The following is a 72089-nucleotide window of genomic DNA, read 5'->3' on the forward strand; positions in this document are numbered from 1 at the left end:
AGCTAAACACATACCCCATGACCCTCTCCCTCACTTTGTCTTTAAAAACCCTTTCTTAAAAGCCAGGAGGGTATTCAGAATCTTTTGAGCATGAGCTGCTTATTCTCCTTGCTTGGCCCTGCAATAAACTCTGTGCTTTCTTTCTCTACAACCTGGTGTCAATAGATTGGCTTTGCTACATGTCAGGCAAGCTGACATGAACAAGTTTGGTTCAGAAACAATATAAGTGTTAAAAGAAAAGTAATAGTATTGCTAAAACAAATGTGAAAAATATTTTCATGACCTTTAGGTAGGTACATTTTAAAATAACTTAATTGACAATTATTCACCTTCAATTATTTTTAATGTTTAAATAATTATTATAAATGAAATTTGTTTTATTTTGCTTTAATGTTCATGAATAGATTTCCTGATGGTATCTTACTAATATTTACACATTTGGGGGAGTTACTAAATGATAGTTTGTGAAGGGCTGGGTAGAATGATATGGTAGAGCTTTCAAAATTGCAAGGAAATTTTAAGAAGCCTAAAAATAAATTCTATAGGAAAAGAAATTGTATTATGTAATAGTACTGCTGTATGTATCTAAAAAAGGGAGAGTTTAGTGGTCAAGCAGAACAAAAAATATATAGGATAGTTGGCGACACTAAACTCAAATTGTGGTTCTGTAATTTCTAGAACCAAAATACTTGATGACTTCAGCAATGTTTATGTCATCTTTACACAATTAGAAACTACATTCATCTTATCAAACTATATTAGTGTCTTATCGCTGCAGTTAACAATTGCCACAAAATTTGTGACTTAAAATAACATAAATTTATTCTTTTACAGTTTCGGAAGCCAGAAGCCAGAAATCATCCACCAGGCTAAAATCAAGGTGTTGACAGGTTGGTTTCCCCTGGAACTCTATAGGGAAAATGTATTTCCTTGCCTTTTCCACCTCCTAGAGGCCACATGCATTCCATTGTCTTATGGCTCCGTCCTCCATCTTAAAAGTACATCACTCTAATCTCTGGTTCCGTCATCACATCAGCTTGTCTTCTGGCTCTGACTCCTCTTGAGTCCTCTTTATAAAGATTGCTGTGATTATATCAGCCCACCCCGATAATCCAGGATAATTCTAGGTAACCCATCCAAAGAACTATAATTACACATAAAAAGTCCCTTTTGCCGTGAAAGGTAACATTTAGGTTCACAAAACCAAGGATTAGGACATGGACATGTTTGTGGCAGTTGGTGTGTGGAGGTCGGAGCATTATTCAGCCTACCACACCAACAATCAATCAGTCTGCATATTACAAATGGAAACTAAGAAGTATTTTGTGCGTGTATGTTGGGTTTTAGTCCAACATTAGTCTTAGTCAATATCAGTGAGTTTCAGCATCTTGATCTCAACAGACAATATTTTTACGAAATTTCTGAAAGTGTCATTAAAGCTTGTGAAGTAACTTAGTATATGAACACAGGAATAATTATGTAAGAACAAATAATATTTTTAATATAATTTCTCTTCAGTGCTGAGAGCTCATAGATTATCTGCTCCCTTCTCGAAACTGGCTAGAAATAGCTCAAAAGTAATAAAATGGAAAACAAATAAGAAAATGTCAATGGTAATGGCAAGGGAATGAAAGATTTGGTTACGAATAGGTCATAAAATTGGTGTTATTCACTCTCACTAAGATAGTGATTCCAAAAGTAGCATCCATAAACCCATTATTTAATTTAAAGCATTTAAAGTCATAATTCAATTTAGAAAGCCTTTCGGGATCTTAGAAAGAGTGCTGAGGTCTGAAGAAGTTGTTAACATCAATGCCGGCTGAGAAATGTAAGGAAAGAAAATTACAATCAGTATTCAAGATTCAGTGATTTCACTAACAAGTCCATACTAAATTTAACTACATTTCCAAAGCATTCTAATTACAGGTCTTAACAGAAAAATCTAACATGTCAGAAAATAAGTTTCTGGAGACAATAAAAGAAGAACCTAGGAATAAATATAAAATAGCTAAATTTTCAGGACCCGTGTTTGAACAATTATAAAATTCTATTTCAAGATTTGAAAATACTTAAATAGAAGGAAAGCAGAATCATTTGGGATTGGAAAACTGATTCATAAAGATTTCATCTCCCTAAATTAACCTATAAATTCAAAAATTCTTTACTTAAAACTATTATGGGGGCTTCCCTGGTGGCGCAGTGGTTGAGAATCTGCCTGCCAATGCAGGGCACACGGGTTCGAGCCTTGGTCTGGGAAGATCCCACATGCCGCGGAGCAACTGGGCCCGTGAGCCACAATTACTGAGCCTGCGCGTCTGGAGCCTGTGCTCCGCAACAAGAGAGGCCGCGACAGTGAGAGGCCCGCGCACCGCGATGAAGACTGGCCCCCGCTTGCCGCAACTAAAGGAAGCCCTCGCACAGAAACGAAGACCCAACACAGACAAATAAATAAATAAATAAATAAATAATTAAAGGTGCTAATAATTAAAAAAAAAAAAAAAAAAAAAAACTATTATGGGATCTTTGAAAGTTGAGGAAAATATGACCACAATTCATCTAGACAATGAAAAGGTAAGAAGAGATTGGACAAATACTTCAAAGTGACAGAGTGACATTTTCCTACCAGATATTTACACATAATGTCCTGCATGCTGTACATTTGCAGAAATAGAATGACAAGTCATAGTAAAAAGAAATTCAAACCATATTCAGGAATACATGGAAATTTAGCCCATAATAAAGTGTAATTTCAAACCAATAGGGTTATAGATTACCTAATACCTATAGTGCAATTAAGAGAAAAGCAATACACAACCTCATCACTCACACTAAAATATATTCCATCTGGATCAAATATTTAAATGTTATTAAGCTACAAAATTGTAACAGGAATGAATGTTTATATAAATGTATAAAGAAACTCATTTTTATGCAAAGAAAAAACCAAAACCAAGGACAAATAACGTGATTGTATAAACATGTATAGTTTCTTATATCACATAAATGTAGGGAGATATATTTTAAATAATAAACTCTAATGGGATATACTTCCAACATTTATAACAAATTGCTGATATCTAGAATGTGATTAGATAATGTCAAAATTTCTTAGATTTAGTAATCTTTTGTATTTTTTTTCATCTGAAGAGTAATAGACTAGATTGGTGATTTATTTCTGAGTTGATTTGATTTGTCCAATGGAGAATAACTGTATTCAACGTTCATTGCAAATCTCATCATGACAGTAATTAATATATTGGAAATGCATCATTGAGCTAGGCTGTCAAAAAAATTACCTTAAAGTATTTCATGTATTAATGGGCAGGAGGGTCTAGGAAACATTTTATGACTCATAGAAAGGCAAGAGCAGCAAAGTGCAGCAAACTCAAAGGGAATCATGTGTTCTGCAGTTAAACAACACTTGAGCACTCAATAGTATTTATTTAATTAAATTTAATTAAATTCAAATTATGATGATTCCCTTGTTTGAAAGCTCAGAAAATATTAACTATGGACAAGTTGAATTTTAATAATTATAACAAGTGTATGTAAAATAACTATTTTGGAAGATAAATAATTTCAAAAAAATTTCATTGGTAATCCTACCTTATGAGAATTTCAAGAATATTTTTTTCCACTGCTTTGCAGCAATAATTATAATAATGTCTGCTAAACATCCATCCTGAAGTTCTCTGACGTATCCAAAAATAAAACCTTGGTTATTAATTATGACTATAAACAAGAATTCTATTAATTATGTGATCACATAATAAATTTTAGTCTAATTAAAATTGATTTTAAATAAATTAACTATTTTAATTAATTCAGATTATTTAATTAGCTAAATTAATATAAATGCAATCTGAACAAAGACTGCCAGATAAAGATACAGAACACTGAATATTTCAAGGACATAAGATTCCACGGTTGTACTTTACAGCCAGTACCCACCACCCCAAATTAACTGCTCGTCCATCTTCTATCACATAGATTTCTTGTATTTTACACATATATTGAATCACATATTTTTTGTATATCGTTTCCTTTTGCCATTTTTATGTCTGTGAAATTCATCTATATAGTTGCATATACTAGTATTTTTCGATTGCTGTAAAACATTCCATTATTTTAATATATTACAACTAATTTATCCTATTTACTGTTCATGAACATTTTGGTTAGTTCTGGCTTTGGGTAGCTGTGAATAGTTTTCTTTGTTTCTTTTTTTGTTTGTTTCTGTTTTTTTTATTTTCTTTGCACATATACCCTCCTTTGCCTTGCATACATATGTATATAGAAATAGAATTGCTGGGTTATGGAATAAAAGGTGTGTCATTTTATTAATAATGAGAAATGGTTTTAATACAGCCAAGCATTCCAAGGTGATTTTACAATTATTCCTTCCCATGGAAAATGTTAAAGTTCATTCATTTTCATTGAAACTGGGTATTTTTAGTTCTTTAATTTTCTCTGCTCTATAGGTTTCTAGTGGTAACTCATTGTGGTTTTAATCTGCATATCCGTGATATCTGATGATATAGAGCAAATGCTATTTATGTTTTTGTCTATTTGGTTATCTTTTACAAAGTGCTTGTTCACTTTTGCCATTTTTTTCCAGTTGGTTTTTTCTTTGATTTTTTTCCCTCATTTATTTGTGGAGTTTCATTATACATTCCAGGTGTGAATTGTATGTCAGAAATACACTCTGTATCAGATATCATGAACACTTTCTCCTATTCTGTGACTTTCCATGTTTACTCTCTACATGGTGTTTTGAACAATGTAAGTTCTTCATTTTAATTAAGTTCAGTTAATCAAGTCAAATTTGATGCTTTGTTGAATCTTGTTAAAGAAATCTTCACAAGGTGATATAAAATTCTGTGATTTATGTGCAAAATTGTGTAGATTTGTTTTTCCCTGTGCCTCCCCACTAAGCAAAACTATAAACCCTGGAAATGCAATAGACAACTAAAAGAGAAATCTGAAAAGCTGGATAAGAGAGGTGAACAGGTTTGAGACACCGAGACCAGAGGAACAGCACCACAGCAGGGCATCTTGTGTTCTTCTCTCCTCAAAATGGAAACACCATCCAGGTCCAGTGTTTTCTGACTCCTGACAGAAGGCAACTTAGATAATGGAATCATTCCATTTCTATTCATTCCATTCCAGGATCAAATCTGAGTCCCTCTGACAACATTAAGTGTGCCTGGCCTGTTTGACACCATGGCAAGAGGAATTAATTGTGACCCCCACTAACAATGAGTAGCCAGGAAAGACTCTCTGCTTCCCTTCTTATTGAGATATGCAAAGGCCGGTGGGCCAGGAAGCCACCAGAGGTAGCTACAGTGAATGGCCTGGGCTAGAAAGCCTCTTTGTTCCTGCCATTCTGACTCTCTCCTCTTCTGCTCAGGACATACCACCGGGACATTTGTGTGTGTGTCAGTGGGTGAACCTGGAGGGAGATCCCACCATTACCATCCCCTCCTTAGAGACACCCTGTCACCCAACCTAGGCAAACCTCTATTGTCCCCTCAGGCAGCATCAGCAAGGACCAGTGGGAGCCACATGGCACCAGATAAGCCAAGTAGACCAAAATAGCACTATAAAGATTCTGGAAATTAAACTACCATTGCACCCACAGTCCCCAAACTAGGCCAAGACTAACAAGCTGAACCTAAACAGGGTGACTATCTGCTAACATAAAATATTTAAATAGAACTAGGGGAGTCTTAACATAATAGATCAGACATCTAAGATACAATTTTTAAAAATCATGTCATAAAAAGAAACAAGAAAATCACAACTTGAATAAGAAAAGACAATCAACTGACACCAACATCATGATGAATCAGATGTTGCCATTTTTTGACAAGGATTTTTAAAGCAGGGTCTGAGCAGACTTTAGAAAACTGACACTCTATATAAAATATCAATGAGAAATTCTCAAATTTCTCCCATATATTTACTTTATTTAATCACTTAAAAACTAAAATATATATTGAAATCCTTATCTATCTGCCCCAAACAATGAATATTATAAATTACCATTTTCTTTGTTATAAAACTAAAAATAGAAAGTTAAATGTGTATGATTTCTGGAATATTTTGCTCCATAAAATTTAGCAGTGCAGTGCACTGCACAAAAATTTTGAATGTTACAATCTAATTTTTGTTTTCACATATAAGAAAATTAACTTAAATAAAACAAATTAAAAGAAAATTCTATAAGTATTGATATCCCTAGTTAGTAAGTATTTACTAACTGACTAAATAAATGCTTCTGTGATGCTCTCATTATGCTCACGTTATGGAAATGCCTTGTTTTTGTTTGGTGAAGCATAACACATGTCCTTGCATGTGATTTCAATGCTGTTTTTACTGATTATTTTTGCATTTAATTTCATCTACTTATGCAAACATTTGGGTATGCTATCTCATTTTTCTTAACTGCTACACTAATCCTGGTTAATCCTAAAATATAACACAGGTCTTTTTCCATGGGTTTATTAACATGCCGAGATGTATCAGTTCAATACGTAGCCTTGTATTTTTAACACCTACTGTTGTCATACTTTCTTAGTCTCATTTAACACATGCATCTCTAAATTCTCATATGAACTCCAACTATCCTTTTTTGTTTCCTACTTTTTCCCTGCATAAATCTCTCCCTTTGTCACAGTGCTCTTTTTTTTTGTTCATTTGCACAGAGCCTTCATCTATAAGGTTACATAACATATATAGGTTATATACATATGTAGGTTACTACCTATGCGAGGTTATATAGTATAGTGGTTAGAAGTATGGGCTCTTAAAGTTGGCTAGACTCCCTGCATTTAAATCCCAGTTTTATCTCTATGAACTTTGGAAAGTTTATTAACCCCCTCGGTTTCCTCATCTATTAAAAAAAAAAAAGGGCAGTAATATGCCTGCCTTGGAGACAAAATAGGTAAAAAATTTGGATCAGTGTCTAACAAATCATGAGTGATCAATATACAGTGGACCCTTGAACAACATGGGTTTGAACTGTGTGGGTCCACTCATGTGCAGATTTTTTTCAATATACAGTACTACACTATCTGTGGTTGGCTGAATCCATGGATACAGAACCACAGATATGGAGGACTAACAATGGGACTTGAGCATCTGCTGGTTTTGGTACCACTTGTTGTTCAGGGGTCAACTGTATCAGTAACTATTATTCTTCAGAATTAACTGGTGTACACATGGCTGTGATATATCAATCTGGAATGATAATCAACACTTTGCCTTTCTTCATGGCTGACTCATTTCAAATTCAAAACATCCATATAAAATTATTATTCTTCCAGCTCCTCCTGTAGACTTGAAATTTCTATCATTGACACATACATATGACTAGAGTTTTGTAATTATAATTTGAATAATCATACTCATTTGAACTATGTACCCATTCAGTCAGAAAATCTTGACAGTCATCTTTTATTCTTAGATCTGTCATTCCATTAAAAGAAACTAGTGATCATTCCCTGATATGTCCATAACATATGTATATAACATATTCCAATTTTACACAAAAAAAGAAAATCACCATAATTCCCATCATCCAAAGTTATCCACTCATAATATGTACAGGTAGAGCTGTATTAATTTGGATTCATAAAAACATATACTTTTTCACTTTGTTTCCAAAAATATTTGTGAACTGCTCATAAAACTCACTATATTGTGTCACTTTTTACATGCCAATATTGTGGAACTGCTCTATACCATTGGTCCCCAACATTTTCGGCACCAAGGACCGGTTTCGTGGAAGACAGTTTTTCCACGGTTGGGGATGGGGAGATGGTTCAGGCAGTAATGCGAGCGATGGGGAGCGATGGGGAGCAGCAGGTGAAGCTTCGCTCTCTTGCCCGCCACTCACCTCCTGCTGTGCGGCCCGGTTCCTAACAGGCCGCGGACCCATAGCAGTCTGTGGCCCCGGGGGTTGGGGACCCCTGCTATACAATATGGCTATTGAAGTGTATATTTAAATTAGCTATAATCAAATAAAATAAAATTAATTTTCTCACTCTCACTAGCTGTATTTTAAGTGTTCAACAGACACATGCAACTATATTATACTATATTGGAGAGAATAGATATAGAACATTTTTTTTCATAAAATGTTCTATTAGATTCTATGATGTTTGTGGGAGAAGGGCAGCTCTCAACCAGGAGATTGACAAGCCTTTCCTACCATTCAGCTGGGCTCTATGGTAGCTCTAAGGGCACATGGCTCAAAAAGATGTGGATATTTAATGGAATAGCAAATTTTATATTTTGCCAATTTTTTTTTTTATTATTAATTAATTAATTTATTTACTTTTAGCTGTGTTAGGCCTTCGTTTCTGTGCGAGGGCTTTCTCTAGTTGTGGCGAGCGGGGGCCACTCTTCATTGCGGTGCGCGGGCCTCTCACTATCGCGGCCTCTCTTGCTGCGGAGCACAGGCTCCAGACGCGCAGGCTCAGTAGTTGTGGCTCACGGGTCCAGTTGCTCCGCGGCATGTGGGATCCTCCCAGACCAGGGCTCGAACCCGTGTCCCCTGCATTGGCAGGCAGATTCTCAACCACTGCGCCACCAGGAAAGCCCCTATATTTTGCCAATTTTAAAACCCTTAATAATACTTTGGATGAAAGCATTTAATGAATGCTTAATCCTTTTTGTAACAGAAAACTAAAAGAGTAAATATCATTATTATTAGGTTTACAGAATTGGATTTAAAATGTTTCAAAAATATAATGCTGGATAAAATAAAAGCTTTAAAATTTAGTAATGATTATTAAAAACCTTTAATATATGTTTTAAAACAAGATTACATGGTAGTAGATGAGAGATATGATTAACAACAAAACAGTGGAAAATGATGTCAGGATCCAGTGGTATCAGTTGTTGGAAAGATTAATGAGTCAGTCATTTAAAGCAGATGCTACAGACATAATCTTGTTTGCATTAATGTAGTGTAAACAACATCACAGAAAATAATCACCTAACAGCAATCCATGTGGTGTAAAACAACCCCAAGAGGATTTTGCATGTTAATAGAAAACATGCTATTTATCTTTAAAGCATTGAACTTCACACAGTCCAGAGTTCATAGTAAACAATCCACAAAAATTTTGAACTTCAATCCTAAAGAGCATTTACGGTAACAGTGCAAATTAAACAGATGAGAAATACACATCACACAGACACTCAAAATAACTACACACTTACAAGACACAGCTCAAGGCAAGGTGTGAAAAATGTTTAAATACTTAGATGCCATCCCTTCCTTCCCTCCTTCCTGCCTGCCTGCCTTCCTTCCTTCCCTCCACACATATTCATTGGTTATTGTGTCAATAACAGCCATGGAGATAGGCATGACCTGTGAGAAGGAGAGTAGATTAGACCTATGTTGTTTCAAATTGCAAAGCTCAGAATATTTCAATTATAAATGAGGAAGAGCTAAATAATAATGGACCAAGCTGCTTGTTGTCTCTTGAATTGCAATGTCTTTTGGTGTATATCTTTTGGAAGATTTTTAAAGGCCTCAAATGTAACCTTATATTAACGTTGTATAGTTTGGTAAAACTTTCATTACTAGTGACATATCAAAGTCTAATTTTAATGCATAGTTTACCTAGCACTCGTTTTCATTGTAAATATTGGTGTTATTTAGTATATCTTCATTGTGAATTTGATCCTTTAGCATTTTAAAGATTTATATTAATATACATTGTTTAATAATTTCCAGCTGCACTTAAATGTCTCTGATAGAAAATTGGGATCCCTGATAAACTGACTTTTGTTAACTCTGCATATGTATTTTTTATTTCCTCTTTTTTTCAATCTTCTAAATGCCTTTATTTTAGATCTGTCCCTTTTATATAATTTAAAGTCATATTTTATTTTGTTATTAAATCAGATAGTCATTTTTCTTTAAATATGTGAGTTTAGTCCACGCTCACACCCATATGTAACTATGATAGATATGTGTAATACTATTTCTGTATCTCATATTATTATTGTTTTATGTTATAATTTCTAGTTCTCTTTGTTCTTTAGATGTTTTACATTTTATTTCCTTTTCTTAATTATGTGATTTTATTATAAATTTAAAATTAGAAAGGCTTGTATTATAAATTAGCTATATTTTATTAGAAATAGTCTCTGTAAGTTTAGACATTATCCAGTAATTCTTTATGATGAACATAAATTTATATATTTCTTCTCTCTTGACTTATCCCCCTGATTTTATTTAATTGTACAATTATTCTTAGTTTTACCTTCATGTTCTTAGGTATAATTAAAACTTTTTGATTCCTCATTTTTAAATGAACCATTTATTGAGGTACAACATACATGCTGAACAATACACAAAGCATAAATATGCACCAAGTGTACACATTAGTGTAAATACCACTTGGAATCACTGCATCTCTAACTATGGTTTTAATGTAATATTTTGAAATGATCATTATTAAGAGTTTGTAAAGTGATGTTAAAAGGAGCAGTGTGAAATATACAACTGAAGTCAAGATTGAAAACATTTTTTTGCATTAAGTTTTCTATCAACCAGCTATGCAGGCTTCCTAGACTCTGCTCTGAGGCGTGCCTCTCCAGATACTAGAACTTGGCTATGCCTATGAATGCTTGAGGGAGCATGAGATCAATGATAATTATTTGTTTTTAAAATAAAATACCCTAGAATATTCTCCTATGCTAATTAGGACAATTAAATAAAACAGATAAAACTGATAACTTTGGAAAGGTGGTCAAGAACCTATGTTCACGGTATGATTAAAAGAAAATTATGCCCTCTCAGTACCACTCTGTTTGATATTATAATCAGTAATTGTTTTAATGAATTAATTCCATTCTGCATGGTAAAAATATGTTTTGAATTAAAATTATATACTCTAATAATTTAATAAGTATTAAATAATCTAGAATAACTTCAAAATATATACAATGAATTGGTAACCTCAAACTCTCTTTAGAAACTGGTTGTGTTTAAAAATAAAAATGAAGAACAATAAGTAAAAAGCTTTTCACAAAACACCCACATTAATACCTAACAGAAGAGAGAATAAAAATAATGTGCCTATCACCACTTCCATAAATAAGTTGGAGAAAGCACATATAATTTAATGCAGTTTTTTCTCTCTTTATAAAATTAATTCATTTTTATTTATTTATTTATTTTTGGCTGTGTTGGGTCTTCGTTGCTATTCACAGGCTTTCTCTAGTTGCGGTGAGCAGGGGCTACTCTTCGTTGCAGTGCGTAGGCCTCTCATTGCAGTGGCTTCTCTTGTTGCAGAGCACGGGCTCTAGGGCACATGGGCTTCAGTAATTGTGGCACGTGGGCTCAGTAGTTGTGGCTCACGGGCTCTAGAGCACAGGCTCAGTAGTTGTGGCGCACAGGCTTAGTTGCTCTGTGGCATGTGAGATCTTCCTGGACCAGGGCTCGAACCCGTGTCTCCTGGATTGGCAGGTGGATTCTTAACCACTGCGCCACCAGGGAAGCCCCTATAAAATTAATTTATTAACTCTTCTTGAGATAACTTTGATTTTTCTTGTTTCTTTTATCTTATTCTCTAATTAATATAATAACTTCACCTAGAATGGACTCATTGAATATTAGTTGGTTTGGGTGTGTTCAAAATTTAAATTATGCATGTAAGAAGCAGATTTTAAAATATTTGTTGAAATGAATGCATCTTTTACTCAATTTCAGTCAGAAATATATTGGTATAGGCACTAGTGGTTAGCATCTCAGAATGACCCTAACAGTTCTTTGAGTAATTACCTAATTGTTTTCTTTCACTCACTAGACTCTAATGCCAATGCAAGCTGTAGATCATTTCCTTACCAATGATTGTGCCTGGCACAGAAAAGTTTTCATATTTTGGTATGAATTAAAATGTAGACATAAGAGTATCTAAATTAATCAACTTCTGATTATCCACGCCTAAATGATGAAGACTGAGGATTGAAGATGTTCTCCAAACAACCAGTCTTCAGTATGATCAACAGTGATCAATTGTCTCTGCCCCATTACTCGTCATGGCCAGACTTCCCTCCACTCTCTCTGTGCATCAGTTATAACCAACAGCTACTCCCACGTTAAACTTTGCCTTTATGTGCTGATGTGTTCTTAAAATAACATGAATAATCAAGAGTTGACTGGCAGCATAAAGTGAACTTGACAATTTATTCAAGAATATCAAGTAAATGTGTTTAATCCATTAGGAAAAAAATCTTACCTCATTCTTTTGAAGTACTTTCTCTCACACTCTTTCCAGTATTCATCTATGTCTTCATGATAAATTACATCAAAGATGGCTTCTTTTGGTAATTTTCTTCCCTCTAATAGTAGAACTGTCTCTTTTTTGTAAAATCAGTCACTCTGTCACAGTAATTTTATCATTTTCTGTTCTTCTATATTATAAACAAAAGTAATAAAGAAAATCATTCTTCAATTATTGCCCTCCAAATTATGATATGTTTAAGCAAATCACTCAACTTGGTCTTTTTTATCAGTATCTTATTACATCAGATTCTTTAATAGTCACATATATTATTATTATAACTGGATCACATGTATTACTGTTTCTGCTTAAAATAATTTTTCTGGGGAGGGAAATAAATAGTGCCTGTGATACACCAATGAATAAGAGAAAGACCCTGATCTCATAAAGCTTACATTTATGTATAGAATTATTGTTATAAATATTCTATGAAGAAAACATAAAATAGGCTAAAAGGAAAGCGTGATGGTTATTCATTTACATAGCATGATGAAGTAAGTACTTTCTGATGATGTGAAGAATGAGTGTAAACTGAATGAAATGAGAGTGAAAGCCATATGGTAGCAGAAGAGAAAGAGTTAGAGATTGCTTTTAAAGTGACAGAAACAGATTAGAGCCCAAAGTAAAAGCTCAATATGCGTTAGAAGAACTTCCATCAGACCCACATCTCTGAGTGTGCAATTGAATGCTAGAAAAGAAGTGTGTAAGTAAGGAGGAGGAAATCAATGCTAGAAAGCTCTTAAATTCTGGCTGAAAGTCCTCCTGCTTTGGCAAAACACAAGTAGTTTTAGACATTGACAAAGTTGTTTCTTTGGGAATTTAAATCAATCTTAGCTTGCAGTCTATTTTGTTTTGGCTCTAAAAATTCATTTGTTTCCTTTATTCACTCAGTGATATGTGTTTCCCTTTTGTTGATCTGTGTTTGTTTTCTTTACTGAAGCTTGGACAGTTAAGCCTGTTGCCTGAGAATACATTCATATCACGTTTACCATGGACTTAACTCAGGTATGTTTAGCTCAAAATGAATTCCAAAATGTTAAAAAGGTTAGGGGGATTTAGGACTTATTGATCTTTAGCTGATGGATTTTACAATGGCCAGTTAGGAATTGTGATATATATCTGGCTATATTTCAGAATCCTTAAAAGTTTTTCAAAAGGAGAGGGAAGTTGAAAATCATTGCTGAGGAGGCAGCACACATTGTCTGCTGCAAATTGGTCCTCATTTGTTATTCTGCCGTGTGAAAAGGTGATAGAGATACTCCTACATTGCCCTGGGTTCAGGATTTTGTTGATTCATGTTAAGACCTTGATGATTGGGCTCTCAGGATGCATTCATTGCACACATACTTGCAGTCAATGTCTGTAGAAATGTGTGTCTTTTTTAGCTATCTAAAAAACTTTGCCCAAATTTCACTATCTATCTATGACAGATTTTTTTTTTTAATAATTTGTATAGTTGTAACTGTCTTTTCACTGAGGCTGAACTTTCTTCTCTGATTTTCCTTTTTTGTTTTTTAATTGACTTTAGGGAAAAGAGCAGGAATAGCTATGCTTTTAATGACTTATCTTTATCTGAAGATTTTTTTCTCATTTTTAACTATACTCTGAAAATACTGATATCAAAATATCTGAGTTTTTCATTTCAACATAATTAGCTTTGGCTCAATTCATATAATGCTAATAATCTTTCTTTACTGTTGACATTGGCTGATCATTTATCAACACATGAAATTATACAACAGGCAAATATGGATAAATGAAGAGAACACTTCAATTAGTGTCATTTTCTTGAGTATGTCAAATGTACATTTTCCTGTACTGCCAAAAGAACGTCATGGCATCTGTCCTCAGCCAGCCATTTCCTCCAACTATGATTATTCTCTGTCATAGTTACACAATGATTCATCTCAATATAAAAAAAGGTATTACAAACGAGAAGAAAATTTCACTTTGGGAATCTACTTTGGTGTTAACCCAGAGAGAACAAATCCGTATAGTCGATTACAATAGACTTTCTGGGGTTGGGCTCAGACTTCTCAGTATAAGGTGGGCTGAAAAAAAGATACATGAATGTAAACACATAAAGTTCATTTCTGACTGTGAAACTGTCAAATGCCATATTAATGATTTAGCCTTTGGATATAGTATATTTTTTCTTACTAAAAATAACTTTATCTTTTGCTTTAGGCAAATGTAAATACTAATGGGAGAGGATTAAAATTAACTTTCTAGCACTGAAGTCTGAAATGATTGATCAATCTAGACTAAAGCATGTACGTGCCCTAAAAACTTTTACTGTACTTTAAAGTATAAAAATAGTATGTTTTACTTTCCTAGTTATGTATCATCTTTATAATCTTCTCACCCTCTTTATTTTAAGTTATTTAGGCAAAAAAGTTAATTATAAGTATTATATATGCCATGGATATACTGACAATAAAAATACTAATGTAGCCTACTACCTGGATTCACTGAGCTCATATTATAGTGAGAGAGACAATAAGATAAATAAAAAAATTCAACACAGTGCAATGACACCTGTCTTAATGGCTTCTTCAGGATGATTAAGATAAAATCACATGTTCTTAGTATAGTGTCAGTTATTAGCGTATTCTTAAACTTAAATAAGCAATTAGAAATTTCAATAAATGTACAATGGCATATCTTACACATCTTATTTTAAAACCTAATTTCTTCCATTCTCTTTTAAAGACCCCCAAATTAGTAAACAGAAGCCTTAACTGAGGTAGTTATTTGCAGAGTGTTCCTTAATTGTCATAGCTTACACTTATGCAGATAAGGCAAGGCATAAATATTACAATTACTACTTATTTAAAGTATGAGGACAAAAACTCAAAGGTTTGAAACTAATTTATGCTACAGGCAGCACATCTCGAATATAAAGCAAAAGAATGTTGCTGAACTTGCTGAACTGTTGTCGATCACTCGTCTCTGCCTTGGTTTTAATACTTGGTATTCATGGACTTTTCTGATGAATTGAAGAATCTTTCTGTGAGTTTTTTATGAAAGAAAAAATATCATATCCCCCCAGGCCTGAAAGCCCCAGAGAACTGGTAACAGCAGGGGAGGTGGTACATACATGCAATCCAGGCCTCCCAGCCATAGCAACGTCTGGGGCAACAGGCAGCAGTTGCACTGGGGCCTGGGACCCTGTCCTCCAGCTGCTAAGGTGCTCTGCTTGCCACTCTGGCCTTCTACCTGCCCCCTGTGCAGTGGCAGAGCCTTGCAACACCGGGCACTGTAGAGGCGCCCACATGACCCTGTCTTCACCTCACTGTTTCCCTCCCCTGTGACAGCAGAGATTGTGACATAGGAAATCCCAGAGGCAGCTGGAGAGCCCACCATCCCAGTGCCCCAGGCAACAAGGTCAGCGACCTTGGCAGCAGTAAGACACCAAAACCCGTGGAGGCAAAAGAAGCTATGAAGAAGCGATGGGGCAACACCTCTGACAGAGACAGGTGGAGGGTGGAAAGTGCAGACTCTCAAAACTAGAGGCAGTTCCGATAAGAGAAACCAAAATCTTCTGCTATAGCGACACCTACTGGAATGCAAAAGAAAGGCCTCATTTGAAAAGGCACATCTGGTAAAGGACTATTATCCGAAATATGCAAAGAACCCTTAAAGCTCAGCAACAAGAAAACAAGCCAATTACTAAATGAGCCAAAGACCTTAACAGATGCCTCACCAAAGAAGATATACAGATGGCAAATAAGTATACGAAAAGATGCTTCACATCATATGTCATCAGGGAAACACAAATAAAAACAACAGTGAAATATACCTATACACCTATTAGAATGGCCAAAATCCAGAACAACATGAAATGCTAGCAAGGATGTGGAGCAATAGGAACTCTCATTCATTGTCCATACCTATGAAATATACAACATGAAGAATGAACCCTAATGTAAACAATAGAGTTTGAGTGATTATGATGTGTCAATGTACATTCATCAGTTACAACAAATGTACCACTTTGGTGGAGGATGTTGATAATGGGGGAGGCTGTGCAGTGTGGGCACAGGGGCTAATGGGAAATATCTGTACCTTTCACTTTTGCTGTGAAACTAAAAAAATTAAATCTTTAAAAAGTTATCAAATTTCTTAATTGATTTTATTATTAATAAGATATAACTTCCTTTGTGTTTTTATTGGACAGTTATATTTGCATATACATAAGTAATATATTTATACATTTTTACCATTATCATAAGATATTCTATGTTTTTAAGATTTTAAGAGATTGTTATATAAGAATATTAACATTTTACATGTTTATGAAGAGTATATTTTCCCATGTGTTTTATTTTGTCATTCTTAATGTATACATAATTTAATGTTTTATGTCTGAGCTTTATCTTCTTTATTTTGCTTTTGTGTTTAGGAAGATTAGATTGATTTTCTATGCCTGCAGAACAAATTTTCCCAAACTTTCATGTATTATTAAAACAAATATTTATTAGCTCATACTTTCTATACTCAGGAACCTGGATGTGGCTTAGCTAGGTCCTATGGCCCTGAGTCTCACAAAGCTGCAGTCAAGACTGCAATCATCTTGAGGGTCAACTGGGAGAACTTCTTCCAAGATCATCCGAGTGACTGTTGACAGTTCCTCATACGTTGTTTGACTGAGGACCTCAGTTTCTCACTGGCTGGAGCCCTCTCATAGGATCACTCACCACATGTCAGCTGATGTCCATTAGAGGAAGCATGTAAGAGGACAAGAATGAGCAAGAGATAGCAAGTGATTAAAGTCACAGTATTTTGGTAACTTGATATCTCATCACTTTTATTGTTCTGCTTAGAAGCAATGCAAAGTATAGCACACATTCAAGAAGAAAGCATTTCACACACCCACCTCCCGTGGCAAAGATCATTGGGAGTTATTTAGAAGCTGCCACGTAGACCTTTCACAAATCTTAAAACAATTATTTTGTATGTACGTGTATGACATTCTTTCTTTCTTTCTTTCTTTCTTTCTTTCTTTATTTATTTATTTTTGGCTGTGTTGGGTCTTTGTTTCTGTGCGAGGGCTTTCTCTAGTTGTGGCGAGCGGGGGCCACTCTTCATCGCGGTGCGCGGGCCTCTCACTATTGCGGCCTCTCTTGTTGCGGAGTACAGGCTCCAGACGCGCAGGCTCAGTAGTTGTGGCTCACGGGCCTAGTTGCTCCGCGGCATGTGGGATCTTCCCAGACCAGGGCTCGAACCCGTGTCCCCTGCATTGGCAGGCAGATTCTCAACCACTGCACCACCAGGGAAGCCCCAACATTCTTTTTTGACTTTTGGTTTTTTGCGAGATTTTACTATTTAATTTGTTACATGTTTTTGCTAAGGTATTTTGGTATGAATATAAAATTTACAAATATATCAAATAATGGAATAAGCTTTAATAGTCACTGTCACAAAATAAAGCTGTTCCTATTAACTTGACTCAGTTTACTATAAGCTTTTTCTTTTTGTGTGTGCAATGTTGTATATTCTAATTCAGGAAATTTATTTTCCTTTGTTATTAAAATTACAAGTGGAATTATTAACACTGAGTAGATGAATATTCAGTTATGGATTTTGCCTTACTGAAGTCTTTCAGGTGTACTTTGTTCATGTCCCTCAAAGCTGTCCTATCGAAGTTTTATAACTATTAGGGTCAGAATTATTCAAACTATGTAAAAGCCTGGAAAGGAGAATTATTTTTTTAACTAAGCATAAATGTGAAAGGTAAAATTTAAGATGATTATTTTAGACAAAAGGGATTGATTTAATTCTATATCCTTGTCACACATACCATATCCTTAAGTTAATACTATATGGCATTTCTAATTTTTTTTATATTTGAATGAAGATATAAGTATAAAGGCAATTTTAAATAATGATTCCTCTAACTCTCTTCACACTGATATAGATCGTCTGAATATTCATTTCTAATTACCCACAGAAAGAAGGCATGTTTTTAAACTATCAAAATTGGACTTCTTTTTCCTTTAAATTTACAGAATACATTGTCGTAAGAACATGTATCATTCCTCTGTTTTTATGATTTTTTTTTTATGTCAGCTATTTGGTTTAAGTCCTAGATCCCAGACAATATTTTCCCTTGTCCTAAAAATAATACTTTATTGAATAATCTCAAAATCATATTCTTGATGTTTATTTTAAAAACTACAAAATTGTCATACCTATGACAATTTATACATTTTAAAAAAATAAACTCTTACCATAATAGATTAATTATTGAGTTCACTAAAAATATCCTTCTATCTCATGATACACAGATGTCAAATATCATGTAATAAAATACTCTTTTAACCTATGTATCAGTAAAACCAGCTGAAGGCTTCAAGGCCACGAGAAATCATCTCATCAGCATATAAGAGTTCATGAAGGAAGTGCCAAGACATCAGGATCTCTGTAACATTCATCCTCTAATTTACTTTGGTCCCATCAGTAGACTTGGTATACTCAAGAATCATATATCTTTAACTTTCAAAATGATACTCCAAAGGAAATTGGTGAGTGGATACACAATGTAGTTTATGAAGATTTTCATACATAGTCTTAGGAAAATTATTTTTGGTTTATTTGGATTACTCCTCAAATGAAAAATAAGAAACAAAGAAATAGAATTATCATCTTTGGCCAAGGATACATCCTTAGACATTCTGTTATTTAGTAATAGTTTTGCAGACTTAACATTTTGGTGAACTTTTAGGTTAACAGAGAATTTTTCATTTTTAAAGCTAATGTTAAACTCTGTATATTTCATTCTAGGCAAAACCAAAAGACTTACACCCAAAAGAAAAGGTGACATTTCCACTTTGTACAGTCTGCTAAAAATGTCACACAAGCTAGAGTTTTAATCTATGTTGGTGGGTTATGCACAGATTGATTTTAAATGTAGCATTTTATTGCTCTAGAAAAAAAATAGCATTTCCTGCAAAATAAGATTAAATAGATATGTAATGGGATTTTAGTTATAGAGTTGAATTTTTACACATATTTATTGGTTATTCTATATGAAATTTCCTTTCTGCATTTACTTCTGCTTTAAATATCAGCTATAAACACCCTGAAGGGCAGGTGCTGAAATGGCAGACTGAGACTTAATTCCATCTGTGTAAAAGGTTAGTACCACATTGCAATGCTTAGCATAACCTTAAAAATACATAATTTAAACTCTGTTTCTAGACTGTTTCATCCTTAAATGTGATTGAGTAATATATATCCTAGCAAGTTAAACATATAGTATGGGACATCATCTTATTTTCATAAAATAATCACACACAGCACAGTTGTCATAATTTCATAAGCTCAGAGTAAATAAATATATTTTTTATGTTAAATCCTCACAGTCAATGCAAAAAAGTAGTTTTCCTATTATTAATTCTATTTGTACAAAATAGATTTACCCTTATATAATGTCATTCCAAAAACTTACAAATATTGATAATGATAGTGAAAAGGTATAAAAAGTTTTACTTCCCAGCTTAGATCAGCTTTACTTCAGATGGGAAGATTTCACAAATTCCAACTGTATATATTCTCATATTGTATAACCCTTGCAGACAATTAAACTTTTCATTGTTTAATATCTTCTATTTTAGAGATTCCTTCTGTCAATATGAAGGCAAATTCGTTAGAAATATTATAAAATTTATTCTTGTACTCCCTCTATACGATCTGCCATTCCACTTACATGAAATTAATTTCTCATAATTGGTATTCATACCTTTTGCTGAAATATGTTCTGCTAAATTTTACCTGTGATAAATGTCCCTCAGATTTTGAGCCAGTCCCACTCTATCCATTTCTCCCCTCACAAAAACAAACAAAAAAACCAACAAACAAAAAACAAACAAAAATTCTTCTCACAATCCTATTTTCTATACTGTTTTGTTTTTCTCCTCCCATCTTGCCTCTTCATAGTATATTTTCACATCCATCCAGACAAAAGCAACCACTTCCAAATTGTTTCACCAGATTTATTTACATACTTCACTCATTCAACATATTTATCTTTGAAACAAAAATTTTTTTAAAGTTATTTCCAGTAGCTGCATGGATGGTTGGAAAAATTATTCTCTCATGTCAAAAATTATTTTTTGCATTTCTTTTAATTCCTCCTTTCTTATTTAAAATGTATATAACATGATTCAAAAACTGTAAATTATTACAAATGCTACACTGAATTTAGATTGTGTACAAGTTTGTTGGTGATTGACTCTTTTAAGACAGAAGGATGTGATACTATTATGATACACGGTCTAAGGCAGAAGGACTATAATCCATACACAAAATTGCTAAGTAATTAAATCAGTTCTATACTCAATGTAACCATTCTCTCTTGAAATCAATTTAAATTTCAATTAAGAAAAGAAAAAGTTCCCTTCAAGACAGTAGTTAAGGAAATTAAAACAATTAATATATTAAGTAATATTTTTAGAGATGAAAAATCTTAAACGTGTTAATGGCACTGTTTTACGTAATTAAAGATGTTCAATTGCCAACATCAGCAACAAGTCCATTAACATAATATTAACATTTTCTAGTATTATTTTATTATTTGTCATTCTGGCAGAGTCCATCCCAGAATTAACTTCTTAGTAATTATAAAAGGCAGTCAAAATAATGGATGCTCTGTTGCACGATTTCACGCCTATGCTATCACTCTCTCATCCTGTGAACTTCTGAGCACTGGCATCATAGCTGTGCGTTCATCTTTGAGAGGCCAAGGACAAAGAGAGAAAAACTATGAGCATTGTAGCATACTTCAAAGTCAAAGTTTAATTTATTAAATTTTATAATTAGCAAAATGCCAATAAATTGTTCTGAAGAGCCTAGTCTGAAATGTTGTAATACGAACTTTTTTTGTTATTGATCAAACACATACAAATTTCCAAATAATACACTGGCACATCACTCAGTAATTAATAAACACTGTTGGATTCCATTGTTATAATGAGGATCCATTTAAATTCTTATGTTTCGGGAACATCATAATAACTAAGGATAAATCAGAGCAAATCTATTGGCAAACAAAAAAGCAAGACCCAGTCATGTGACCTAGATCTAACAAAAGAGTGCAAACTTGGAAAACCAAAGTGTAGCCTATGAAGTTAGCTGCTTTTTTTTTTTTTTTTAAATAGATCGTTATTGGAGTATAACTGCTTCACAATACTGTGTTAGTTTCTCTTGTACAACAAAGTGAATCAGCCATATGCATACCTATATCCCCATATCCCCTCCCTCTTGAGACTCCATCCTACCCTCCATATCCCAGCTCTCTAGGTCATCGCCAATCACTGAGCTGATCTCACTGTGCTCTGCGGCTGCTTCCCACTAGCTATCTGTTTTACATATGGTAGTGTATATACGTCAATGCTACTCTCTCACTTTGCCCCAGCTTCCTCCTCCCACCACCTGTGTCCTCAAGTCCACTCCCTATGTCTACATCTTTATTCCTGCCCTGCCACTATGTTCATCAGTACCATTTTTTTTTGATTCCATATATATGTGTTAGCATACAGTATTTGTTTTTCTCTTTCTGACTTACTTCACTCTGTTTGATAGACTCTAGGTCCATCCACCTAACTACAAAAAACTCAATTTCATTTATTTTTATGGCTGAGTAATATTCAATTGTATATATGTGCCACATCTTCTTTATCCATTCATCTGTCGATAGACATTTAGGTTGGTTCCATGTCCTGGCTATTGTAAATAGTGCTGCGAAGAACATTGTGGTACATGACTCTTTCTGAATTATGGTTTTCTCTGGGTATGTGCCCAGGAGTGGGGTTGCTGGGTCATATGGTAGTTCTATTTTTAGCTTTTTAAGGAACCTCCATACCATTCTCCATAGTGGTTGTATCAATTTACATTCCCACCAACAGTACAGGAGGGTTCCTTTTTTACCACACCCTTTCCAGCATTTATTGTTTCTAGATTTTTTTCATAATGGCCATTCTGACCAGTGTGAGGTGATACCTCATTGTAGTTTGGATTTGCATTGCTCTAATAATTAGTGATGTTGAGCATCTTTTTATGTGCCTCTTGGCCATCTATATGTCTTCTTTGGTGAAATGTCTATTTAGGTCTTCTGCCCATTTTTTAATTGAATTGTTTGTTTTTTTGATATTGAGCTGCATGAGCTGCTTGTATATTTTGGAGATTAATCCTTTGTCCATTGTTTCATTTGCAAATATTTTCTCCCATTCTGAGAGTTGTCTTTTCATCTTGTTGATGGTTTCCTTTGCTGTGCAAAAGCTTTTAAGTCTCATTAGGTCCCATTTGTTTATTTTTGTTTTTATTTCCCTTTCTCTAGGAGGTGGGTCAAAAAGGATCTTGCTGTGATTTATGTCATAGAGTATTCTGCCTATGTTTTCCTCTAAGAGTTTTATAGTGTCTGGCCTTACATTTAGGTCTCTAATGCATTTTGAGTTTATTTTTGTGTATGATATTTGAGAGTGTTCTAATTTCACTCTTTTACATGTAGCTGTCCAGTTTTCCCAGCACCACTTATTGAAGAGGCTGTCTTTTCTCCATTGTACGTTCTTGCCTTCATTGTCATAAATTAGGTGATCATATGTGAGTGAGTTTATCTCTGGGCTTTCTATCCTGTGCCATTGATCTATATTTCTGTTTTGTGCCAGTACCATACTGTCATGATTACTGTAAATTTGTAGCATAGTTTGAACTCGGGGAGCCTGATTCCTCCAGCTCCGTTTTTCTTTCTCAAGATTGCTTTGGCTATTCGGGTTTTTGTGTTTCCATATGAATTGTAAAATTTTTTGTTCTAATCTGTGAAGAATGCCATTGGTAGTTTGATAGGGCTTGCATTGAATCTATAGATTGCTTTAGGTAGTATAGTCATTTTCACAATATTGATTCTTTCAGTGAAGAACATGGTATATTTCTCCATCTCTTTATGTCATCTTTGATTTCTTTCACTAGTGTTTTATAGTTTTCTGAGTACAAGTCTTTCACATCCTTAGGTAGGTTTATTCCTAGGTATTTTCTTCTTTTTGTTGCAATGATAAATGGGAGTGTTTCCTTAATTTCTCTTTCTGATTTTTCATTCTTAGTGTATAGCAATGCAAGAAGTTTCTGTGCATTAATTTTGTATCCTGCAACCTTACCAAATTCATTGATTCGTTCTAGTAGTTTTCTGGTGGCATCTTTAGGATTTTCTATGTATAGTATCATGTCATCTGCAAACAGTGACAGTTTTACTTCTTTTTTCCACTTTGTATTCCTTTTATTTCTTTTTCTTCTCTGATTGCTGTGGCTAACACTTCCAAAACTATGTTGAATAATAGTGGCAAGAGTGGGCATCCTTGTCTTTTTCCTGATCTTAGTGGAAATGCTTTCAGTTTTTCACCATTGAGTATGATGTTCGCTGTGGGTTTGTCATTTATGGTAGGTAATTATGTTGAGGTAGTTTCCCTCTATGCCCATTTTCTGGGAGAGTTTTTATCATAAATAGGTGTTGAATTTTGTCAAAAGCTTTTTCTGCATCTATTGAGATGATCATATGGTTTTTATTCCTTAATTTGTTAATATTGTGTACCACATTGATTTGTGTATATTGAAGAATCCTTTCATCCCTGGGCTAAATCCCACTTGATCATGGTGTATGATCCTTTTAATGTATTGTTGGATTCTGTTTGCTAGTATTTTTTTAGGACTTTTGCATCTGTGTTCATCAGTGATATTGGTCTATAATTTTCTTTTTTTGTGATATCTTTTTCTGGTTTTGGTATCAGGGTGTCAGGGTATCAGGGTGAGAGTGAATTTGGGAGTTTTCCTCCCTCTGCAATTTTTTGGAGGAGTTTGAGAAGGATGGGTGTTAGCTCTTCTCTAAATGTTTGATAGAATTCACCTGTGAAGCCATCTGGTCCTGGACTTTTGTTTGTTGGAAGATTTTTAATCACAGTTTCAATTTGATTACTTGTGATTTGTCTGTTTATATTTTCTAATTCTTCTTGGTTCAGTCTTGGAAAATTCTGACTTTCCAAGATTTGTCCATTTCTTCATGGTTGTCCATTTTATTGACATATAGTTGTTTGTAGTAGTCTCTTATAATCCTTTGTATTTCTGTGGTGTCAGTTGTGATTTCCTCTTTTTCATTTCTAATTTTATTGATTTTGGTCCTCTCCCTTTTTTTCTTGATGAGTCTGGCTAAGGGTTTATCAATTTTGTTTATCTTCTCACGAACCAGCTTTTAGTTTTCTTGATCTTTGCTATTGTTTTCTTTGTTTCTATTTCATTTATTTCTGCTCTGATCTTTATGATTTTTTTCCTTCTACTGACTTTGGATTTTCTTTGTTCTTCTTTCTCTAGTTGCTTTAGGTGTAGGGTTAGATTGTTTATTTGAGATTTTTCTTGTTACTTGAGGTGAGGTTGAATTGCTTATAAACTTCCCTCTTAGAACTGCTTTTGCTGTGTCCCACAGGTTTTGGGTCATTGTGTTTTCATTGTCATTTGTATCTATGTATTTTTTTTCTTTCTTCTTTGATTTCTTGCAGTGATCTCTTGGTTATTTAGTAGCACACTGTTTAGCCTCCATACATTTGTGTTTTTTACAATTTAACACTTGAAAGGAAGAATAAAACACTTGAAAGGAAGAATAAAATAAGTTACTCACTTTCCCCATTATTTTGTTTTATTTCGTTTTAACTTAGTTTATTGCTGCCCACAAAGACGTAGGCTGTGTTACTAAATAAAAGAAAAAAATGCAGACCATTAACAGTGTGTGTCATTGGATTCAGTATGAAGCAATCCACTTTTCAAATAACGGAGCACAGACAAATCATTAAAAAAGAACTATGTCCTGCTTATGTATCCATTTAATTTATTTCCTTGTCATATTGTATTGATCAGGGTATTAGAACTGTGCTGGAACATAATGACAAGTGTGGTGATGGTGGTGACAGGGAAATCTTAATATGGTCATATGGTCATGTAATGAGGCAAGCATACCCCAAATTTTCTCAGTAAGTAGAAAATAATTGTAGATTTTTTTGCTGTGCAATTTTATGAAGTTAAGAAAGTTCATTTTTAGTGTTGGCTTCCAAGAATTTTTATAAAACATAGATGTTGAACTTTTCCAAATGATTTTCTCATTCTCTTTTTTTAAGCTTACCATACCAGTTTTCTCTTTAAAGTCATTGATGTGTTAAATCACATGGAAAGTGAGTGTATTTTTTCTCTTTTTGTTTCTTTTCTTTTCTTTTTTGGCTAAATTATCCTGGCATTCCTGCTCTAATTATATTATATTTTAGCTAGTTACAGTATCCTAATAAAGTGAGTGTATTAGCCTTTTATATCTTTCTATTTTTAGAAAACTTGTATATGGTCAGGGCTGTTTTCCCAGGAGAATACATTAAAGTTCACTGTAAAGCCATCAGTGCCTGGGGTTTGAGGATGTACGAAGGTTTTGATACACATTTACATTTCTTTCTATCCAAGTTTTATTTTTTTAATTTCACTTTGTACTAATTTTGAATTTTCTCATTTTCAGACATGAATATTTATAATTATCCTCTGATTTTTATTTTCAAATTGTCATGTGATCAGAAATCATGGTCTGAGCTTTGTTAACCTTTTTTGAATTTTAGTTTGTAAGTAATTCATGGTCACTTTTTCTGATATTACATGATACATTGAAAATAATTATTTTTGTTTATTTCATCTGCTTCGTCTGGTTTTTCAGATTTTTTTCTCCATCTGTTGCAGTTACAATCATAAATTGTTTCTCAAAATGTACAAAGAGGAGAAATTGGTCCTCAGACCCAGTTTGTGCCTTCTAGAAGAGCTGAAGGGGCAGTGGTGTGGGAGGTGAGAGGTCTCCTCAAGGCAAAGAGCGAAGATGTATACCTCCACAAAGTAACGATAAGTTTTTAAAAAGCATGGTGCTTCCATTGCAATCACTTCGTCCTTGTGCTCTGTAGCTCAGTAGATTAGAATGTGCACTAGTTAACCAGTGAGTTTCCACATCTTGTTCTGAAAAATTCTCCCTCACCTACAAGAACGACCCATTTTCAGTCTTCCCATGGATTTCTCAAAGTGTTTATGAAGGAAGCCAGCTGTCAGTATTAGCTCACCCTCTTTTGGAGGCATGGAAATTCACTATATTGCTAAGAATTATAATCCAAACTAAATATATCTTTATAGAAGAAAAACAAAGAAAACAGAATAGTCATTCTAACATACAGTTTCTACAAATACTTGTTATTTAATCATCCTTATAATGATTTAAACAATTTTTCTTGAGAAAAAACAGATATTTTATTTTAATAAAAGTGCCTGGTAGAATATTTCATGCATTTGCAGAGGTATTTAAATTTTTATTTTGAAAGATTATTGAAAATATTATCACCATCTTATTATACAATTACAAAATAGAACATTTATTGGAAGTTTTCAAGTACTAATAAAAAGAAAGATTGGAATGAAGGTCTCTGGAGTGGTCTGTTGTGGTGGCCTTAGTTAGATGGCCTTGGTTTCCATGCTGTAGAGTATGTTATTTACTCCGACATTTTCCTTCTTAATTGAAATAGATTCTGAAAACAGCCTCTCTGACGCTCAAATCATTATGTACGTTAGTCCCCAGATAGTAGGTGATTTTATCCTGAATTTTAGTCATCCACATTCCAGAGTTAATGAGAGGAAATGATAGTTTTCAAGAGATTGAGTTTTAAAAAAGAGTTTAATAATAACATGTTGAAAAACACTTGCAATATGTAATCTTTTTAATTTATAAGAGTCACAGTCATCTTCCTTCTGAGGAAATTTTTTCAGTGTGTTTTTTGGTCTAAATTTGTATGGTTGTGAAAACCGTGATACTTTTACTAAGCAGTAAAATAGACATTGATCCTAGTTAAAGGCAACTGCATATAGGCAAGTATGCAAAAGGCTGGCAACCTATCACTTAGACAACTGCCATCCAATACAACAGAAGTTTCTATGATGATGAAAATACGCTGTAATCTGTACTGTCCAATATGGTAGCTACTGACCACATGTGGCTGTTGAGCACTTGGAATGATGCTAGTTTGACTGAGGAATGAATTTCTACTTTAATTTAATTCAATTTAAATTTATAAAATCACATGTGGCTAGTGCCTACCACATCGGACAGCAAAGATTTAAACTAAACAATTAGAAGATTTTGTTTGTTTACTGATGTATGCCGGTTGCCTAAAAGAGTGTCAGGCACATTGTAAACTCTCACAAATAATTGTTGATTTAGTGAATGCAAAGGTCATATTCCAATATATGTTACCTTCTAGTATTCAGCCCACTTCAGGTGCTGACCAAGAGGCACTTACTGGTAAAAAATAAAATTTGATACTGTGAGTAGTGATGCAGATGATCTAAACCCAGAGCTAAAATTTGGAAGTTGCCCCCCTTTGGCAAACTACACTTTGGCTAACACTAAATGAACCATTAATTTCCCTCCTCTTGGTGGATTATGAATAAGAGGTGCCAAGAGAGGAACATAGAAGCAGAAATATAAATATCAGGGAAGAAATAAAATTTTTAAAAAACTATAGAGAGAGAGGAAGAGAGGAAAAATGATTAAACGAGATTACAGAATATTCAAGTGCATAAAAGCAATGAATGTCTCAGATTACTAGAGGTCTTAGATTTCAAGAACACTTTATTATATTTCAAAAGTTTGTGACCCACTTTTTCCAGTTTTTTTCCCTAAGAGACACATTATATATTCTAGTATTGAGTTTCTGAGACTAGAGTGATTATTAAGCTGCTTCATTATTTAAACATGCATACTTATATTCATTAAATAAATAAAATCTGTATGTCTCTTCCTTCTAGCCCAGAATATTCTAATATGTTTATTATGTTCATTATTTAGGTATATGTTCTGAAATATTTTGAGAATTCCAAATATTTATTTGTTGCTTTCTTTCTTACCATGTGAAATATGACTGTACTCATGTGTGTGTGTGTGTGTGTGTATGTGTATGGACGTATATTGTGAATATATGTTTGTGTTTGGGAGCTGGAAGTCATATATATACTATTACTCAAAATCCTCTTTGCAATTTGGGATTAAACACATTTATTATCAAGCTATATTGACAGTGACTGTCAAAAGAAGGAATCAAGGTAAGTAGATCCCTGTTGTAAATAATCTCCATAAAATTTAATGCATATATACTCAGAAACAGACAAACAGTTCTACCAACTATTAACATACTTTGTTCATTCCTCAGTAGTTCTAAGAGATAACTGATACTCAACAGGATTAAATCACACTTAAATGTACAATGAAGCAAAAAAAAAAAAAAATAGTAAGGTATTTTATGTTGTTTAAGTGCATTTGAATGAACTTATTTTTTATTCATCATAAACTATGGGAATATTAAATGACCTATCTATGGAAATATTAAAAAATATAAGCAGTATAGATAAAGATAACCATTTGATAAGGCACTATTCATAGGTAGTAAGTGTTAAGATTTTAGAGATTTGGGGAAACATAATTAATATACACATACACAAATGTATCCACTAGAAAGGCATATGATATCCATATATATGATACACACATATGTATGTAACTATATTTACATATAAATGTACATGTATATAGAAATACAAATATGTATATAGAAATACTTCTGTGCATACAATTTTTCCTGTAACATGTCATTTAATTCTGTCTCATGATGGGGTTTGGAATAACTTTACATTTACAAATGATGATAACCATCTACTCTGCTTTAAGGCAGTTACTTTTAAATAAATATTTGCTCAGTTTAGACGTGAACTGCCTCTAGTACTGTTTTCCCCACTGCTCCTTCTCCAACCCAGGATGGCACGCAGTTTACTAGGAAAGAGCAGTCCTTGCTGTGAGGTGTGGGACAAAGCAACTGCTGCTGATGACTCTGGCCCTAACTATTGTCCACACCTATGAGGTTATCTTGCTCTGAAAACCAGTCACCTATATAATGTCTCTTTGAGTCTGTAGTCTTTTTTTTTTAATTGAGGTATTGTTAATTTACAATGTTGTGTTAATTTCTGCTGAACAGCAAAGTGACTGAGTTATACACATATAGACATTCTTTTTTTTACATTCTTTTCCATTATGGTTTATCCCAGGATGTTAACTATAGTTCCCTGTGCTACACAGTAGGATCTTGTCCATCCATTCTATATGTAAGAGTCCGTAGTTTTTTGAAGGGTCCCCTGTGCCTGACTATGGCATATGGGGAATTCTGAATCTGCTGAAAACCAAAAGAGCAATGAAGAAACAGTATAGCCATCCTGGGCCTAACCATGCTTCCAGCAGGCTTTTGTTCAGAGTTCCCGATAAGTAGTGGGCAAGAATGCCTTCAGAGGCTACCTCAGCCTGTTAATTCTGCATTGATTGTTAGGGACAAAGTGCCACCTATTAACCTATTAACATTTTTTTTATTTCATGTAAGATACTATCTTCTGAAAAGTTTTATAATTTTGATGTTTCCACATTTATGTTTTTAATCAACCTGGAATAATCTTTTCAATTGTATAGCATTCACAGCAATGCTCATCAAATATTCCATTTGTCACCTACATTTCCAAGCCATCTTGCATCTCTGTAAAATTTATATAAGATTGCAATATTGTTTCTTCACACATTTGGTAGAACTTCTTGGTAAAATCATTTGTGCTAAGAATGTTTTGCTTGAGGAAATGTATTTGAAAAGTATTGCTTCTTTAGTAGTTATAGAACATAAAGTTTAATTTTATGTTCTCTGGCTTCATGTTTATTGAGATTTTCTTTCCAAAAATGTCTGCTTTTGTTTAAAAGATCAAGTTTATTGTCAAAATGTACATAACTCCCCTTAATATTTCTTAAGCATTTAAATAACTGTAGTTTCAACTATTTGTCATGACTAAAATTGTGATTTTGTTATCCCTTAATTTTCATGATTACTGCCATAGATTATTGGTGAAATTTAGAGTTGTTTTCAAAAAACAAACTTTTGGTTTTCTGGACCCACACTATTACATATTTTTTGTTTTAATGTTTGATTTCATATTTATTTATTTATTTTAAGTTTTATTATTTCATATTAAGTCATCCTTATACATTCTTTGGCTTTGTTTTTGCTGTTATTTTCTTAATTCCTGGGATATATTTCTAACTAATTTTCAGCTTTTTAAAAATTATAGGTACCTTCTTTGTACATTCTATCATTATAAATAAAGACAGATTTACTTCTGTCTTTCCATTACTCTGTCTGCTATTTCATTTTCTAATTTTTTCCTTTTTTTTTTTTCTTATTGCACTGGCCATGTTCTCCAATATAATATAGAATTAAAGTAATGAGAATGTACATCTTAGCTTTTTTTTTTTTTACTTTGAAAGTGTGTGAAATTTTATCAGAAACGTTTTTCTTTTTTAGAAAACAGCTTTGTTGTAGAATTGATATACAATAAGCTGCATCTTTTTCAAGCGCACCATTTGGTAAGCTTGACGTATGTGTACATCCTTGAACCACTCTCACAAGAAGATGGTGAACACGGTCATCAGCCTTGTTTACTCATGGCCCTTTGTAACCTCATCCCACCTCACCCCAAGAAACCACTGATCTGTGCTCGGTAAGTATAAGCTAGTTTGCATTTTACAGAATTTTTTATAAATGAAACCATATAGCATGTATTATTTGATGTCTGGCTTCTGTCACTCAACAAAATAACTTTGACATACATCTCTGATATTGGGATCAATAGTTCATTCTTTTCCAGTCCTGGGTAGAATTATATTGTATCGATACACCACCATTTGTTTGTCCACGCACCGGCTGACGGACATATGTGCTGTTTCTAGTTTTTGCTTTATTGTAAATAAAGCTACAACTAGGAACAGAAGTTTAAATGTCTTTATAGTAACATATGTTTACATTTCTCTAAGAGATGAATCACTAGATCTTATGTCAGATGTATGTTGAAGGTTTTAAGAAACTGTCAGATAGTTAAGCTGTCCTTTTGCATTCTCAAAAATTCATAGCATATATCATTTGGTATGATACTTAGTAGGTGTTTGATAAACAGAGATTAAAAGAAAGAAAAAAAAATGTGTGCATATTGTTTTTTAAGGTAAGTTTAGACTGTTCTAAAAGTGGCTTCTTAGGTTAGTCATCTTTCCCTAAAGTTAATAGCTTTTTCGTCTTCTTGGTTTTTTTTAATCACATGATTTTGAAACGATCTCATCTTCAAAGGTAACTGATTAAAGCAAATACATATATAAATGATTGAATTGATGATTTCCAAACAAGTTTTATACACAAAGTAAAGGACACAAAACTTGATAACAATTGTCACTGGTGATGGATAGAACAGGGAAGAGAAAGTCAATAAGTCGATGCCGTTTAGAATTTGGCCTTACAAAAAGTGCACTTAGATATCTGTTGGGAATAGTGCTGCAACCCCATTCTTGATGTTTCCTTTGGCTTAAAAGAAATTTCATAATAAAGGAGTAAATATTCTGCTAGATACATTGGGCGGGGGACCTAAATTTGGGATATTTTCAGTTTGGCTCTTTCCTTTTACTCCTTGGGAATCAAACTGCTTGAAGTAAATACACATTCTACTTTGCTTCTTCATGTGAGGGGCTAGCTCCATTTTGTGAAGTAATTTGGTATTTTAAGACACTTTGGCATTGAATATGCATTCTGAGGGTTTACCTATAGGAAAACTACTAGCCATGATTTCCAGTTCAGATTTAACAATATTAAAATTGATATTTCTATTGTACATATGAGTTTGTTTTTGATTACTTATAAATGATTCAGGATTGAGGTGCAAAACAAGAATGTTTTATATTGGACCTCCATAATATTCATTGGTTCCTTCAAATTTTACAGTAAAAGGGAGAAAATATTGAGAGAATAATCCAACGTCTCTAGAAGAATCAAACATTCTGTAAGCTACCTATTTGGATAATGATGAGGCTATGTAGAATAAATTAGATTCCTTTAATTAAAAGTATTAACCACAAAAAATGTTGATTATCAACTATAAAAAGCCTAGCCTTTTAATCAGATCTTAGTTTAACTTGTAAACATCTTTAAATATCATTAATTCTTTTTCTAGGTTTTTGATAATACAAATATATTGTAATTATTTTTCTAGATAAAGGTATTTCTGTGATATACTGTTGCTTTCTTGAAATTACAAATCTGGTGGAGATTAAACCGAGAGAGGAAAAAATGTGGCAGTGAGAAAAACGCAGGACAAATATTTCAGCATGTCAGTTTTACATCTGGCTGATATTATGATGGCAACAGATCTGTCAAGGCAAATGCTTTCCTGACAAGCTATTTAATTAGAATTACAATCATCTTCCCAGAAATGATCCTTAAAATAAATAGTCTACTGTAAATGGATGAAAATAAATAGTTTGTATCTCCCCAAATCTCCTGAAGTAAAAGAGCCGAAGACAAAGAGTCTTATAAATACCGTAATTTTCTAAATGAAAATGCAGAAGGAGCAGTTTAACATTAGATAACAGTAAGCTTTGCTGTGATGGGAAGTGTTTTTTTTTTTTTTCTTTTACACTTTTTTTTTCAACGATTGATGTGGTTGATAAAGTGATATTTTCTGTCACAAACGTTATTAAGCAGGTACTCTATCTACAAACCCTCTACATCAGTAAAAAATAAACGTGACTAGAATTATTTTTAAATTATATGTAATGTACCACAATGCAAGGGCGTGTAAGAAATCCTAAATGTTTTTTTTTTAATTTTTGAATTTTATTTTATTTATTTTTTTATAGAGCAGGATCTTATTAGTCATAAATTTTATACACATCAGTGTATACATGTCAGTCCCAATCACCCAATTCATCTGACCCCCACCCCCACCCCCCGTGGCTTTCCCACCTTGGTGTCCATACGTTTGTTCTCTACATCTATGTCTCAACTTCTGCCCTGCAAACCGGTTCATCTGTACCATTCTTCTAGGTTCCACATATATGCGTTAATATACGATATTTGTTTTTCTCTTTCTGACATAGTTCACTCTGTATAACAGTCTCTAGATCCATCCACGTGTCTACAAATGACCCAAGTTCGTTCCTTTTTATGGCTGAGTAATATTCCATTGTATATATGTACCACAACTTCTTTATCCATTCGTCTGTCGATGGGCATTTAGGTTGCTTCCATGACCTGGCTATTGTAAATAGTGCTGCAATGAACATTGGGGTGCATGTGTCTTTTTGAATTATGGTTTTCTCTGGGTATATGCCCAGTAGTGGGATTGCTGGGTCATATGGTAGTTCTATTTTTAGTTGTTTAAGGAACCTCCGTACTGTTCTCCATAGTGGCTGTGTCAATTTACATTCCCACCAACAGTGCAAGAGGGTTCCCTTTTCTCCACACCCTCTCCAGCATTTGTTGTTTGTAGATTTTCTGATGAGGCCCTTTCTAACTGGTGTGAGGTGATACCTCATTGTAGTTTTGATTTGCATTTCTCTAATAATTCGTGATGTTGAGCAGCTTTTCATGTGCTTCTTGGCCATCTGTATGTCTTCTATGGAGAAATGTCTATTTAGATCTTCTGCCCGTTTTGGGATTGGGTTGTTTGTTTTTTTAATATTGAGCTGCATGAGCTGTTTATATATTTTGGAGATTAATCCTTTGTCCGTTGATTCATTTGCAAATATTTTTTCCCATTCTGAGGATTGTCTTTTCATCTTATTTATGGTTTCCTTTGCTGAGAAAAAGCTTTGAAGTTTCATTAGGTCCCATTTGTTTATTTTTGTTTTTATTTCCATTACTCTAGGAGGTGGATCAAAAAAGATCTTGCTATGATTTATGTCAAAGAGTGTTCTTCCTATGTTTTCATCTAAGAGTTTTATAGTGTCTGGTCTTACATTTAGTTCTCTAATCCATTTTGAGTTTATTTTTGTGTATGGTGTTAGGGAGTGTTCTAATTTCATTCTTTTACATGTAGCTGTCCAGTTTTCCCAGCACCACTTATTGAACAGACTGTCTTTTCTCCATTGTATATCCTTGCCTCCTTTGTCATAGATTAGTTGACCATAGGTGCATGGGTTTATCTCTGGGCTTTCTATCTTGTTCCATTGACCTCTGTTTCTGTTTTTGTGCCAGTACCACATTGTCTTGATTACTATAGCTTTGTAGTATAGTCTGCAGTCAGGGAGTCTGATTCCTCCAGCTCTGTTTTTTTCCCTCAAGACTGCTTTGGCTATTCGGGGTCTTTTGTGTCTCCATACAAATTTTAAGATTTTTTGTTCTAGTTCTGTAAAAAATGCCATTGGTAATTGGATAGGGATTGCATTGAATCCATAGATTGCTTTCGGTAGTATATTCATTTTCACAATATTGATTCTTCCAATCCAAGAACATGGTATATCTCTCCATCTGTTGGTATCATCTTTAATTACTTTCATCAGTGTCTTATAGTTTTCTGCATACAGGTCTTTTGTCTCCCTAGGTAGGTTTATTCCCAGGTATTTTATTCTTTTTGTTGCAGTGGTAAATGAGAGTGTTTCCTTAATTTCTCTTTCAGATTTTTCATCATTAGTGTATAGGAATGCAAGAGTTTTCTGTGCATTAATTTTGTATCCTGCAACTTTACCGAATTCATTGATTGGCTCTAGTAGTTTTCTGGTGGCATCTTTAGTATTCTCTATGTATAGTATCATGTCATCTGCAAACAGTGACAGTTTTCCTTCTTTTTTACCTATTGGGATTCCTTTTATTTCTTTTTCTTCTCTGATTGCCATTGCTAGGACTTCCAAAACTATGTTGAATAACAGTGGTGAGAGTGGACATCCTTGTCCTGTTCCTGATCTTAGAGGAAATGCTTTCAGTTTTTCACCATTGAGATTGATGTTTGCTGTGGGTTTGTTGTCTATGGCCTTTATTATGTTGAGGTAGGTTCCCTCTATGCCCTCTTTCTGGAGAGTTTTTATCATAAATAGGTGTTGAAATTTGTCAAAAGCTTTTTCTGCATCGATTGAGATGATCATATGGTTTTTATTCTTCAATTTGTTAATATGGTGTATCACATTGATTGAGTTGTGTATATTGAAGAATCCTTGCATCCCTGGGATAGATCCCACTTGATCATGGTGTATGATCCTTTTAATGTGCTGTTGGATTCTGTTTGCTAGTATTTTGTTGAGGATTTTTGCATCTATGTTCATCAGTGATATTGGTCTGTAATTTTCTTTTTTTGTAGTATCTTTGTCTGGTTTTGGTATCAGGGTGATGGTGGCCTCATAGACTTAGTTTGGGAGTGTTCCTCCCTCTGCAATATTTTGGAAGAGTTTGAGAAGGATGGGTGTTAGCTCTTCTCTAAATGTTTGATAGAATTCACCTGTGAAGCCATCTGGTCCTAGACTTTTGTTTGTTGGAAGGTTTTTAATCACAGTTTCAATTTCATTACTTGTGATTGGTCTGTTCATATTTTCTATTTCTTCCTGGTTCAGTTTTGGAAGGTTTTACCTTTCTAAAAATTCGTCCATTTCTTCCAGGGTGTCCATTTTATTGGCGTAGAGTTGCTTGTAGTAATCTCTTAGGTGCTTTGTATTTCTGTGGTGTCTGTTGTAACTTCTCCTTTTTCATTTCTAATTTTATTGATTTGAGTCCTCTCCCTCTTTTTCTTGATGAGTCTGGCTAAAGGCTTATCAATTTTGCTTATCTTCTCAAAGAACCAGCTTTTAGTTTTATTGATCTTTGCTATTGTTTTCTTTGTTTCTAGTTCATTTATTTCCGCTCTGATCTTTATGATTTCTTTCCTTCTGCTAACTTTGGGTTTTGTTTGTTCTTCTTTCTCTAGTTGCTTTAGGTGTAAGGTTAGATTGTTTATTTGAGATTTTTCTTGTTTCTTGAGGTAGGCTTGTATAGCTATAAACTTCCCTCTTAGAACTGCTTTTGCTGCATCCCATAGGTTTTTGATCGTCGTGTTTTCATTGTAATTTGTCTCTAGGTATTTTTTGATTTCCTCTTTGATTTCTTCAGTGATCTCTTGGTTATTTAGTAACATATTGTTTAGCCTCCATGTGTTTGTGTTTTTTACGTTTTTTTCCATGCAATTCATTTCTAATCTCATAGCCTTGTGGTCAGAAAAGATGCTTGATATGATATCAATCTTCTTAAATTTACTGAAGCTTTATTTGTGACCCAAGATATGATCTATCCTGGAGAATATTCCGTGCACACTTGAGAGGAAAGTGTAATCTGCTGTTTTTGGATGGAATGTCCTATAAATATCAATTAAATCTATCTGGTCTATTGTGTCATTTAAAGCTTCTGTTTCCTTATTTATTTTCATTTTGGATGATCCGTTCATTGGTGCAAGTGAGATGTTAAAGTCCCCCACTATTATTGTGTTACTGTCGCTTTCCTCTTTTATAGCTGTTAGCAGTTGCCTTATGTATTGAGGTGCTCCTATGTTGGGTGCATATATATTTTTATTTGTTATATCTACTTCTTGGATTGATCCCTTGATCATTATGTAGTGTCCTTCCTTGTCTGTTGTAGCATTCTTTATTTTAAATTCTATTTTATCTGATATGAGTATTGCTACTCCAGCTTTCTTTTGATTTCCATTTTCATGGAATATCTTTTTCCATCCCCTCGCTTTTAGTCTGTATGTGTCCCTAGGTCTGAAGTGGGTTTCTTGTAGACAGCATTTATATGGGTCTTGTTTTTGTATCCGTTCAGCAAGCCTGTGTCTTTTGGTTGGAACATTTAATCCCTTCACGTTTAAGGTAATTATCGATATGTATGTTCCTATGACCATTTTCTTAATTTTTTTGGGTTTGTTTTTGTAGGTCCTTTTCTTTTCTTGTGTTTCCCAATTAGGGAAGTCCCTTTAGCATTTGTTGTAGAGCTGGTTTGGTGGTGCTGAATTCTCTTAGCTTTTGCTTATCTGTAAAGCTTTTGATTTCTCCAGCGAATCTGAATGAGATCCTTGCCTGGTAGAGTAATCTTGGTTGTAGGTTCTTCCCTTTCATCACTTTAAGTATATCATGCCACTCCCTTCTGGCTTGCAGAGTTTCTGCTGAGAAATCAGCTGTTAACCTTATGGGAGTTCCCTTGTATGTTATTTGTCATTTTTCCCTTGCTGCTTTCAATAATTTTTCTTTGTCTTTAATTTTTGCCAATTTGATTACTATGTGCCTCGGCGTGTTTCTCCCTAGTTTTATCCTGTATGGGACTCTCTGTGCTTCCTGGACTTGGGTGGCTATTCCCTTTCCCATGTTAGGGAAGTTTTCGACTATAATCTCTTCAAATATTTTCTTGGGTCCTTTCTCTCTCTCTTCTCCTTCTGGGACCCCTATAATGTGAATGTTGTTGCATTTAATGTTGCCCCAGAGGTCTCTTAGGCTATCTTCATTTCTTTTCATTCTTTTTTCTTTATTGTGTTCTGCAGCAGTGAATTCCACCATTCTTTCTTCCAGGTCACTTATCCGTTCTTCTGCCTGAGTTATTCTGCTATTGATTCCTTCTAGTGTAGTTTTCATTTCAGTTATTGTATTGTTCATCTCTGTTTGTTTGTTCTTTAATTCTTCTAGGTCTTTGTTAAACATTTCTTGCATCTTCCCAATCTTTGCCTCCATTCTTTTTCCGAGGTCCTGGATCATCTTCACTATCATTATTTTGAATTCTTTTTCTGGAAGGTTGCCTATCTCCACTTCACTGAGTTGTTTTTCTGGGGTTTTATCTTGTTCCTTTATCTGGTACGTAGCCCTCTGCCTTTTCATCTTGTCTGTCTTTCTGTGACTGTGATTTTTGTTCCACAGGCTGCCAGATTGTAATTCTTCTTGCTTCTGCTGTCTGCCTTCTGGTGGATAAGGCTGTCTAACCCTAAATGGTTTTAAATCCTGATACCCATAGTTGCTATCAAGGTAACCTTGGAAAACTCTTCAATCTTGTTGCCGAAAACCCAGCCTCTGTTCACCGGTGCCAAATAGAAACCCAGAGACAGAGCTTTGGAGGAGCAGAAAAGAGTAGCTTTATTACTTTGCCAGGCAAAGGGGAGCACAGCAGGCTAATGCCTTCAAGACTGTGCCCCCCTTCCTTGGAAATAAGGGGTCTTATAGTTTCAGGGTGGAAATTAGGTCTCTTAGGATTGGGGCTGAAGTAGTCTTGCATTCTTCTTTCCTCCTGGAGACATTGATTGAGATCATTAGGGCTGGCGTCAGGTGGTCCCCGAACAGGTTCTGGTGGTCCTCGAGGTTATAATTCCGTGATCTTCTTTCTGGAATGAGCAATGCTCACAAAGGAAAGGAGTGTTAAGGAGTGCTGTCTTGGAAAAGTAAACATCAGGTGCATAGTACAACTTTAGCTAGAGGGCAATCAGTATCAGAGTTCAATTAAGCAAAAAAGAGAAGGAAAAAAAAGAAAAAACATCTATAGGAGACTGGTTGAATGGCTGAAAAGCATAAGGGCTGATTAAGGGCTAACATAATGGGGGCGCCTCAACTAGTTTCTGCTACAGCAATCTCTTTCAAGGCTATTTCCAGGTCTCTAAATTATAGACAGTATTTTTGTTTCTTAAGATATTTGTGAGAATCATAAAATGTAACCCCATTTAAAATAACGTCTAGGAAAGTATGGAATATAAAGAAAATATATATTTAAACACTATGTCTATCCCTGAATTTTGTTTTTATGGAAAGAAATTTAATCTGGTTTGTCAAGAGCCTTAAAGTTTGCAGGTTAAAAGAGATTCAATGATACTCTTTAAATAAGAATATTTGTGGAGTAAAGAATCATGGAATCTCAGAATTGCAAAGGACACTATGTGTCATCTTTGCCCAAATACCCATATGATTACACTGTTTTTTATAATATAACTGCCAAGAGAAAACTATGTTTGTGGCTCCAGTTTTTACATATTAATATCGATATTTTTTTGAGAATCACAGTATTTTAGATGGAAAAGTCTTATTTATAAATCATTTGTATATTTCTCTATTTTAAGATAATATTTAGGTATCATGTACATCATAAAACAATTAAAAACAAATAAAAATTATTAATGAAATATTAAAGAGAAACCATAATATTTCTTTCCCACATGTCAATGGATCAATTTGCAATGCAAATTGACTACTAGGTGGTCTAGATATTTTCAATGTATTTCTTTGGCCTTGATGAGAAAGAGCTAAATGGAGTATATAACTTAGCTCAGATTATACATGAGAATTGTCAAAGATGAATTTTAAGTTTTGTTTTATATTTTTGTATATAATTTTTAAAACGTGATGTACTAAATGTGGAGATGTATTTAATTGATTCACTTAATTTTTATTATTTGAACATTTGAAAAGCATAGTTATATTTTAGGTATCCATGAGTGTTTAAACACCATAAATTAATAGTTTCAGATTTTAAGTATTTGGTAGAGTTTTAAATGTTACATTTATCATACAGAAGATCTTCACCATTCTCTCTGATAATGTTATAAATAAGTAAATGTTACAAAATAAGTGAATGGCAAAAATACCATTTAAGTTTTTATATATTGGATTTATGTGTAAAATTTTGTGTGAATAATATGTTATTTTTGCTCAGAGAAATCTTGAAAAGAGCTTTATATGTTATAGATTTAGTTATACCATGTATAATGAGAAACTGGAAAAAATAAAGAAAAAAATTCTACACATAATCACGGAACTAAAGTAATGAGATTATGCAACTCTCCTATGATATATATAATCTCAAAATTCTTAGAGACATTTTTACAAGCAATAGGCTAATGAAATATTATCTACAAAACTTGAAGAAACTTCAAAAATAGCTTTCTTTTTATAATGTTCATTAAATTAATATAAAAGCACAAAGGTATAATTTATAATAATTTATTATAGATATTTTGTTCTATTTCCCTTGCTTTGGTTTAGTAACATATAATTTAACAAATCTTTTCCCTTTTCAGTGTACTTAAGTTTGTCTCATCTTTAGTTTAAACAACAACTTAGGCTTTAAGCAGTGTTTCCTCTGTAAATGATGCAGCCTGAAGACAAGGAAAGATGTTCACCTAGTGTACAAACTAACTCACCAGAGGGGTTCCATTAGGTTTAGGGAAGCATTCTTCTTTGTATAAGAAATACAAACAGGGGTTTCCTTGTGTCATGTATACACTGGGAGTTGAAATACTGTGGCTATGGCAGAACGAATTTTAAAATTTAGATTCATATTTTAAATGAAATTTGTTAATTCTCAACCAACTTTTACCTAGTATACTTTCAGCAAAACGTGACTATATACCAAGGATATTTGGATATAATAATAAAGGAGATATCATAGCTTGTTCATTCAGAGAAGGATGTTTTCTAAACTTAAAACTGCAGATAAACTAGCTGAGCTTTTTAGAGGAAAGCACGTAATGAAGGAAAATGCTTCACCCCAGTCAGTAGAAAAATCTCTGTGAATATTTAATCACAAGGTTCACATTTCTTATTTTTATTTTTTTATTTAAAAAAAAATTTTTTTACATCTTTATTGTAGTATAATTGCTTTACAATGTTGTGTTAGTTTCTGCTGTATAACAAAATTAATCAGCTAAATGGATGGAACTTTGGTTTGTATATATCTATGCGTTGTCTGTAATGATCACGAGGGGTGTGACATGCAGTTTATTAACCATCCCCATCCTCCATTCCATACCTCAGAGCTGAGGGACTGTCATTTTACTACTGAGGAAGTCCAATCTGCTGTAGAATGTTTTTTAAAGTACCATGTGTATGTGGTAACAATGAGGTCAATATGACCAGGGAAATTCAAAAGCTGAGGATATAAAAACATTGATGCAGGAACAGAAAGCATAAGACACATTTCTTTGCAGTGGGAAACTGAAGGCACAGAGTTGAGAAGCAGCACCTTGGCAAGGAAATCTTTTGAATGCTTCTGGATTTTGAGAATTAAAGAGAAAAGAGCAAGAGTTGGAAACTTTGCAAATGTGGAATTGTATCAAATACAAAATTTCACTAATTTTCACCCTGGTAACTGTTCTGGAAATCTGTAGTACTGCAAGGGAATTTCTTTCCATATCAATAGTAGAGCTATTTCTATAATGAGCAAGGGAGATACAATTTTAAATACATGCAATAGTAGATTTCACTGTGCATTGTCTACATCAAATGAAATATGTAGACACAGAACATGCTGTACAAGGATGGTACAGCATATCTGACCTTCATACAGACAATTATGTCATAAGAGTTACAATAAGCTTTGAAGAAATCACTGGAAATTTTATGTGCTTGGGCTTCTTGGTAGAAGTCTTACGTTATAGGAAAGAAGATCTTTTTGCCTCTGTCTCTTGACTCCAAAAGCAATTTATAGTAAGCCTATGCATTTAAAGGAAACACAGTAACTCCTTATTGTTTTAGGGGGCCCAGCGATAAACGGTCAGAAATGTTGAATATTTTACTCACAAAAGACAGGAGAGACTTTGAACCAAGTGAAAAATTATGTTCCATGTATCATTGAGATGTCAGGATTAGGGCCAACTGAGAAAATAAAAATAAGAAATTGTAAATATACAGAGTAAATACTGGTTATAGGTGCTAAATAAGTAGCCCACACTTTATCCATGCAAAATGAATGAAGTGCTTATGTGTAAAAAATTTAGCAATAGAAAGAAGAGAGATATTGTGTACATTTTGAAATTATAAGTTTTCTAAAGGACACAGAAGGAGTTATTTTCTTTTAAGGAATTATCTGTGACTTCAGGGGACTCATTTTTAAATAGGAGAAGGTAAAAATTTTATATTTAAACTATCAAATGATATAAAGAGTGGCAACAAGTTTAAAAATTTTCTATTTTATATTTCATATTACAGTTGACTCTCCATATTCATTGGTTCTGCATCTGCTAATTCAACCAACGGAGGATTGGAAATATTATTAAAAAATTCCAGAGAGTTCCAAAAAGTAAAACTTAAATTTGCTGTGAGCAGGAAATAGTTATTTACATAGCATTTACATTGTGTTTACAACTATTTGCATAGCATTGACGTCATTTACATTGTATTAGGAATTATAAGTAATCTAGAGATGATTTAAAGTTAAGTATATGGGAGAATGTGTGTAGATTATATGCAAATATTATGCCATTTTATATAAGAACTTGAGCATGTCCGGATTTTGGTATCTGGGGGGTGGAGGTGGGGCTTGGGACAAGTCCCCCCTGGGGATACTGAAGGACAACTATATTCCACTTCTGTTAGTTTCTGGTTCAGATTTTATAATCCTGTCTGTTGCTAATTGAGTAACAGTATAACATGATTTATTGCAGAAGCCTCTTTAAACTATTATAATATTACTACTACTAATAAAAAAGGAATGCCTCTCTGATAGCATAAGGCCTCAAGTGGAGTTTCCATCTCACTGAGATGAGAGGAGCATTGATGGGTACAGGTCCTGATTCAAATACAGCAGAATAGAGGGAACCATTTAGGAGTAATGAGAATACTCTAATACTGGATTTTGGTTAATTATATATTTACAATGGGTGAATTTTATGTTATGTCAATTAAGTCTCAATAATGTTGTTAAAAAGCTAATTTTGCAATGTTTCAGTACTCAGTAGCTCTAGATTTTATGAAGCAAACTATCCAAAACAGGAAAATAACCACTGACAATCTTCTAAGTAGTTTTTAAGAAAGGAGTTTGGTATTGTGCTTTTTAAAATTTCCTCAAAAGGGACTTTACAGACTTTTAATACAAAAAAGCTTGAATCCCCAAAAGAAAATATTAACATTACAGATATATTCCACTCCATGGTCTCTCTCACTGCTCTTTCATCCCCATGTGTCAGATTTAATAAACTAAAATTTTCAAAGAAAACAGCAAACTCAAATCCCTGTCCTTAAAAGTTCACTTTCCCTTAACTTCATTCACTATTTTCAAAATTCCCCAAATGGCATTCAACGCTAATAAAAGTAAATGCATCTGTCAGCAAAAGAATACTTTAGAGACATGTTGCAGTGTAGTTTAAAATTTAGTAGACGTTCTTTATAAATTGGATTCATTCATGTATAATAAAATCTACTATCTGATATTTATCTCATCTGTTTGTGTGTGTGTGTGTGTGAGACCTTGTATCCATTCTATTAGAATAGAAAAATAATATATGTTTTCTTATTAAATTAGAAAAGGTCACTTATCTAGGGAATTCTATTTATACTAGATTCTGAGTCAACTTGGTGCCAATAAGAAGAATATTCTTGTTGATTCTCAATACTTATGTATGATGTTACTAACCTGAATATTTTTCTTTCTAAAATAAACGTTGTTCAGCCAGTTTACTTATTTTCTCAGAATTAACTAAACATTTTTCAAAAAATAAGTGTTACTTTTAGAAAATGTAAGCTTGAACAATATATCTTATCTAAGACTTTACTTCCACATCTTTAAGATGGATATTAATTCCTGTTGTGATGATTAAATAGGATATTAATATATCTAGCCCAATACCTAGAAAAATTGTAATTGTTCAATAAATACTTAGCTTTGCTTGGTTTTCTTTTTTGTCTGAAGGTTCTAGTTATATCGAGAAAAATAACCCTTTCTTATAGAATATGGTCTTTTAATAATATGTCTGAGGTTGGGTATTTTAAAGTAGGTGCACTTTGAATTTGAGGTTGAGTTAAATCTATCAAAAGTATTGCTCTACAGCATTGAACTCAACCTCAGATTCAAAGTGCACCTACTTTAAAATACCCAACCTCAGACATATTATTAAAAGACTATATGTGGAGAAAAGGGAACCCTCTTGCACTGTTGGTGGGAATGTAAATTTATACAGCCACTATGGAGAACAGTATGGAGGTTCCTTAAAAAACTAAAAATAGAACTACCATACGACCCAGCAATCCCACTACTGGGCATATACCCTAAGAAAACCATAATTCAAAAAGAGGCATGTACCATAATGTTCATTGCAGCTCTATTTACAATAGCTAGGACATGGAAGCAACCTAGGTGTCCATTGACAGATGAATGGATAAAGAAGATGTGGCACATATATACAATGGAATATTACTCAGCCATAAAAAGAAACGAAATTGAGTTATTTGTAGTGAGGTGGATGGACCTAGAGTCTGTCATACCAAGTGAAGTAAGTCAGAAAGAGAAAAACAAATACTGTATGCTAACACATATATATGGAATCTAAAAAAAAAAAAAAGGTTCTAGGGGCAGGACAGGAATAAAGATGTAGATGTAGAGAATGGACTTGAGGACATCGGGAAGGGGAAAGGTAAGCTGGGACGAAGTGAGAGAGTCGCATGGACATATATACACTACCAAATGTAAAATAGATAGCTAGTGGGAAGCAGCCAAGTAGCACAGGGAGATCAGCTCGGGGCTTTGTGACCACGTAGAGGGATGGGATAGGGAGGATGGGAGGGAGATGCAAGAGGGAGGGGATATGGGGATATATGTATACGTAGAGCTGATTCACTTTGTTGTACAGCAGAAACTGACACAACACTGTAAAGCAATTATACTCCAATAAAGATGTTAAAAAAAAAATATTGCTCTACCCTTGTGATGAAGTTAAAGCGTTTACCCAAGGACCACAGTGGATCAGTCTACAGTGTAGAGAATGGAATCACTTGAGGGAAAGGTATGCCCAGATCCAGGAAGAAAACATTTCTTTACACCACTCCTGTGTGATGTATAGCTGCCAGAAATAAATGAAATAATAATGAAACTGGATCAAAATCAACAAACAATATGGGACAGATAATTTAGGACTATTGCCATACTGTGAGAAAAACTGGCGATACATTTTGATAAAAATATTATTGTGGGGTGTGTTATAATACAAAAAAGTGACACCACTGAATTCCTCATGGGCTAAATAGACTCATTTTCCAGATTCTTGCTGAGCTCATTAACTTTCCAAACTGTCTTTGCTTATTCATTTGCTTTTCCTTCTATTTCTAGTTGCCCAGCTCCACATAGCAGGATACTCTTGGACACGAAGACTTCCCTCACCAGGTAAGCCCTCACCTACAAGTGAGCCCTGTACCGGTACTCTCCACAGCACTCCCAAATTTGGAGCTCTTATTAACTCTAACCTAAATAATTATAATATTCTCCTTATCATTCTATGTCTAGTTTCTTCCTGTCTACCCTTTTCCACATGAGACAATGTTGCAATGTCTGGAAATTACGTTAAAATACCCCAGTATTCACAGTGATATGTGTGCATATTTTTGTGTTTGCCAATTAACTATGAACTACATATTCTGAAGCCCTTGTTCTAGAGTTTGATAAGGCAATAAATACTGTTACCTAAATCTTGACTAAAGAGACTTTTACTTCTCATAAGGCACGTTAAGAATGCTTTGTCGTTGGATTGAATAGCAGTGTTCATGTTTTGCAATTGATAAAGATTATTTTCACACCTGTGCATTTGAGTGAGTGGAGGGTAGAATCTTCAGACTGTACATTAGGTTTGATCTTCCTTGCAGCCTCTGGAGGATTTATCAGTGATCTGACTAGAAAGGTAGTTAATTCTGCTGTCAGAATATGTTGCATTTGTCTCACAATAAAGCCTTCAAGTAAAATTTTGAAGCAACAAAAGAGAAAAGAAGAGAGACAAAAATCTTTGCAGGAGATAGGAAATGGGCTGTATGACTTTTTGTGGCAAAATTGGATACTTAACACTTTTACTATAATATATCACTAAGAAGGTCTAAAATTTCACTTACCTATAATTATCTGAGACATCAAAAGGAAGCTGGCAATTGTTGAAAGCCAGAATGGCTTAAGTTGATGTAAACTTCGTAAATGACAATTCTTATTATTTTTGATCCTTGATCAAAGATATAAATGATTTTTTTTATATAAATTCCTTTTTTCTCTCCATCATATTCAAGGTTCTCTACATTTTTAATTTTTAAAAATTGTTCACTTCTTACCTCTTTGTTCATTCATAGGAAAAACCTTGGATAAATGTATTAATATGTTTATCACAATTTAATTTAGAGTAAAAGCTTAATGTCTTGAGGACATTTGACTCCATCCACAAAACTCAATATTTAAAGTATGATTCCTCTGAAGAAATTTCCAAGCTAACCACAGCAAAATTCAGCAGGACACTGAACTGTCTCCATTGTCCTCAAACATATATGTGCCTCTTCATTCCTAACAAATAGGTAAGAAAAACTAATATATTAACCAGGCTCAAGTAATTTGGTATCAACTTTATAATTTCTACTGAAAATTATTTTTAACACACTATATTCTACCATTTATTTTATCTTCTGTGTCTCTTTCCAAACGCAGCTTAACTCTTGTTTTATAAACAAAGCCCCTCTTGTCTCTAAGAGTCTTATATCACCATTTTGTTTAATAAAATGATGGTGATAAAAATGATATGATGGTGATGATGACAATAATTACTAATACCTAGGTACTTTTTTAATTTTTATGAATATAGTAACTAATTTGATTTGTCAGCACTCTAGGGTAAGTACCCATTTTGTAGATAAAGTAAATTAAGCTATGTGGTATTAAGTTACTTGGCAAAGATCACACAGGAGAGCAGATTTAGAATCAGCTACTCTGGCTTCACATACTTTAGTGTTACCGAATAAAACTCAAAAATCAACATTATAGGCATAGTTTTACGTGACCTGGTTATAAAATTTCTACCTCAGAACTTTTGTCATCCTGTCTTCCCCTAATTACATGTAGCTTCTTCTTCCTTTGAACACACATAAAAATTTTCTCTCTCTTGTAACACTTGATATTTTACTTTTTAAATTTCTTTCATCGTTCACATTCTTGGCACCATCATAATATTTCCACCTCTTTAACATACATACTTGAAACATAATTAGTTCCCTTGGGTCAGTAACTCTGAAAAGTGCCCTTGGGAGTTAGGTCATAATTATAAATTTCAGACCAAGAAAGGAGCAGACATGGCAAATAGAAAATTGAAGCAGGCACAGATATCCTCTTGCCTGAGAGTAAATCATAGTTTCAAGAGTACGTGATGAGGGAAGAAAGGTTTTACTCTACAGAGATAGCATCAGGACGGTTCTAGAAGAGTTAAATACATGGGTGTCATTGGAGACAGGTAGGATGTTATTTGATATAACACAATAGACAGTTCAGGGACAGCCAGACAGATAGGTTCAGACTTAACATCACGGGCATTTGTCCACTAGGTGGGAGGGCTTAAGTCACATGTCATTAGTTCAGAGTTCAGAGTTTTCCAAGAGATAGTCAGGAACACAATTCAAGTTAGAATGGGTGCCTGAGCAAATTTTAAGAGTAATAACTTAAATGAGGTCTTCTCTCACACAATTAAATGGCTAACAAGAAAACAAAGCCTAAGAACAATGACCAGAATCAGGGTACAAAGACATCCTGAACGTCTGCAAGGATGACTTAGTATTTCACCTGAGGTAGCAACCTAAGGCTTCTTAATTCCTTCTGACTGAAGTCAGCCTTGAGTCAAGACAGCTTTCCAGAGCCTAGGGGTTGGACTGACCCGGGGTTACCTGATAAAGCCTCAAGTGGCAGCACAGAAGAGCTTTCAGAGGTAGAGTATGTCAGATGCCTTAGAAAATATATTTTTCTCTGTAATGCTTTAAAATGGCACCTGGGATACTGCAAAGATTTCTTTTCAGGTTGAATTGCATTAACTTGAATCTTTAAAAGGTAGATATCATTGAGGATAAGCTTGGAAGAATATCTTCCCTTTTATTATAGTTCCTTTCTAATGCATTTTTTCTTTCATATTTTATTAAATATGAGCCTGCACTAAAATACTTTTTGATCTTCACTTCCTATGCTTTTGAGCACCTCAATTCTACTTCATCTTCCCCCTAAGGTTCCAGCCTCAATTCGTCTCACATATTAAGCAAAGTGAAATTGACATTAAAGCCAGGGAAACACATCCTGCTTCATTCATACTTAGTATTTCTGTGCTTACAGTCAGAAAAAAAAAAATAATGTACATGAACAAGAGCATCTTCTTTCACTCTTTCTAATGCACCCACTGAAGTTATTGCTATAGCTTTTTTTTTAACATATTGAGCAAGCCTATAGGCTCTTTAATTTAAAATCTCATTGTTTTGATCTGCTATTGGTTGAATCTGTGAGTGTGCAACCCAAGGCCCACTGTATATAATTCTCCAGTTATATATATTTTTCTCCATCTTAAGTTCACCATCTACTCATCTACTTACAAAGATTCTATTTCTTTTGATCTTTTCCCCTAAAAAAATAAAAACCAAATGAGCAAAATACACCTTGAGGTTTTTCTTAGAAAAAAGAAAAAGCACATCATGGCACAATAATCTCTTAGAAATACTAGTCCAGAAAGAAGATCTACAGATCTACAGAAGTTGTATTTAAACTCCAATCTGGAACAAAGTTGAATCTTATACTTAAAGTTTTCCTAAAGCGAAAAAGAAAAAAAAAAAAAGACGTGAAAATTTTACTTCAGAATCAGAATTTTGATAAGGTCTTTTTGTCTTTGATTACAAGATCTGTACCAGGCAGTTGAATTTATTATTATTACCTCAGATAGGAAAACTATTTAAATAAAATAAGGAGGGGGATACTAGGAGAAGATTAATATAACCCAGCCATGCCCAATTTTTAAAAATAACCTTCATAGCAGAAGAAAAGTAATAAATACATGCAAACATGCTCCAAAGATTTACTGAAACTCAGTGATACTTATCACAAGCCTAAAACCAGAATATGCAGCTCCCTTGTGGGAACACTCAGATAAAAACAGAAGACCTTTTTAAATGTTGTATTAATATGGATAAATTTAAGACTGATTCTTGTATTAGTTTCCTGTTGCTGCTGTAACAATGACCACAATCTTAATGGTTTATAAAAACACACATTTAGTGTCAAAATGTTTGGGAGATTTAGGAGTCCAAAATCAGTCTCAATGGGCTACAGTCAAGGTGTCAGCAGGGCTGTTTCCTTTCAGAGTCTCTTAGGGTGGATCCATTTCCTTGCCTTTTTCAGCAACTAGATCCACTTGCATTCCTTGGCTTATAATTACTTCCTCTATCTTTAAAGTGCATCACTCCAACCTTTGCTTCTATCATCACTTCTCTTCCCTGTGACTGTGAAACTCTTGTTTCCCTCTTACAAGAACCCTTGTGGATTTTATTAAAAGCACCAAGATAGTCCACAGTGATCTTCCCTTGTCAAGGTCCTTAACTTAATTACATTTGCAAAATCTCTTTTGTTATGTAAGATAACACATTTGTAGATTCTGGAGATTAAGATGTGTACATCTTTGGGCGAGATTATTCTGTCTACTGAAATTCCGTACGTATATTTTCTACTCAGTCTGAAAAATTGACTCAGAGCTTCTATGTAAAGCAATGATTGTATTATCTTTGTCATGATCTGTTAGATGAAAAAGAATCCATCTAAGAATAGATTACAAATAATTCAAAATTACTCAAGGCCAACCACTGAAAGAATCATAAGAGGGTTTCTGATATTAACATATTTTTTAGGCGATTAGCAGGAAATTTTTCAGAAACAGCAATGCTTCTAAATGTTTGACTCCACTGAGATCTTGAAACCAACCCCATGGATTATGGAAACCAAGAATGCCCTCAAATGAACTCAAAATATGCCTTCAACAACTTATTTTCATGTGCATGAAAATTTAAGCCATGTCCTATGGGTGTCATCTCAGCAGTGTTTCATATATCAAGGAGCTATTGTCTATCCCTTGATCCCATAGCCAGAACTTATCCTTGCCTCCCAACAACTGTAGTCTCAGCTAAATCAATCAAAGCATCTTCAGGTTTCAAACTGGGAATACCTTTAAGTCTGATGTTACCAAATGAAGAGCAATCCCTATTGTCAATGGACAGTCACTAATATCTTCCTAACAATAAGTTAACTTATTGTTGATGTAGTTCATGATTTTGGAATGCTTTAGAAACAAAATTGTTAGTTAACCTCGTCAAGTTCTGTGTTAAAAAAAACAGACAACAAAATATATAAATCACTCCATGTCTTGATGATACTCACAAAAATTTTGCATACACAAAAATAATGGCTCTGGCCCACTAAAAAAGAGGCAACATAGGAGTTGGAGAAAATGCTTTAGCAAAACATTAGGTTAAATAAATTGTTCTGCCTAAAGTTTTTCCAAAGACACATTCATGGAGATATTTACAGTTTCACCACAGATGTGTGGTCTCCGGTTCCTGAGTCTGAAGAAAAGAGTTGGAAAAATCAAGCTGTCAAATCAAGAGGAAATAATCTGAGAAAGCTAGGTGACTGTGTACTGGGACCGGATGACCTCAAGTGAGGCTAACATACTCCATGAGGCAAGCTTTTAAAATCGAATCGAACACTGGTGGGTTTCTAAAATAGCGATTCATGACTCACCTGCAACCTACATGATACTGGAAAAGCTGTAAAAGTGGCACATGGACGGAAAGTACATCCTAAGGGAAGATTTGTGCATCTCTAAATGAATTTAATACTATTATCTCTCACTATGGGTTATGAAAATGCATCAATGAATATACATTTATTTTCCTTACATGTAGAAACAATTGTCTATTTAAAAAGCCACAACACTCACAGTGCCTTTAAAAATAACTATAGAAATGGTTGGACCATTCTAGTTTACTTATTCAGTATTGAAGAAATACATTTTTCCAGGCAAGTTAGGTGTAAGTGACATAAGGCATTTCCCCTTACACAGGAATCTGACTATTGATTATGCCCAAGAATATGGAAAAGAGGAGGGAATGAAGTATTAAAACATAAATAAGTTGAACTACCAAACAACTTTGAAATCTCATGTTTGAAAGTACTTTCCTTACCTGTCATGGACCTGCATTCTTACCTCTGGATGAAGTCATAACTTGCCTCTCTCAGAACCGGTATCTGTACTCATAACTGATTTCAATCTTGTACATTTTTATCTATCTAAAATATTGTGGAAAACATATGAAGTATAATCATTCCTATCATTCTTATAATCATTAATAGGTACAGGTTACCTTTACTCTCCAACTATCTAATCATCCCCTGCATGACTATGATGTATCCTTGATCAAAGATGGATTGTTCTTGATCTTCAATATAAATTACTTCATGGGATCTCTTAATTAACAGTTAAATTAAACAACATTTATTTTTAGATGTACTCTTAGCAAGTGAAATGACATCAGCCATCTTCAAACAGCAAGAATTAATAAGATACCATCATTAAGTATCTTGATTAGAAAACCTCCAGAAGCAGCTATCACATGAAAGTTCCAACAACCGTGGAAAAGCAAATGGCTTAATAAAGTAAGTAACTTTCATTTAAGGACATCAGAAAATGATTTTTCTCTGGATACCTGGAAACAGTGATTGTCCCTTTCTCTATTTCATACTTTTGTTATTTATCCTCCAGATTGTACTTTTCTTCTTTACTGAGTTACTGAAGAAAAGACTATATATTGTTACTAAAATTTTCCCATTAGTTTTTTTTTTTTTTTTTTAAGACTAGAAGAAACACTTTTTAAATTTATTTATTTATTTTTGGCTGTGTTGGGTCTTCGTTTCTGTGCGAGGGCTTTCTCTAGTTGCGGCGAGCGGGGGCCACTCTTCATCGCGGTGCGCGGGCCTCTCACTGTCGTGGCCTCTCTTGTTGCGGAGCACAGGCTCCAGACGCGCAGGCTCAGTAGTTGTGGCTCACGGGCCCAGTTGCTCCGCGGCATGTGGGATCCTCACAGACCAGGGCTCGAACCCGCGTCCCCTGCATTGGCAGGCAGACTCTCAACCACTGTGCCACCAGGGAAGCCCCCATTAGTTTTCATCTAATTTTTTTCTCTTAGGATCCCATCTAGGACACGACATTGCATTAAGTTGTAATGTCTCCTTAGGCCTCTCTTGACTGTGACAGTTTCTCTGGCTTTCATTGTTTTTGATAACCTGGATGGTTTTGAGTAGTACTCATCAGTTACTTGTTAATGTCCCTCATTTGGGATTTGTCTAATTTTTTTCATCATTAAACTGGGGTTGAGTTTTGGGGGAATAAGCTCACAGAGGTAAAATGTTATTCTCATCACATCCTATCCAAGATACATATTACCAACCTGATTTATCATTGTTGACGTTCATATTGATTACCTGGCTGAGGCGGTGTTTGTCAGGTTTTTAAAGTTGCCATGTTTCCCCCTACCCATGCTGTAAACTTTGGAAGGAAATTGCTCTGTTCAGCCCACACGTAGAGAGTGGGAGTTACGCTCCATTTCTTGAGGGCAGAGTATCTACCCAAATTATTTGGAATTCTACTGAATGTGAGATTTGTCTATTCTCTGTCATGTATTTATTTATTTATTTATTTATAAAAAGTGTATATCAGTATGGATCCATAGATGTTAATTTTAAAATTGGGTCATGAACCAATGTCACTTTATTTATTTTGTTGTTCAAATCATTCCAACTTTGGCCATTGGATCCTCTTGCAGTTGGATCCTGAAAACCATTGCATGGTCTTTTTTTGTTGTTGTTTTTATGTACTTCATCACTTTCTGATGCTACTAGTTGCTTCAGGCTAATCTTGTGTATTTTCTGCTCCAGTCCTGGAATCAGCTATTTCCCCAAGGAGATTTGGTTCCTTTTATTGGCAGATGGTATTGGAAACCAGAATCTGGGTGCAAGTGTACTCACTTGGATGTTAGTGCTTCTAGAACTTCTCTGCTAACAGAGCAGAGGAATATATGTGTGTATACCAACCTCTGTATATTCACATATCTATAAACATTTGTGTCTATATTAAAATAAACATAAGTTCGCACTGATGTCTCCAACTCTAATTAAGTATCATATGACTCATTGTAGTCTTCCTTCCTTGCTTGTCTGTAACATCCCCCACTAAGAGTAGGACTATTGGTTGCTAGCATCTGACATCCATTTACTTAATTATTCAATTCCAGTATGCAAATATAGCTATATTGGAATTTTTAATCCATACCCCTTGTAGGATACAACTCTGTCAATGAGTGTCCAGTGCTTATGTAAAGAATTTACCTTTAGTTTTATAGAGTCCTCTCAACTCTAAAGTTACTTAGGTCAACAACTTTTCCCTCACCCTCTTCAGTGAGACTGTTTCAAACATTCATAATGAGTTAAAGTCTCTTGTTATTGTCTGCTTGCCATCCTGAGATCCTATGGCCTCTTAAATGATTCTTCAAAATTTGCCTACTGTCAGTATTTTGTATTGTCTTAAAAACACTTAACTATTCTATTTGGTGTAAAATGGCTTCTCGTTGTGAATTAATTTGTATTTCCATGATGACTAATGATGTTAAAAATCTTTTCAAATATTTATTAGCCATGCTTGTTAACTTCTTTAATGAATGGTTTATTTAAGCCTTTTACCATTTTCTTCATTGGGTTGTTTGTCTGCTTTTTATTGAGGTGCAAGAATTGTTTTATAATTTGTGCATGCAAATGCTTTGTCCCACACACACATATATGAGATATATAGATATATATCTAGATATATCAGTGATATATATTATATGATATATATATACATAGTGTTTTAGCCAGCTTGTGTGTTATTTTCTTTTAAAGAGCTGATGTTTGTTTTTTAAATGATGTCCAAATTATTATTTCTTTATGATTACTAGTTCTTGTGCTCCATATAAAATCTTTGCTTACCCTGAGATTGCAAACATTTTCCCTAAATTTTCTTCTAACAGTTTTATAGTTTTAGTTTTATCCTTACTTCTATGATAAATTCCACACTAAGTTTTGTGTATGCTATGAGGTGCAGAATTAACATTATTGAAATACTCATACTACTCAAAGTGATCTATATATTAAATGCAATTTCTATCAAAATTCCAAATGCATTTTTCACCAAAATAAAAAAAAAATCCTAAAATTTGTATGGAATCACAAAAGGTCCTGAATACCTAAGGTAATCTTGGGCAAGAAGAATAAAGCTAGAGGCGTCACACTTCCTTGTTACAAATTATCTTACAAAGCTATAGTGAAGTAACGTATGGTACCGGCATAAAAACAGACACATAGATCAATGGAACAAAATAGACCAAAAATGAACACACACACCTTCAATCAACTACTTTTTGATGAAGGCACCAAGAATACACAATAGGGAAAGGATAATCTCTTCAAGAGATTGTGTTGGGAAAACTGGATCCACAATAAAAGAATGAAATTGGACCCTTACATTACATCTTTATTTTATGCACACAAATCAACTCAAATGTATTAAAGACTTAAACGTAAGACCTGAAACCATAAAACACCTAGAGGAAAACATAGGGAAAAAGGTCCTTGAAACTGATCTTGGCAATGAGGAAAAAGCTCCTTGAAACTGATCTTGGCCATGATTTTTTGGATATGACACAAAAAGCACAGACGACAAAAGCAAAAATATACAAATGAAACTACATTAAACTAAAACGCTTCTGTACCACAAAGAAAACCATCAACAGAATGAAAACACAACATACGGAATGGAGGAAAATATTTGCAAACTATATTTCTGATAAGGAATTTGTATTCAAAATGTATAAAGAGCTTTTATAAGTAATCATATTATAATTGAAAATAGTTAACTACATATAAGCCACAAGGATAAAGACTTTCAAATATACCTAAATCTGTATAAGCCTAAATAGATGCCTATATATTGAGGAGCACAGAATGAAAAAAGATGCTTTTTTAGTATGAATATAAGGTGTTTGATATACTTAATTCTCTAAAAAGTTATTTCAATAGGAAAAGACATTTTCTTTTTATTTATTTGTCACAGTGAACAACAGAAAATCATTTTTCAGTGGGTGCTACAGAGTCTGTTGCATTTCAAAGACAGAAATTCTCTGGTCTCATTTGTGTGTTTTTACACCACTATGATTCTTCAAACTGCTTAGAAATGTTTTAAAAATAAACCATTAGTTATTGGTATGAAGAAACACTTGTTTTCCTTTTTTCTAATTCATAACCAGCTTCTATCACACAGTTGATTTTTGTGGAAGAAGTTTACAGCTGAGTAAGCCAACTTTGATATAATGGAACAGTTTGAACACTGTTCTCCATTTCAATCCACTTTACAATACATATATTTCCCACTGCTAGGGAAATTCTAGTTTTTACATTCATTTTTTTAAGCAAGAAAAGGGTTGTGATGTTTAAAACATTCTAGATGTAAATCTAAATAATTACTTTAAGTTGAATAATAAATTGAAGTGAAACCACATTTTCTGCATCATTGACTAATCATATGGAGTGATGTGATATACAAATAATTTGTAAATTACTCTATTAAAAGCTTGTTTCTTAACAAATTTCTCCCTGATTCCAGAAAATCTTGTTAAAAAAAAAAAAAAACTCAGTCAAACATCCTTTGCGTTTGGCACAATGAATTGGAGAAAATGATTTGACATAATTATATTCTTAGGTAATTAATCTTTTTAATTATCCTTATTGTTTAGAGCAATTGCATAGAACATCATATGAGGAAATAATATTTGAGGTTTAAGCAAATTTTAAAATATCAGTATCATAGAAAATTGATCCATAATGTGTGTAACAGTATTTATATGTTGAATTGTTAATAGGGCATATTTAAGTATTTTCTCTATACAGTGAAATAGGAAGACAATCATGAACAACCACAGTAGATGTAAGCGAGACTAGACTTTGCAAAGATTTTTAAAAAGCATATGTCACGAAAATGGGCAAATGCAAATATATTGTAAATAGTTCTATTCATTTGTTGTAAATAAAACATAAACTTTAATTTAAATAATTTTATATGAATTGTGGATATATACACTCTATATATATATATTTATACACACACACACACACACATTTCTGTTAAGGTCAGGGAGCAAAAACTGAGTAAAAAGAAGAAAGGTATATCAATAAACGAACAACCCAATCAAAAAACGGACAGAAAATCTCAAGAGACATTTCTCCAAAGAAGACATACAGATGGCCAAAAAGCACATGAAACGGTGCTCAACATCACTAATTATTAGAGAAATGCGAATCAAAACTACAATGAGGTACCACCTCACACAGGTCAGAATGTCCATCATCAAAAAATCTACAAACAATAATTGCTGGAGAGGGTGTGGAGAAAAGGGAACCCTCCTACACTGTTGGTGAGAATGTAAATTGGTATAGTCACTGTGGAAAATAGTATGCAGGTTCCTTAAAAACTAAAAATATAGCTACCATAAGATCTAGCAATCCCACTCCTGGGCTTATATCTGGAGAAAACCATAATTCGAAAAGATACACGCATGCCAGTGTTCATTGCAACACTATTTACAATAGCCAGGACATGGAAGCAACCTAAATGTCCATCAACAGAGGAATGGATAAAGAAAGTGTGGTACCTATATACAGTGGAATATTACTCAGCCATAAAAAAGAACAAAATAATGCCATTTGCAGAAACATGGATGGAACTAGAGATGATCATACTAAGTGAAGTAAGTCAGACAGAGAAAGAAAAATATCATATGATATTGCTTATTTGTGGAATCTAAAAATATATTGCTTATTTGTGGAATCTAAAACTTATCTACAAAACAGAAATAGTTACAGATGTAGAAAACAACTGTATGGTTACCAGGGGGTAAGGGGGGGGTAAATTGGGAGACTGGAATTGACATATATACACTACTATATATAAAATAAATGACTAATAAGAACCTACTGTATAGCACAGGGAACTCTACTCAATACTCCATAATGGCCTATATGGGAAAAGAATCTAAAAAAGAGTGGACATACATATATGTATAACTGATTCACTTTGCTATACACCTGAAACTATCACAACATGGTAAATAAACTATACTCTGATTAAATAAATGAAAAAAAAAAAGGTAATGGAAGTTCTTCATTAAGCTGAGTTTGTTTTTTAAATATTAATACATTTATCTAATTTTTGAACTCCCTATCTTCCTGTTTTTATTATCCCAATTGCAAGCATACTTCTCTTTATTTTTAATATACATTATAATGTCAAGCCTATTTTATTATATATATGTCAAGTTGAATTTTTAAAATTTATTCTATTTTATATCATTTTAGGCCTTTTTCATATACAATTATTCCCCTTCATTTACCATCATGTTAAATCTTCTCCTAATCATATATTTCAAATTATGTCAGTAAAATTCTCAAAATTTTAGGTGTCCTTTTGCAGGTGTCATTGTCTTATCAAGATGTGACACACAATTTCAAATTTGCTTCACAGTGAAGAAAAATAGAAAATTTGTTGCATTAAAATATACTAATCACAACCACATTCTAGATCAATTATGTTTCTTGGTTAAGTTCAATAGTTAGTGTCTCTGAAAGTGGATATTATTAGCAATATATCAAGGAAGTAAAACTAGATGAGGATTTGGAGTTTTAGTTTTAGGATTAGGCAGGACTTTCCTAATGTGTAAGAAACAGGAAATAGTACAGGTAAGTTTGTAATGATACAATCTGGTCATTTCACTTCTACTGTGATGAATGGCCTACATATCTCATTCATGTCCTTTTGCTACTTTCACAAGTTATGAAGTCCCGGGAGAAAGAAAGTCTGCTTGGTCAAGCAAGTATGGGTCAATACAGCTCACCTGTACTGGGGATGCTGGAGAGAGAAAAAATGGATCCTGTAAGCCAGAGCTATTTTCCTACCAGTACTGTACACAATAGAGCAGAGAACATCCCCCAAAAGGAACCTGGCAAATGCATAATACACAACCTAAATATGCCACAGTTAGAAATTCAAATAGTTGAATAAAATTCAATCACATTTGCAAATATTCAGAGTTTTTAGAAAACTGAATAAATATCTTTAAGAGGTGTCAATAGATATTATTCAAGGCAGTCCATGTGTAAACATTAAATTTGAGTTCAGGTATCACTCAAATGGATAGTTTTCATCAATAAAATGGAAGAAATGAATAACAATATTTGGAAGAGAAGTAAAGTTACAATATTCTTGGTAGGTTAATTCTGGAGCTGTCTGTACAACTGCAGCCAGATTAGCTGTATCAAAGCATTGCCTGAATTTGAATTTGAATTTCATATTACAAGAGGATGAACTGCATGACTAGAATTACTAGGTCCCTACTGAGTGGTGCTGTCATGTAGACAAGTAGCAAAAAGAAAAGATTATTCTGCCCTATCCAATTTTGATGTGCTCGAATAGGTCTGGTCTTCGTTATACAGATAAGATTGGGACTTGATAGACTCAGCAAAGTAGAGAGTTGAAATGTTATCCTGAAAATTTCTACTGAAATAGAATACTAAATTAGATTAGGAACCAAAACCTAATTTAGAACTGAAAAAATAGAATTGGAAATCTATTTTGTTCATGTTTATCAGATAATTATAGAACGTTTCTTTCACTTAAGGCTACACTCATTTTTTTCTTGGGACTCAATTTAATGGCAACAGTATGGTGGCAATAATGCAATTAGGTTTTTGATGAAGCATCTTAGAGTGGACTGGTTTACAAGCACTTACTGTTCATTGTGTGGAGAGCAATGCATTAGGTCCTTGGAGAGGGTGTTCCAGCAAGGGAAGATGCAAAAAAATAAAAATAAAAATAGATGTAGTAACAGTTTCATTATAATTAGAGATTAGATATTAGATTGTTTCCAGCCAGAAGTATTAGTTTGCTCACATCCACTTTTATTTCACTGTCACCTAAAAGTTTATTTGATAGAATATTTATGAATGACACCACAAAAAGAAATTTTTTGGATTATATTGTCTACTGATAACAGTGTATATATTCTCTTTTATGGAACATTTACTATGTTAAAACACACTGCTAAATTATCTGTGTTAAGAAGTGTGAGGTAAGGGAAATGTAAAAGTTAGGGTGCTGCCGTCCAGAATCGAAATGTATTATAGATAAATTGTGCCGATTTGGAAATCAAGTGAAAACTTTTAAATATATTACCTACTGTAGACTCATTTAAAAATCAGCACAATAAAAAGACAAAAACAATTCTGAAAAACAATTAATGATGAACCAATATGTATAATCAGTATTTTAAAAAATATTTTTAGGAAATATGAGCTTTCCAGTCCCACTTAAAAAAAAAAGAACCAGAAAAAGAAAAGATAAACTTTAATGGGAGTATGTATGCTTATTAATTCAGTCAACAAATATTCAACAAATATATTTGGTCGTTTATAATTTTCTTCCAAACTGTTGCTAGTGTGATGGGTAAAAGCAAGATGAATAAAAATGGCTTCGAATGCTCCACATAGAAGAAAATACTCAGGTTTATCCCTCTCTGTGTGTAACTTACAAAAAAAATTTAAGGATGTTGTACATTGTGTAATAGTTATGTTTATTTTTCATTGCCTTCTAAGAACCTATAAAGGAGAAAAGGAGTTTTTAATAAGCAAAAAAAAAAGATTACTTAGTGTCACTAATGAAAAACTGAACTTTTTTAGAGCAGAACATTCTGATGTTATTGGAGTCTATCTTTTTAGGACATTTTTAAGTTTAGTTGGTAAATGAGAAGTACTCTCTCAGTTTTTTTTTTTTAAGAACTCTTCTCTATTATAAATTGAATCCTAACTGGCATATTTTTAATCCAACTATTTCTGCATTTTTATCTGTTGGTTTTGGATTTCTCTAGGTTTTCATAGATAATAAACTAAGAAGATATTAAACAAGCTTCAGCAAGACCTACTAGCTCTGTTGACTTCAATAATTGCTTCACTTCACCCCCTAATAGATAAATTACCTGAAAAGTGTTGTAATGTATGCCTGCTTTTTTTTTTTTTAATTAGCATGCATTTTTAATTTGGATTTGTCACACATGATTTTATTTGTTTTATATTTTACTTTTTTCTCATGATCAAATGGTCACTTTGCAGGTTTTCATATACTATTTCCAAAGAATGTCAGAATACCTGTTATCATGTATACTAGTTGTCTATTGCTGTGTAAAGATTACCTCAAAAGTTAGTGGCTTAAAACAAGGTGCCTTTATTATCTCATAGTTTCTGTGGGTCAGGTGACAGTTAGCTGAGTGTCTCTGGTTCAGGGCTCACACCAGGCTGCAGACTCGAACAGGGAAGGATCTAGTTTCACTGAAGAGGCAGTTGACAGACCTCAGGTCAATTCTTGCTTTTTGATGAGATTCAGCTCTTTTCCATCCTTGTTTTTCTATAATTGTATAATGCTACCCACAACATGGCAGTTTGCTTACTCCAGAGTGAGGGGAGGGAGAGAGGGATAAAGAGAAAGGGAAAGAGGAAGGGTAGAAGGTGAGTGAAGCAAAAGGAAAGCAGTAGTCTTTTAAAATTTAATTTAAAATGACATTTCATTACTTTTGCCATATTCTCTTGATTAGAAGCAAGTAACCAGGTCCAGTTCACAATCAAGAAGAGACAATCACACAAGTTCATGAATAACAGGAGGTGGGGTCATTGTGAGCGATTTTACAGGTTGTCCATCACAACATGATAACAACAACAACAACAAATGTGTACTTTTTAAAGAATTATGTGAACCAACATTGTACACATAGATGAATTTTAAGCATCAACACCTTATACCTAAATCTACTGGCCAACAACAGGAATAGCTTAACACGCGATAAAGAAACTAAGTAATGTAAAGTTAAGAAGTCTTCAGGTGCCATGCTCTCCCCTGTGAAGAGTGTCTGTTATTATTGATGAGAAATAGGTTGGGTTTTAGGTCTTCAGCCATTAGCTGATTTTTTTTTTTTTGCCAAATTTTTACATCCATCTCAAGAAAGAGGTTATTATCTAGAATCTTTTTTTTTTTTTTTAAGAGCTGAGTTATTCTTTTTTTTTTTTTAATTATTTATTTATTTATTTTATTTTTGGCCGTGTTTGGTCTTTGTTTCTGCGAGGGCTTTTCTCTAGTTGCGGCAAGCGGGGGCCACTCTTCATCGCGGTGCGCGGGCCTCTCACTATTGCGGCCTCTCTTGTTGCGGAGCACAGACTCCAGACGCGCAGGCTCAGTAGTTGTGGCTCACGGGCCTAGTTGCTCCGCGGCATGTGGGATCTTCCCAGACCAGGGCTCGAACCCGCGTCCCCTGCATTGGCAGGCAGATTCTCAACCACTGCGCCACCAGGGAAGCCCCTATTATCTAGAATCTTGATGATTAAGAGAAATGGTGAGAAATGTTCTAAATCTAAAAATGTTGGTTGGACGAAGTGTAGTAATATCAAGAACAATGGGTTAATTTACCAGACTAGTGACAGAATTCTGCTTCATAATCCTAATACATGAACTTTCCTAACCACTCAGATCACAGATTTGCCAAATTCTGAGACATGAATATTATAGAATTAGTCTCTTGCACTTTCTCTAAGACAAGCAGTCTAAATGCTCTGGCATTTAAATGTCTTTATTATTGAATTTAATGTGTCATGATATTATTTTCTCTATGTATTTCATCTTTGAAGATTTACAGAATATAGTTTAAAAGTTATAGGTAGGAGAACAGACATATCAGTGCATGGAATGTAGGTGAATGTCTGTGTACTGACTTGAAATGGTTTCCCAGATATATATTTTTTCACAGAAGATAACTAAGGTGCAGAGCTTTTTAAGTATTTTATAATTTCATGTATACAAATACTTATATATGTAAATATTTTTATATGTATAAATCTAAAAATAATATGGAAGTCTTGGGTTGGCCAAAAAGTTTGGTCGGGTTTTTCCATAAGATGTTACAAAAAAACCCAAATGAACTTTTTGGCCAACCCAATAGTTGCCTTGTAGACAAGGGCATCAAGTTTCAAGGAGAGGTTTATTTTTCACTGAATATTCTTGCATATTTTTTATTTTTATCACTCTCTTGTATTAAAAAAATCAAAATAAAACAGTAATAAAATAAATCTAAATAAATTAATAGGTGATTACATGATTATTGTAGAAAAAATATGTTAACTGTATTACTTGGCAAAATTTACAATTTTTATTAAACATTGACAATTATGATAACACCTGTTAAAGAAATTGGTCAATTATTTTATAAATTTAACAGACAATTTTTTTCTGCATGCATTTGCTATAATAACACACCAATTCATGATTACACTGAAAATATTTTTATTAAACTACTTGGTGACTAATAAAAATATTTTCATTTTTGCACGTATTCATAAAAAGTAACCACTTGAGAATATTCCTTGTCTAATATGCAAATCTACATAGTGAAGATTTGCTTCTTTTTTATTAACATTCATGTAAATATTATATATTTTGCTTATAGCTCTTTTAATGTACTCTCTGACCTTTAACAGAAATATTTCTTTACAAAGAATTCTTGAGCATTACATTTCATGGTCTCATAACATGTCATTAGAAAATATAATTCATTCTTTATATCCTATAGGCATACCTGAGAGATTTCTACCTTTCTTGGCTACATATTAACAGATTTTTCTCTTAAAAATGTAGAAAAGCATAACCATGGGATGTCTCTAAGGATTTATATTTAAATTATAATTTAACATCCTCAATTCAGTGAGTTTTGCTTCTAATATTTTAGATTATGGCTTTGTTATTTAAAATTGTAATCTTTTGCTATTCATAGGCAATTTTATTAAAGATAACTATTTTTCACTTAACAGAACTAAGATAACCCATTCTAGGAAGATTTAGATCAAATCCATTTTATTTTGTGCAGTGAATTTCTTTAATCTGTCTCTCATGCTGAGTGGTAGATGGCATTCATGACCCCATTTCTTAAACACTTTGCTATGCTTTTTCAGTGTCTCCCCATTTTGATATTTGAGTAATGTGATTTGATTTGATTTAACCTACAGAATAAGATGGAAATGACAGCTTGTCTGTCCTGTGCCTGGGCCCAAAATGACATTGTTTCTGTTTTCCTTCTCATTGTTTGGTCACCTCCAAGAGAAGCGCATGCCCAGACTAGCCAGGTGGTCTTAGGAGGAAGGTGAGAGAAGCAGCACGGCCTCAGCTAAGCTCCCTCATCCCAGCCTCAGCTCAAGCAAGCATGTCTGTGATCAGCTGGGCACCCCCCCACAAAATCCTCAAATACATGAAAATAAATGCTTATTGTTGTATACTACTGAGTATTGAGGGCTTCTTTTCTAAAACAGACCTTAATTTTTAGAGCTGTTTTAGGGTCTTAGCAAAATTGAGCAGAAAGCACAGAGAGTTCCCGTGTGTCCCCAGCTCCCACATATGCAGCCTCTCCACTGTCAACATCCTGCAGCACCAAGTGGTGTATGTGTTATTATCGATGAACCTACATGGACACTTCATTATTACCCAAAGTCCATAGTTTTCATCAGGGTTTACTCTTGGTTTTGTATATTCTATGGGTTTTGATAAATGTAAAATGACAAAAGAGAAATTTTGAGTTAATTTTTATAAAAAAATGTAAGGCCTGTGTCTGGGTTAATTGTTCTATATGCAGATATCCAGTGATTCCAGCACCATTTGTTGAAGAGACTATTGTTTATATGTTGACAATAAAAAAATCTTCAGAATAAATATTTGGAGAAAATTATCTTTTAATTAGTGAGTTTTTAAAATGTGAATCCTACTTCTTTTGAACCTAGTAGAGATAAAAAATTGAATAGAATGAAATAAATATCAAAGAAATTATGCAGGAAATTAATAGCAATAAAAATATTCACCTAAGAGGATATTTCTAAAAGAAATCATCAATCTTTTGAGCAAGTGTGTCAAGGTAGATGTTGAGTATTTGTAAAGTTTTTCTTGTTTGTTTTTTTTTAAGCTGACATGATAGGAGATCTTGACTCAAAGAGTTAAAGTTTCAATGAAGTTATGTGTGGAATAGCTACCAAGACACTGAAAATAAGCTACACAAGTCACTCAGATGTTTTTTCTGCCACCATCGTTTCTAAGACTTCTACCTTAATCCAAAAAATATAATGAACTAACATTGGTGTCCCAGGAGGACACTGGGAGAAGCCAAATGCCACACTGTAGGTTTACTCAGTTTACTCAGTCTATGGAATCACCTAAGTGATGAAGAACTAAGGCCTGCCAATAGCCACACTCATGAGCTTGGAAGTGGATTATTCAGTCCCAGTGACGGTTCATATAAAGCCAGCCCCAGCTGAAAGCTTAACAGCAACCTGCTGAGAGCCCCTGGGCCTGAACCACCCAGATAAATTGCTCCTGGATTCCTGACCCACCAAAATCTGTGAGACAAAAATGTTCATTTTTTAAGCTGCTGAATGTTGTGGTGATTTGTTATTTAACAATGGTAATGAATATGCTGATAATTAGAAACTTAGTTAAAATCTTCTTTTTATTTTATTGTTAATCTATCATTTACTTGACATACTTGTTCAAAATGTACAGAATTATAATCCAAAAGCATGGACTATTATTTTTGATTCACAAATTAATTGATCAAATGCTACATATTTTCAATATTTGTTTAAGAAAAAAGAGCATGCTTGTTTCTATCTTATATGTAATTTTCCACCTGATGTATAAACGTCAGTGGAGAGGACCTTTTGCAAACCCTCTCAAAAGCAAATGAGGAAAATATACCTGAAAAACACCAGACAAATATGGCAATTATTGAATAAATAAGTAGATATTAAAACATTGATTTCATTATTATATTCCAAACATCACAATGATATCTTATATTGAACAGGCATTTTCTTTTGCTCTGAAATGCTTCACTTTATGTAACGGAGAATTTTTTGCTTCAGAAACACTGATTATTCCATTGTGAGCTGTAGTATTTTCAAAAGATAAAAGATGAGAAAAAAATCTTTAAAGAAATGAGATTTAAATGTAGATGGCACCATATAAGAATCCCATGCCGTAAAATACACAGGAAAATAAAGGGTGAAATTGCTGTTTGTAGGAATAAAATAGTAGCATTTTATGGGTTGGGGAAGTTTTATGATACTACCTAATGATTTTCTTTGCTTGGCCAGTGTACGAACGCTTTGGCATCCATAGTTTTCCATGTCTAAATTGCTAGTCTGCTTGTTTACGTGGCTTTCCTCCAGTTATTTTATGAACCTCAGGCTTATTAGATTTCACTGTTGAAAATGCAGTTTCCTCAGATTTAAGGTGGCCTACATCACCTCAGTGTGGATCATTTCTTTCATGCTGTGCTTCTGTTTAATGACTGAGTCCATGAATCACCAAATACAGTGGTGAGTTGGCAACTACATATTTTGTCTATTTCATTTATGGCTCAAGAAGGAATCTTGAATGCCTAACTCCACCACAACCAAAGTTACTTAAAGAGAAGGAACTGAAAGCTGGGGAATTTAAAGAGTTTTTCCAAGATCTCTTCGCTCTCTGTTAAATGTGGCTTGCTTTACTCCAAGATACACTGGATAAATTCACAGCTAAAATTAATATAGGTAAGACCCCCAAATTATCTACATTGACTATATTAAACAAAAAATGTGTAAACATATAAAAATTATATCTTTAAAAATCCCAAAATTAATTGACATAGGAAGACAATGTAGAAAAAATTACTTAAAAATCTTAATTCTTAGATCTAAAAACAGAGTCCCAGAGGTATTAAGTGAGTGATCTGGCATCACACAGCTGGTGGAAATTCTGGAATTATAATTTTAATACATTCACGTAAGTTTAGGCATAACAGGAATTTTTAACTCAATGTCTTGAATTTCTAAATTCTTCTAGTAGCCTCTCTGTCATAATTATATATCTAAGTATAAAGCAAAAATAAATAACCTATTATTCCATTACAAATCTATTTTTTTCAGAAAGAAAAAAGAAGATAACCTATATTTTGATTATAATAAGAAATGTTAAACATTTTTTTTAAAATTAATTAATTTATTTATTTATGGCTGTGTTGGGTCTTCGTTTCTGTGCGAGGGCTTTCTCCAGTTCTGGCGAGCAGGGGCCACTCTTCATCGCGGTGCGCGGGCCTCTCACTGCCGCGGCCTCTCCCATTGCGGAGCACAGGCTCCAGACGCGCAGGCTCAGTAGTTGTGGCTCACGGGCCCAGTTGCTCTGCGGCATGTGGGATCTTCCCAGACCAGGGCTCGAACCCATGTCCCCGGCATTGGCAGGCAGATTCTCAACCACTGCGCCACTAGGGAAGCCCCTAAACATTCTTTACAAGGCTCTTTTTCAAACAAAAAATTGGGAAAGGTACCAATGAATTCTAATAAAGTAAATATTAACTTTAAAAATATTTTCAGTGATTAAGTTATTAACTTAAAAAATTTGTTCTGTGGTCTGTGTTAGCAGGGTATGAAGCAGTTAGTGCATTTTAGAATAAGTTATTTGTGATTTTAACATGGCAAGAAAAGTACTATTAGCAATTTTCACAAGATGTAAAGGAGATGATCTTGATATGATTATATAGAAAATTGCTCAACATGTGCTCTAAGCAGAAAAGCACTCTGCAAGTAATCATTTAAGACCTCAAGATGAGATCCGAGGACACAAAAGACATATACACATACCCTCAGTTCCTGCCAAAGATGGGAATTGATGTGATCCAAATAATGAGGCAGAAGTAACATGGTGTAACAAGGAAAGACATTAATTGAAATAAGCAACAATAGTGAGAGAGATGGAAGGAACATAAGTGTGAGTTTTGATTCATTTTCAGTTTGTAGATGGGCCAAATCTTTTCAAGTTTATGATTTATTAAACATTTGAGGGATCAGAGGACTTAGAAACAGTATTATTTCTAAGTGTCAACACTGGCTGCATTTTTAATGTTTATTTTCAATGATACTCTTTCATTTATCACTCTTTTGTCTCTTTTTATTCTCTTTGATTTTCACTCTTCTTCCCTCCCTATCTCCCTCCCTTCCTTCCTTCCTTCCTTCCTTTCTTCCTCCCTCCCTCCCTCCCTTCCCTCCTTCCTTCCTTCCTTCTTTCCTTCCTTCCTTCCTTCCTTCTTCCTTCCATGTATAACTGCCATCATTTCTTTTTTTTCTTCTTATCCTTCTTTCTTTCGTACCCCCCTATTTGAGAAGATTCAGTAATTTTTACCAGTGTAAAAGTGTCTGCCCAACTAATGCCCAGTTCTCATACACTGACAACATTCAACAATGGATATTCCTCAAATTCTCAGCATGCTTATTTATTGTTATTCATCTTAGGGCTGCTAGATAAAATACAGCATGACAGTTAATTTTGAATTTTATACATAAAACAAATCAATTTTTAGTAGAAATATATTTCATGTAATATAATTTGGCATTCTTTATTTTTATTTGCTAATCTGGCAACCCTAATTTACTTAATAAATAAATTAAATGTCATGTGAAATAATAATAATAGTAAAAATCCACAAATCCAATCACATGCTTTTTGTCCTCATACATCTGAGTTTTCTGGAATAGTGTAAATTAAGAACATGAGCTTTAAATCCAGATAGTTCTGAGTTTGAATCCTAATTGTGCGATCCTGATCGAATCACTTCACCTCTCCAGGCTTGTTTTTCTCATTTAAAATACAACAGTAATAATAGTAAAAGCTTCAGAAACTTAACAAAAATTAAATGGTATTATATGTAAAGTAAGTGGCAAAGGTAGTTCTTGTTTGTAAGATGCTTATTTCAAAAATGAAATTAAATGAAATAAAGTGTTTAAAATTCCACCAAGATGCTAGAATACATACCTTCTCTCTCTCTTAAAAATACACCCATTTATTTCAGATTTACAGGATATAAGACCATTCATTCATTTGTTTATACACGAGGTATGTCTGTCACTTAAAAAGGAAGTGAGGAGGTCACGTACAGAGCTTACAAAATTGCAAGTCAGAACTTGGAGCACTAAGAGATAGTTTGAAAATACACTGTAGCAAAACAGACCAACCTGAGCCAAGATTAAATTCATCGTTAAGTACTGAACTGTCAGTCAGGCCAAGTGGCAAGTATGACAAAATACAGAAATACTGCTTGTCAAGGACAGTAGAAAACAGTTTATTTACAAAGTATTCATCCAGAACCTACTGCAAACCAAGATTTTACTCTGATCAGACTAGGTAAGGTCCCGGTTTCAAGGAATTCACAATACAGTTTTAGAGAAAAGAAACCTGAACAATCATTTTAAAACAATGCCGTAAATATAAAGATAGAAATGGCATTATTCTCAAATTACAAGGGTAACTTCTGGAGAAAGTGATCACTGACTTTAGACTTTAAAATTAGCAGAAATAAATGGGAGAGAGGAAGATAAAGAAAACGTATCAGGACACCATGAGTAAAGGGTCAAGTGCATGGGTCCATGTTGCTATAAGCAATTAAATACCTCTAATCCTAAAATGTGATGGAGGAAGCATCAAGAGATAAGGAGAGAATCTACTATGTCCAAAGCAAATTAGCAACAATATATGTATTTTTTAAGAACTCATTAACATCTGGATATAAATCATAATTTTGCCATTTTGGGCAATTTTCCAGCCATTGAAGACTCCATGTAGGAAAAGAGAAAAAATGTGGATAGAATGCATGTAAAACAAGAAGCACTTTATGCTCTAAGGGTGGGAATAGATGATGCCACACATGTCAGTGGTGACTCACAGAATCACAGGTATTAAAGTGTTGAAATTTGCCTGGGATAGCCACAGAATATATATGAAACTGACATTCAGATTTAACATCTGAGGGTTAAGGGATGAAGTCTTACAGAACAAGCTAGTTAGGAGAAAATTTAGTACATTAAGAGATCGTTGAAATCCTGAAAATAGATAAGAATCGTTCCACCTCCTTCTCCCAAGAAAACATGTAAAGGCAAAGGGAAAAATTCAATAGATTGAAAAAGAACTTTTAGGGAACTCATACTTTTAAAACTGTGCTAAGCTTTCCCTTCTCTCCTCTGCCTGAAACATTCAATCTTTTAAATAGGGAAAAGCATGTAGGCATCTTGGGGAGGAGGGAAGGAGTGGGGAGGGGGAGGGGAGCTAGAGGCCTGAGCAAGGTGAGTGAGACCTAGCCTGGCCTGGGGTCCCAGAGCCAGAGCCGTGGTGAGTGTGTGTAGAAGGGCGGCTGTCCGGGCGGTGGTGGGGATGTCCTGTTAGGGAATTTAGATCCAAGCAGCATGAAGAAGGGCATCTCCACGATGGGTGCTCTTGTTCGTTAGGATCTGGGGGATGGTGTGAAGCAGCCCAGCACCGATGTCAGAGTTTAGGTGGGTTGAAGAGAACATTCCTGGAGGGGAGGGTATTGGAGTGACATTTCAGAGAAGATGTGAGTAAGGTGAGACACACACCCATTAGAGGATGTCAGAAGGCAAGGGTGTGTGGGGAGGTCGACCACACGAGGGCAGCCTGACCCTGCTTCTCACGCCCTGCCTGTAGGGAAGGGGGTCCGGGAGCAGAGACTGCCTAGCGAGGTGGGTCAGAACCCGAGGGCTGGGGAGGCAGCTAAATGGGGCAGCAGAGCCTGGCGTCCTGCAGCTGGAGCCAGGCGAGACGTCCGTGGGGAGGAGGAACTGGCTGTGCTGATGGAGGATTAATCATACGTAGATGGTGATTTGAAAAAATATTAATAATTAAATGTACTAATAATTCAATTTATAAAATAAATAAATGCAAGAATAATGAATACCATTGTACTGAAAATTTGCTAAGAAAGTTGCTAAACAAGTAAAATTTAAAAATTATCCCGAGAAAAAAAATTCTTGTAGCTTTGTATGGTGACAGATGGTAACTTATTGTGGTGATCATTGCGCAATGCATACAAATGTTGAGTCTTTATGATGTACACATGAAACTAATAGAATGTTGTATGTCAATTATACTTCAATTTAAAGAATTCATGAAAGCCACACTTCTCACTGTCAGAGAAAGGAATATAAATATTTTTTTTAAAGAAGCAAGTTAAAATGAACACTGTGGATTTGGATGGGAATTGGAAGTATTGTTAATGCTTGTCTTCAATATAAAGAAATGGTTGAAAATACCTCAGCTGTAAATGTGTATACTTTTTGTATAACTATATATATCTATATATAGATATACACATATACCTATATATATCTATATATAGATATACACATACACCTATATGTACACATATTTATGTGTGTGTGTATATATATATATATATATATATATATATATATATATATACATATATATATAAAATGTGTGTGTGTATCCACATTCTCTAGCTCTGTTTGCAGAGAGGGCCTGGTAGCAGATGCACACCAATAGCAATGAGCTTGGCTAATATCCACTTTTATCTTCTAAATAACATTCTCCAACAAAAGAAATTAGAGTTTCTTATAGACAGGGCTGATTTGATTCCAGGGCATGAGGCATGGAAAGAACAAGTAATTCATGGTATGTATATATCTCTTACCAGAGACAAGGAAGTGCTCAAAAAGTGATGGGTCAAGAGAAGGGTGTTCCCACTGGGCAACTCTGAGACAACTGGAGAATTGAATAATTAATAATAGTAAGAAATTGTAACTCACTTGTCAAGACTCTCAAGAGAAGACTCTCATAGAATTCTATCAATGCCTACTATGCAATGAATATGATTTATTGATAGCATATGCTTATAGATGGATATCAATACTTGGCAGTATCAATCTGGGGCAATAGGCATTTTCAAAGATGAAATGTGTAAACTATCATTACAGATCAGCATTAACAGCACTCACAATCAATCTTGAAGATAAGGAATACTAACTTTGAACCAAGTAAAATATTCCTTAAAAAAAAATCTCTTTATCTTCAGTGGATCTGTGTTTCAAAAAATAATAATTATTATTTTTTAATTTCATTAATAAGAAATTGTGGAAACCTGTTCATATAAGTACAGACAGACCTCATTTTAGTGTGTTTTGTCATATTGCATTTCGCAGACATTGCATTTTTTAGAAATTCTTCAATTTCTCAGTTCAATTTCAAATTCTTCATGTGCAGCAATATTGCATCAAATAAGTCTACAGGCACCATTTATCCAACAGTATTTGCTCACTTTGTGTCTCTGCATCACGGTTTGGTAATTCTCACAATATTTTAAAGTTTTTATTATTATTATATTTCTTATGGTCATCTGTGATCAGTGATCTCTGATGTTACTATTGTAATTGTTTTGGGGCACAATGAACCACACCCATATAAGAAAGTGAACTTAATAAATGTGTGTGTTCTGACTGCACCACTGACCAGTCCTTTGCCGGTCTCTCTCCCTCTTTTCAGGCCTCCCTATTTCCTGAGACACAAAAACATTGAAAGTAGGCCAATCAATAACCCTACAATGGCCTCTAAGTGTTCAAGTGAAATGAAGAGTCGTACCACTCTCACGTTAAATCAAAAGCTAGAAATGATTAAGCTTAGTGAGGAAAGCATGTTAAAACAGAGAAAGGCTGAAAGCTAGGCCTCTTGTGTCAAACAGTTAGCCAATTTGTGAATGCAAAGGAAAAGTTCTTGAAGGAAATTAAAAGTGCTCCTCCAGTGAACATAGGAATGATAGGGAAGTGAAACAGGCTTATTGCTGATATGAAGAAAGGTTCAGTGGTCTGGATAGAAGATCAGACCAGCCACAACTTTCCCTTAAGCAAAGCCTAATCCAGAAGAAGGCCCTAACTCTCTTTAATTCTATGAAGACTGAGAGAGGCAAGGAAGTTTCAGAAGAGAAGTTTGAGGCTAGCAGAGGTTGGTTCATGAGGTTTAACCAAAGAAGTCCTCTCCATACCATAAAGTACTAAGGTGAAACAGCAAATGCTGATGTAGAAACTGCTGCAAGTTATCCAGAAC

General features: G+C 34.0%; 1 long non-coding RNA gene across 1 annotated transcript; it reads left to right on the plus strand.

Annotated features, from left to right (window-relative positions):
* The first annotated feature begins 30894 nt into the window (after positions 1 to 30894).
* On the plus strand, positions 30895 to 51614 carry LOC132354104 (uncharacterized). Its single transcript, XR_009499174.1, has 3 exons — positions 30895 to 30938; positions 45284 to 45337; positions 51499 to 51614. It is a non-coding gene; the product is annotated as an uncharacterized LOC132354104 (long non-coding RNA).
* Positions 51615 to 72089: the final 20475 nt, after the last annotated feature.

The sequence above is a fragment of the Balaenoptera ricei genome, chromosome 1 (assembly GCF_028023285.1).
Source record: "Balaenoptera ricei isolate mBalRic1 chromosome 1, mBalRic1.hap2, whole genome shotgun sequence".
Taxonomy (NCBI): Eukaryota; Metazoa; Chordata; class Mammalia; order Artiodactyla; family Balaenopteridae; genus Balaenoptera; species Balaenoptera ricei.